This window comes from Helianthus annuus, chromosome 5, assembly GCF_002127325.2.
Source record: "Helianthus annuus cultivar XRQ/B chromosome 5, HanXRQr2.0-SUNRISE, whole genome shotgun sequence".
Taxonomy (NCBI): domain Eukaryota; kingdom Viridiplantae; phylum Streptophyta; class Magnoliopsida; order Asterales; family Asteraceae; genus Helianthus; species Helianthus annuus.
This window is the reverse complement of record NC_035437.2, coordinates 137,607,766-137,679,854: the sequence shown is the minus strand read 5'-3', so window position 1 is coordinate 137,679,854 and position 72,089 is coordinate 137,607,766. Positions and strand designations below refer to the sequence as shown.

Sequence of the window (72,089 nt, the reverse complement as noted above, 5' to 3'; positions counted from 1 at the left end):
TGTTCGAAATCATTTCAGAGAGTTACATGGCTTCATCATTGAAGAACACGTCCACAGCAATGTCTGCGGTCACTCCATCACAGATCACCTTGCCTCCCCCACCGGCAGGATCTCAGAGAAATACTGAGAAGAGATCAACTCCCACTTCCTCTAAACCTCTATCTTCTTCTGCTATGAATTCTTCTATTCCCAGTACTAGTGATGTATTTGCTTTAATTTTGCAGATGAAGGATCGTATGCAGCGGCAAGATGAAACTAACGAAAGGATCCTCAGGGAAATTGGAGATCTCAAAAGACAAAAGAAAGCGGCAGAGGATCATTCTCCACTGATGCCCAAATCCTTGAGCTTTGATACTCCAATGATCACTTCCCAGCCATCAGGGATCCCGGACGTGCAGATTATAGGGGAGTCAAGAGGATCACATCTCAACTCGGCAGCAATGACTCAGACATCAGGCTCACATTTTCAGCCCGTAGGATCCTATCCTCAGTACATGGGATCCTTCAGGAATTCGGGAGCCTATCCGGAGACACAGCAGTTTCCAGGATCCTACTTTGTTCCAGGATCATCCCAGGTTCAAGGATCCTCCTTTGTTCCAGGATCATCCCAGGTTCAAGGATCCTCCTTTGTTCCAGGATCATCCCAGGTTCAAGGATCCTTCTTTGTTCCAGGATCATCCCAGATACCAGGATCCTTACAGATGCCAGGATCCCTAAAAAGTTTGCAAACAGGAAGTCTAGATGTCCATCAAGGGGACTTCATTCCAATGCAGACCATTGCTTCCACTGGTCCCTCCGTTGTTCCAGAATCCCAGCAATATGGATTCCCTAACTTGAACCCAATGGGAGGTAACACTTTAAATAATTATCCTACTACTAACCTTGGATTCATGCAGGATACAGGTACCAATCATGCTATGGCCAGGGAATTACAGAAACTAAAGGACATGATCTCAAGTGTTCCAGGGGTAGTCAAGCCTATCCCAGAGATTGCAGATGGAAGCCACAAGGTATCTCGTTTTGCACCACCAATTTGTGACGCAGAGGTACCCAAAAGGTTCCATATCCCTACCATGAAGTTGTATGATGGCACAACGGATCCGGAGGAGCATATAGCACAATACAGGGAGAGGATGGAGATCAATCCTATCCCAGAAAAATTGAAGGAAGCATGCCTATGTAAAGGATTTGGATCTACTCTTACTGGATCAGCTCTTAAGTGGCTGCTAAGTCTTCCCCCTTACTCTATTACTTCATTTGCCAATTTAGTTAATTTATTCAATAACCAATTCTCTTGTAGTAGAAAATTTGAAAAATTAACTAGTGATTTGTACAGAATAACTCAAAATCATAACGAATCATTAAGGGATTATATAACTAAATTTAGTAAAGAATCCTTGGACATTCCCAACTTGGATATGGCTACGGCTGTTGAAGCCTTCAAAATGGGACTGCTTAAGGATTCATTATTCTATGATGATCTTGTTATGACACCATGCAGGAATTTAGATGAAGTAAGAACTTGAGCACTCAGGTTTATCCGGCTAGAGGACGACAAGAGGATCCAGGAAAGACAAGTAGGATCCTCAAAACAAGATAAGCAAGGATCCTCCTTCAAAAGCAACAAGTTCAAATCCTACCATAGAAACGAGAACAAGAATGTGCATGCTGTTGACCAAGAAGAGGATGATGAAGAATATCCTCCAATCTCAGAATATTGTTTTTCCGTTGATAATCATGAACTGATCCTTGCAATGCAGAACCTAGGTGAAAAAGCCAGATGGCCCAGGAAGAATGATAAACCATCCGGGACTAAGGATAAGTCCAAATGGTGTGCATACCATGAGGATTTCGGGCATCTAACTGAAGATTGCATAGCCTTAAGAAAAGAAATTGGATACCTGCTAAGCAAGGGGCATCTAAAAGAATTGTTGGGGAGAAAAAAGCAAAGGACCCAGGATCCTGAAAGGATCCCTGAAAAGGCTCCAGCACCTCCGGCAAACGCACAAGTGATTAACTTCATATCCGGAGGATCAGACATTTGTGGTACATCCTTTTCAGCGGCCAAAAGACATGCAAAAGAATCAAAAATGGATAATGGAGAAAGGCCTATTAGAACCTCAAGTGTCTCAGAAGGGAAGATGATAACATTTGATGAGGATGATCGCATTAACGTTCAGGATCCTCACCATGATAGCTTAGTTATCACTCTCTTTATCTCTAATCATTTTGTCCGCAGGATCCTTATTGACGGAGGGAGCTCAGTGAACATTATCCAGCTTGATGTCTTGAAGAAGATGGGAATTCCAGAATCAGACATCATACCAAGATCCTCCGTGCTTGTTGGATTCAGTGGGGAAACGAAGAAAACTCTGGGGGACATCAAACTCCCAATCTACGTGGAAGGATTACATAATTACCAAAAATTTTGTGTTATTGACTGTTTATCCTGTTGCAACGTTATCCTTGGCAGGCCTTGGATACATGACATGAAAGCAGTTCCATCTACCTACCATCAATGTGTGAAGCTCCCTAGCCCATGGGGGATAATCAAGATCGACAGTGATCAGCAAGAGGCTAAGGATTGTTATACCTCATCTATGAAGCCAACCTCGAAGCCAAGGGAACAATAGCAATTACAGTATCCTCCAAGGAATGTCTTGGAGGCAAGGGAACAAGATGTAGATGAAATCCTCTTGGATCCTAGTGATCCTGAATCAAAAATCTATATCGGATCAGGGATCCTTGGCAACATGAAAGAAGACATGATATCCTTCCTCAAAAGAAGAAAATCTACCTTTGCTTGGAAACATGAAGATATGACAGGTATATCTAAGGATATTATTACTCACAAACTTGGCATTGACAGGTCTATCAAGCCAATCCATCAAAAAGGAGGAAGTTTGCACCAGAAAGGAATGCCATTATCCAAGAAGAAGTAGAGAGACTACTTCGAGCAGGTATGATCAGAGAGGTAAAGTATCCAAAATGGTTAGCCAATGTGGTTGTTGTCCAAAAGAAAAACGGAAAGTGGAGGGTATGTGTCGATTTCACTGATTTGAATAAGGCATGTCCCAAGGATCCTTTCCCATTACCCCACATTGACTCTATGGTGGATGCAACAGCGGGGCATGAACTGTTAACTTTTATGGATGCATCATCTGGATTCCAACAAATCCAGATGGAACCATCTGACCAAGAGGATACAGCCTTTATGACCCCAACCGGTTTATATTGTTATATTGCCATGCCTTTTGGACTAAGAAATGCAGGTGCAACATATCAAAGGCTGGTAAATATGATGTTCAAGGATCAAATTGGAAAAACTATGGAGGTGTACATAGATGATATGGTGGTCAAGTCAAAGAAAGCTGAGGATCACCTAAGGGACTTGGAAGAAGCATTCGATATCCTTGATAGTTACAACATGAAACTTAATCCTTCAAAATGCCATTTTGGTGTTAAGGCAGGAAAGTTCTTAGGGTACATGGTAACCCAGAGGGGCATTGAAGCAAGCCCGGAACAAATCAAAGCATTAATAAATATCAAATCTCCTGCCAATGCCAAGGATGTTCAAAGACTGACAGGCAGGATAGCAGCTTTGAACAGATTCATATCGAAATCCTCAGAAAAATGCAGAGAATTTTACGATATCCTAAGGAAGAATAAGAAGTTCGAATGGACTGAGAAGCATGAGAATGCTTTACAAGCCCTAAAAGAGTATATGTCCTCAGCACCAGCATTAGCAAAACCGGAAAAAGGAGATGTGTTATCCTTATATCTAGCGGTATCCTCAACCGCTGTAAGTGCTGTCCTTGTTAAGGATCACGAAGGTACACAATATCCTATCTACTATGTAAGTAAAAGTCTACTTGATGCCGAATCCAGGTACTCACACCTCGAAAAACTTATCCTTGCATTAATCATGGCATCGACTAAGTTAAGGCATTATTTTGAAACCCATACTATTGTTGTTAAAACTAATTTTCCAATTAAGAATGTCCTCAGGAAACCGGATATGTCAGGAAGAATGGCTAAGTGGGCAGTGAAGCTTAGTGCCCATGATATAAGATACGAACCAAGAACAGCCATTAAATCTCAAGCATTAGCTGACTTTGTGGCTGATTTCAGTAGTGATCTACAAAAGGAAGCAGAATTGGAGGTCCAGCAGCTGGATGAGACCAAGGATCCTTGGATCCTACACACTGACGGATCCTCAAATATCAAAGGCACAGGGCTAGGGATCCTACTAAAATCGCCACAGGGGGACATAATACCCCACTCCATAGCCTGTGAGTTCCAAGCGACTAACAATGAGGCTGAGTATGAAGCCCTAATTGCTGGCTTACAAATCGCTAAGGATATGGGGGTAAAGTATCTTAACGTATATGTAGATTCATTATTGATCACTAATCACTTTAACGGATCCTATGCTGTTAAAGGTGAAAAACTAACCAAATATTTAGAGATAGTCAAAGAATTGGCACTCTCTTTTGTTTCTTTCAGCTTGACACAGGTACCAAGGGAGGAGAACACAGGGGCTGATGCATTGGCCAACCTAGGATCATCCTTGAAAATTCCAGGAGATATAAGTATCCCTATCATCCATATCCTGGCTCCTGCTATTGAAAATCAGGTGGCCATGGAAATAGTAGAGGATACTGCAGTAATCCCTAGTGAAGAAGCTCAACCTTATTCAGGATCATGGATCCCACCAATAATGAAATACTTGCAAAACGGAGAGATTCCAATGGGAGAAAATCCTAGAGCTTTCAGGATCAAGGTATCTCAATTCACAATCTTGAATAATGTGCTATATAAACGATCCCTTGCAGGACCATATTTAAGATGTATTGAGGATCCTGAAATTGAAGAAGTGTTGAGGGACTTCCATGAAGGAGATTGTGGAAACCACACTGGGGGCAGGGCATTATTCTCGAGGATCCTTAGAACAGGATACTACTGGCCAACCATGAAAAGGGATGCTATAGAGTATGCTAAGAAGTGTGATCCTTGCCAAAGACATAGCAATATCCTTCACCAACCAGCTGAATTACTACACCCCATACCATCCTCTTGGCCATTCATGAGATGGGGAATGGATATAGTTGGCAAGCTCCCTAAAGCACCTGGTGGAAAAGTATTTATGCTTGCCATGACTGACTATTTCTCCAAGTGGATAGAAGCTGAAGCCTTCGCTCAAGTCAGAGAAAAGGAAGTCATATCCTTCATTAAAAGAAACATTATAACTAGATTTGGCATTCCTTCTGAAATTGTATGTGATAATGGCTCCCAATTCATTGGAAGTAGAACCACTAACTTTTGTGACAGTTGGGGAATCAAGATGATCACATCAACACCAGTTCACCCACAAGCCAATGGTCAAGCAGAATCATCCAACAAGATCATCATCAACAATCTGAAGAAGAAGCTAGGATCCAAGAAAGGGAAATGGGCAGAAGAGTTACCTTATGTGCTATGGGCTGATAAGACAACTCCCAAGAATGCCACCGGTCAAACACCCTTCTCTTTAGGTTTGAGTCATGGATTGTACAGGTTCCTTATCACAAGAGCACATAGGTTTGAGTTCAAGTACCTACCTTCTCGTACTTGATTCCCTCAAACCAGGGCTCTGATACCAACTTGTAAGACCCTAATACGTATTTGACTAAAAGTCGCAGCGGAAGTTCAAGCCATAAACTTTCTTTCATTATAAACACCTTAACTTATTTAAAAATTAACTTTAACATAACTCTTTCACATAAATCCATCAATCGACTTATTTACTAAGTAAAAACATAGCTTATGTTTACTACATTATATACATCAACGTTCCCGTACAATCTCACTAGTGACTCGATCCTCGATCTCTGTTCCTTGATGATCCTCATGACTCGTACTACCTGCGCTCACCACATTAAATTCATAACATTAGTACGCATTATAAACATACAAGATTTATTCACGTTTACTTTTGTTTCGTTAATTCTTTACATCCCAGCTTTCCATCTGATCGTACATTCCGTGGTGAGACTTTCTCATTTTACCTGCGTTACACTTCGTTCACAAGGCACATTATTATTATCGTCAATACTCAATTTCATTGAATACATGCGTCTATACTTTCATACATACTTACATATGTGCATCCGTTCACACATAACTACTTACAAACCCACGTACCTACATTCATACGTACGTTCCTACATACGTGCATACCTACATACATACATGCATACATGTCTATATACATACCTATTACATGCCTTCTCACAACCCTACATACGTGCACACACTTTCGTACATACTCACTTGGATATATATATACACATACACATACTACCTACATACACACCTACATACATACATACATACATTCATTCATACATACCACTTATATTCACACATACATACATACATACATACATACCTTCATACGTATCTACTTAAGGAAATTCTTAATTTAGGATCCCACCTTTGGGTACCATATTACTACATATTTTAGGATCCCACCTTTGGGTACCATATTACTACATATTCTTTAGGATCCCACCTTTGGGTACCATATTACTACATATTCTTTAGGATCCCACCTTTGGGTACCATATTACTACATATTCTTTAGGATCCCACCTTTGGGTACCATATTACTACATATTCTTTAGGATCCCACCTTTGGGTACCATATTACTACATATTCTTTAGGATCCCACCTTTGGGTACCATATTACTACATATTCTTTAGGATCCCACCTTTGGGTACCATATTACTACATATTCTTTAGGATCCCACCTTTGGGCACCATATTACTACATATTCTTTAGGATCCCACCTTTGGGTACCATATTACTACATATTCTTTAGGATGGCCCACCTTTGGCCCTTGGTACCATATTACTACATATTCTTTAGGATCCCACCTTTGGGTACCATATTACTACATATTCTTTAGGATCCCACCTTTGGGTACCATATTACTACATATTCTTTAGGATCCCACCTTTGGGCACCATATTACTACATATTCTTTAGGATCCCACCTTTGGGTCCCCTACCCGTCGGCGACGCCCTCTAGTTTTTGCAGTTTTCTGCAGGTTCGTTTCGTCGTCCGTACGCACTAAAACGCACGTAACTTTTGAACCGTTTACCCGTTTGACCTCCCGTTTCTTCCTACATGCTTGTAAATTCACATTCTATCATATGAACATAAAATCTTACCTCCGGATTACGGAAATCCTTAACTTACATACATTCGACTTAATTATTATCTAACTATTTGACCCGTTAAGGGTATTCGCGCATTAATTGGTCTACGACTGACCAAACCATCATCCCCACTTCCATACCTGTCCAAAACATTACTCTAATCGAATAACTTGCTTCTAAACCACTTTTAAGTTCGTTTACCCCAAAATACCCATCATGGGCATTTTGGTCAACCTTAAACCCATCATTTACGACGAAAGACTTTAACACATATTTGACCTCAAACATCATATTTAATTCATTACAACACTTTATTACTTACTTGTACTACGAAGTGATTACGGAAATCACTTACCTCGTGCATCCATGTTCGTAACCGCTTCCTTGCCCCATTTCGACCCGTTAGCCTTTCATGCTTGGTCCATGCTAGTGTGGTTCCTATCCTTTCATGTCGTCATGCCATAATAATGTTAGTACTCATGCTTATTCATATTAATACACATTTTCCAGCTCTTATCTACATTGACTTTCACTAACACGCATACAACATAACTTGTCAACCACATTGTTCAGTTAGACAACCTAACGTAATTCATAACATCATCCTTTACTAGCATGGTCATATATTATATATTTAGTACACATTCACTTCTTGATTGAAATTAAGTGATTAATAAAAACACATGGGGAGCATCGCCCGTTCAAGCACAATGTACAAGCTTCTAATGCATAGTCTTGACCAACACATACATTCAACCCGAATTCTTGTATGAGTTCCATCTAAGGCACATTCCTCAAGTTAGTATACTACTAATTACATCATTATCATGTTTCATTCATATATGTCAAGCCATTTCATACAATCTCACATCCTAACTTCACCTAGACATTTCATCAAACACTTGGCGTGCGTACAAGTTTCTAAACATGATGTACAAGTAACCTTCATTCTTTTCTTTCTAATTCTTGTTTTCAATCATCCAAACTACCAATAACAATTCAATCTCATACCATATTCAATATAACTAACAATTTGGTCACATGCAACATATCATATCAAGAATTAAACAAAGATTGGACATGGGTGACATACCCATGTCGCCATTTCTACTAACCCAAGTGGGTTTCATCTCCAAATCTCAATTAACATCAAATCTTGCATAATTCACATTCCAATGATAATTCTAACATATGTTCATGCTTAATTTCATCCCAATTCATGGATTAAGACCTAACCCATTTCGTACAAGATCACCAATCTTAGTTTTTGAGACATACCTTTTGATCCTCTTGTGATGGTGAGCATTAATTCGTGTTTATTCACGATTTGAGCTTGGATTCAACCTTCAATTTGGATTTCTTTAAGAACTAGGGTTTGCACCCCTTTGTTCTTCTCCAGAGCATTCCACGCACACACACACACGATGTATGTGTGTTGTGTGTTGTGATTTTATTTAATAAAACATAACTTTCCCCCTTGTTCATATATGGTCCCTCAAGTTTGTTCACTTGTTTGCTTTGCTAAACTTTTGACTAGGTATAATAACCTAGTTACTACATTCTATATTATTAAACATGGGGTCTCATTAGCAAATTTAGTAATTCGAGTTTTTGGAGCGTTACTTAACTAGGTTAAATAACCTAGTCGTTTATTTCATGCTAAGTCATATAAGAACACATGGCAATTATAAACATTCGGGTTTTGGGATGTTACAAGTCTACCCCCCTTAAAGAAGGTTTCGTCCCCGAAACCTTTCTCATTCAAACTAGACCAATTTTACTCTTACCCCTTTCAGGTTGTTCATTCACAATACTTACTACCACCTAAACGCTTTCGGGATCTTGACAAGGTGTTATTCATGCATGAACGTAATTGAACACATCGTTCATATGCCCTCATATTACGTAAATTGCTTTCATAATTATACTTATGTTAGACTCTGCTCCAGAGCTCTTATTAGTGTCTTTTACTTTGTCTTTTACTTCATAATACTAGCTCTTAACACATATCATCACTAACGTTTCTTTCATCGAGTTTATTCCAATTGTATACAATTATTAACTGTATAAACCTTAGTCTGTGGTTTGTTTCTAACTTCCCATCTAAGCATCTTTCATTCATATATTTGCTAATCGAAATAAATTGATTTATTTCATACTACTCATACACCATACGCTACCTTTCATTTTGATCACTATGAGCCATGTTAAACATTCCATTACTATCATTACTCCCGTTTACCTCTAAGCTCATAAAAGGGGTCGATACATTACCATACGCATACTATAATCATTCAAGAACTTATTATTACAGCTAGATTCACCCTTCTTAACTTATTTATCCATACTTAATCCACAAAGACTAAACATTATTTCCATGGTTACTGCTGTTATTTATGCCATGCGTATCTTTTCTACAATGTCTTGTTCAAATGAACATGGCCAACAAGCCGAGCATCAAAATTAGCATTTCTTAATAACATTTGCCGTCTTTTATATTCTATCAGAATTTCCATAGTTACTATCATTTAAGTTCAATACCACCCGAAGATCATTACAAACATTTGAAATTCACTCCTTATTGACATACATTCTTCTTATGTCAATTGTTAAAATTAAACTTTCCATATCATAACATTCATACCCATTCCATCATTCATTTCGTAGGTCGTACCCAATTAACCAATTCATACTTATCTAACATAAGTTAAACTTTTTACTGACCTCATCTCATATCATCCATCGACGATCTGCAACCCAGATCGATCCGCATTCTTCACGAGTACTAGTCATACCAGGCTAGATTTCATTCATCCGCGTAATGCGCTTTCGCCCGTGCACATCCTTCCACCAATTCGTTTGGTTTCATCACATCAAGAGTTCCTAACATTATAATCTACAATTTTTGCGGTTAGCACATTTCATTCAAGCATTCATTATACTAGGTGATTACTCACCTATATTTCCTTTTTCAACGTCCTACGTACAAACTTTAACACATTCCGCATTTCATTCCTTACATGCAATTCTTTTATTCTGGTTCCTCATTTCATCAACCTTTGCAGTTTGACCCTTTCCAGGTCAGGCTGTCATTTCTTACTTACCATAGATGTATTGAGGTACTCTTCGTACTTCTTTCCATTCATGCTTACTTGCATAGACATTCATTACATCATTTCGGTATTCTTAACAAAACTTACCTGTTCGTATTTAAATCATTGTCCGGGTCGTAGCCCGTCATTCATTATGACTCCTAAGAGTCCATTACTAACATATTTAACACATAACTTGTTCGAACTTCTTTCTTTCGCTTTAAAATTTAGGCTTGCATGCCCATTACGATCATTCTTTTGTTTATTACTTTACATTTACCCGTATGACTCGTTTGACACAACCATGGTCAAACTGTCGACACATTGTGATGTGGATTAATTTCATCCCTTTTTATATTTTAAATCCGTCCCGCGAACTCAATTGTCACATTCATGCCTTTCATTGCTTTCATGTTTGAATCCGTCTAGCGGTTCCAAACATACTATTCATACATTTTCTTCCTTTCGTGCTTTGAATCCTTTTCGCGGATTCAAACATTTCATTTACATTACCCATTCACATCTTTCATTCATTACATGTGCTGAATCCGTCTCACAGATTCAAACATATCATTTTCTGCATTTCATTCCTACATAGTACTCTCAATTTCCCGAGAGCCTTACTACCCACTTCACCCGCACGCCCACCTGCTACCCAATTCTACAGATATACCTGCGATAATTACCACGGTCTCACGAACGTCATATGCTTCTTGCGTACTGGCCAGGTGCGCAATTCACATACTAATTCCGTGCCTTCAGGTAATCATCGCCTTATGTCCGCATTAGTGGGTCTCAGTTCGTGCTACATTTTTACAATTTTACCAAGACAATATCGTTGTCTTCCGTTTAGTACTTACCCTCCCAAGGAGACTTTTTCCTTTTTCTTTTAACAACGGTACCCATACATGTCAACATTGTGTACCTGGGGTCCGTCTGTCCATTCGCATCCTTGCCTGCCTTAGCATCCACCTTAGACTGCATTCACGGATCATCCTCTCCAAACTTTTAAGCTTACCTTGCACATAGCAAACCGTTAGCTTCTTCATATGAATACATACATACACGTTTTCATTCCATTTCTACCTTTGGATCTTGATCGAGTCATGGATTGTACAGGTTCCTTATCACAAGAGCACATAGGTTTGAGTTCAAGTACCTACCTTCTCGTACTTGATTCCCTCAAACCAGGGCTCTGATACCAACTTGTAAGACCCTAATACGTATTTGACTAAAAGTCGCAGCGGAAGTTCAAGCCATAAACTTTCTTTCATTATAAACACCTTAACTTATTTAAAAATTAACTTTAACATAACTCTTTCACATAAATCCATCAATCGACTTATTTACTAAGTAAAAACATAGCTTATGTTTACTACATTATATACATCAACGTTCCCGTACAATCTCACTAGTGACTCGATCCTCGATCTCTGTTCCTTGATGATCCTCATGACTCGTACTACCTGCGCTCACCACATTAAATTCATAACATTAGTACGCATTATAAACATACAAGATTTATTCACGTTTACTTTTGTTTCGTTAATTCTTTACATCCCAGCTTTCCATCTGATCGTACATTCCGTGGTGAGACTTTCTCATTTTACCTGCGTTACACTTCGTTCACAAGGCACATTATTATTATCGTCAATACTCAATTTCATTGAATACATGCGTCTATACTTTCATACATACTTACATATGTGCATCCGTTCACACATAACTACTTACAAACCCACGTACCTACATTCATACGTACGTTCCTACATACGTGCATACCTACATACATACATGCATACATGTCTATATACATACCTATTACATGCCTTCTCACAACCCTACATACGTGCACACACTTTCGTACATACTCACTTGGATATATATATACACATACACATACTACCTACATACACACCTACATACATACATACATACATACATTCATTCATACATACCACTTATATTCACACATACATACATACATACATACATACCTTCATACGTATCTACTTAAGGAAATTCTTAATTTAGGATCCCACCTTTGGGTACCATATTACTACATATTCTTTAGGATCCCACCTTTGGGTACCATATTACTACATATTCTTTAGGATCCCACCTTTGGGTACCATATTACTACATATTCTTTAGGATCCCACCTTTGGGTACCATATTAGTACATATTCTTTAGGATCCCACCTTTGGGTACCATATTACTACATATTCTTTAGGATCCCACCTTTGGGTACCATATTACTACATATTCTTTAGGATCCCACCTTTGGGTACCATATTACTACATATTCTTTAGGATCCCACCTTTGGGTACCATATTACTACATATTCTTTAGGATCCCACCTTTGGGCACCATATTACTACATATTCTTTAGGATCCCACCTTTGGGTACCATATTACTACATATTCTTTAGGATCCCACCTTTGGGTACCATATTACTACATATTCTTTAGGATCCCACCTTTGGGTACCATATTACTACATATTCTTTAGGATCCCACCTTTGGGTACCATATTACTACATATTCTTTAGGATCCCACCTTTGGGTACCATATTACTACATATTCTTTAGGATCCCACCTTTGGGTACCATATTACTACATATTCTTTAGGATCCCACCTTTGGGCACCATATTACTACATATTCTTTAGGATCCCACCTTTGGGTCCCCTACCCGTCGGCGACGCCCTCTAGTTTTTGCAGTTTTCTGCAGGTTCGTTTCTTCGTCCGTACGCACTAAAACGCACGTAACTTTTGAACCGTTTACCCGTTTGACCTCCCGTTTCTTCCTACATGCTTGTAAATTCACATTCTATCATATGAACATAAAATCTTACCTCCGGATTACGGAAATCCTTAACTTACATACATTCGACTTAATTATTATCTAACTATTTGACCCGTTAAGGGTATTCGCGCATTAATTGGTCTACGACTGACCAAACCATCATCCCCACTTCCATACCTGTCCAAAACATTACTCTAATCGAATAACTTGCTTCTAAACCACTTTTAAGTTCGTTTACCCCAAAATACCCATCATGGGCATTTTGGTCAACCTTAAACCCATCATTTACGACGAAAGACTTTAACACATATTTGACCTCAAACATCATATTTAATTCATTACAACACTTTATTACTTACTTGTACTACGAAGTGATTACGGAAATCACTTACCTCGTGCATCCATGTTCGTAACCGCTTCCTTGCCCCATTTCGACCCGTTAGCCTTTCATGCTTGGTCCATGCTAGTGTGGTTCCTATCCTTTCATGTCGTCATGCCATAATAATGTTAGTACTCATGCTTATTCATATTAATACACATTTTCCAGCTCTTATCTACATTGACTTTCACTAACACGCATACAACATAACTTGTCAACCACATTGTTCAGTTAGACAACCTAACGTAATTCATAACATCATCCTTTACTAGCATGGTCATATATTATATATTTAGTACACATTCACTTCTTGATTGAAATTAAGTGATTAATAAAAACACATGGGGAGCATCGCCCGTTCAAGCACAATGTACAAGCTTCTAATGCATAGTCTTGACCAACACATACATTCAACCCGAATTCTTGTATGAGTTCCATCTAAGGCACATTCCTCAAGTTAGTATACTACTAATTACATCATTATCATGTTTCATTCATATATGTCAAGCCATTTCATACAATCTCACATCCTAACTTCACCTAGACATTTCATCAAACACTTGGCGTGCGTACAAGTTTCTAAACATGATGTACAAGTAACCTTCATTCTTTTCTTTCTAATTCTTGTTTTCAATCATCCAAACTACCAATAACAATTCAATCTCATACCATATTCAATATAACTAACAATTTGGTCACATGCAACATATCATATCAAGAATTAAACAAAGATTGGACATGGGTGACATACCCATGTCGCCATTTCTACTAACCCAAGTGGGTTTCATCTCCAAATCTTAATTAACATCAAATCTTGCATAATTCACATTCCAATGATAATTCTAACATATGTTCATGCTTAATTTCATCCCAATTCATGGATTAAGACCTAACCCATTTCGTACAAGATCACCAATCTTAGTTTTTGAGACATACCTTTTGATCCTCTTGTGATGGTGAGCATTAATTCGTGTTTATTCACGATTTTGAGCTTGGATTCAACCTTCAATTTGGATTTCTTTAAGAACTAGGGTTTGCACCCCTTTGTTCTTCTCCAGAGCATTCCACGCACACACACACACACGATGTATGTGTGTTGTGTGTTGTGATTTTATTTAATAAAACATAACTTTCCCCCTTGTTCATATATGGTCCCTCAAGTTTGTTCACTTGTTTGCTTTGCTAAACTTTTGACTAGGTATAATAACCTAGTTACTACATTCTATATTATTAAACATGGGGTCTCATTAGCAAATTTAGTAATTCGAGTTTTTGGAGCGTTACTTAACTAGGTTAAATAACCTAGTCGTTTATTTCATGCTAAGTCATATAAGAACACATGGCAATTATAAACATTCGGGTTTTGGGATGTTACAACGTTCTTGAGGTTTTTATATCAATGCTTCTAGCATTATTAATCCATGAGGGAATTCTGCCCATCTTATCCAAATACACATGTGCATTCACTTTCATGAGTTTTGCTACATAAACTTACCCATATAACATATAGATATCTATATCATATGCAAAAATGACGTGAACACTTGCTTTTATCTTCAAAATCCATATTGTAGCATGCGTGTACACTATTGATTGAGATATCACAATCACTAGGTACAAGTTTCTATGTATGTTTATTGGTGCACAAGAATTACATCATTAAGATGTTTTGATTTACCTTTAGGGAATTTAATTGCTTTAGAAAACTCATCAGGAGTTCAATCGTAAACAAAAACGAATCTATATACAACGATCATATTGTTCTCGAGAACTTAACTTACATGATTTTGATCATTCAAATCCTTTAGGGACCTTCATGTACACTTTTAGTATCATGTGATACATAACATTCATAAGACGAATATCAATTCTCTCTTTATATTACCAGACTAATAAAGTAATGGAAAGTCATTGCATCCATCACTAGAGAATGTGTCTCTTTACAATCAATCATGTGTTTTGTGATAATCATCGTGCCACCAATTTTGTCTTATCTCATTTAATTTGATTTTCACATGATTCGCATAAAAGACCCATTTGTATCCAACATACTTTACAAATTCAGTTATTTGGACTGTTGGTTCGAAAACTTTCCATTTCATTAGGGAACTATACTCTGCCTTATTTGCGTCTTTCTATTTTGGTCAGTCATTTCTTAATATTCATTCATAGGCAGATCTTAAATCTTGATCCTCATCATTTAAGCATTTTAAGCGCTACATTATATATAAAATATAACGACGTCGTTTTTTTTTTTTTTTGATTCCATACATATCTTAGACATGATACAACTTATCGAGATCTCTTTATTTCCAGGTACCTGAGGTTCTTCTTAAACCATCATGTCTATTGTCTCTTCAGGAGATCTTATTACTATAACCTTGATTTGACCATCTTAATTACTTGCTCCAATTTTCGAGGAATTTTATTATTGGAATCAACTAGTCTGTCACGCTTTAGGCCTGCAATAGACTCATTACAAAAATATGTGGTTGTCCTCTTGGGACACAAATATAACTAGAGCATAAGCAGTTGATTATGTGACTTACTTAGTCACTCTATTTAGGTCAGTGAACTTGTCTGGTAATTTGTTCTTTGATATTGGTAAATGAATTATACTTTAAACTTCTAGTTCATAGTTTATAGTCCGAGGATCAAGATGACATGATAATTCATTTCACTTTTCACTTTCCAACTGCTTGTTATCTCCCCCTAATGTTGGGAACATTCATTCATTATAGTGAAAACCAATGAGCCGTAAACGAATTTCTCACTAATGGCTCTAAGTATTTTATCATAGACGATTATTTATACCCAACATATTCTCAAACCTTTTAGAAGTCTCATTTTTGTGCGGTGTGGTGGATGAGTTTCAATATATGTCACACAACCAAAATCTTTGATGAGACATCTTTGGTTCCTGACTAAAAACCAACTATATGGGGAGAACTATAACTTATTGGCTTGATGTAAATTGATGGTACTATATATAAAATTACATATACCTAAATGAACTTTTACTCATCTCATAATCATTGGCTTTGTAACCAATAGTAGACGTTTAGTGATCATCTCAACAATAACACTTATTCCAATGATCATTAATAACTTGGGAATCAAATTCACTATTATCAAATAAATATACTAATCTGAATTAATAGGCTTGCTATCACATTAGCTAAGCCACAATCACACAAGCTTCAGTTGTGGATTTGAAAACTATTTAGATGAGGCACCGATTTAAAACACTAAATGGTATCATATTCGGATATGTATATCCTTTAATAGCTTCTAGAATATTTAGGTATACACATCCTCGTTTATTTTGCAAATATATAATTTCCTTTGAGAGCAAACATTACATGCTAATAATTATCTTGAAGAATCTTCGAGTTCCTTCCAGTTCTTCAACATGGTTCACATCATCAATGACTCGGGATGGTCTAACCGGTCATGCCATTGAATTAAATAATCACGATCCATAAACTTCTGGTTTATGATCGTATATGTTTTAGTTGCAATCGTGTTTGTTCAATACACGATAGGAAGTATGAGAGAATAATGTAATATTATTTCAACATTCATGGTATAACATGTTTCCCATGTTTTATGTTCGTATAATCACTCCCTAAGTGTGCCACTTTTTGTGGTCGATTTCAATATTAAAATGGTTGTCAACATGAGGATTATTACAATTTCCTCAGTTATCATGATCATGACCTTTATAACTAGACCTGGCAAACAGGTCAGGTCATGGGTCAAAACGGGTTCGGGCCAAAACAGGTTCGGGTCAAAATTGGTCAATTATAAAAAGGGTTGATTTGGTTCGGGTCGAAATGGGTCCGGGTCAGAATGGGTTTCGGGTCGGGTCGGGTCCGGGTCAGAACGGGTTTCGGGTTGGATCGGGTCAGTTTTTTTTTTGAAGAAATGTTTTATCACTTGTTTTAGCAAATAATTAGCCGCAAACAACCTTGATAAAACATGTAACTCGTCTATTGATCTGCACAGCTCTGCATTTTTACTCACCTGAAATATACATCATTAGTCATTGTTTAATCATGCAAAGATGATGTTTAGGAAGTTTCTGGTCAATTAAACTAAAGAACAGAAAAAAAAAACAAATTTTGGCTGTGTTACTTATATCTTCATCACATTCTTACTTTCTAAGGTTTGCCGATACGCCTTACACTAAAAAAATGCAACACTTTCCATTTTTTAAAAGGATTCCTCTACCTATTAACCGATTTGCCTATTAACGATCATTAGAAAATAGAATGTTCAATGTTGCCCTCATGTCAACTTATGAATAGAGTATCTTAACCAAGAAAGATTCATTACTTTGCCGATACGTTAACGTTACTAGCAGCAAGTGATTTATACATCATGCGTATTTTGCGAGTCCTAGCTTGATTCTCATTTCCTTCTCTTCTTCAGATGCCGGTTCCATTAACATGTAACTATGAAGTATGATTAAGCCATTCAACTGTTAAATCAGACCAAATTAGAACAGAATGCGCGAAACTCAGATCTGTGCAGTGCGGACTGATTTCAAATAACAGCGTATGGACTGAACAACAACAACAGATCTGCAGTCAACAATCTCTGCAACGACTGATTTCGATCAAACAAACAACTAGTTTCAATCCCTTATCGCTGTTTTCGATCAAACAAAACTTGAACAAATAATCAGCGAAACGGATCCGTCGAACAGATTCTGCGGAAAAGTAAATCCTCATTATTCATAGCACTTACCACTAAATGCATTACCTCTTTAAGTATATAAACACAGTGTACATCTAATACGTGGAATCATGGTGTATTTTCAAAAAGTAAATCCTCATTATTCATAGCACTTACCACTAAACAGATGTCACCAAATCCTAATATGAATGAACTAGTAAACCATAGCTACAGTGAACAGCAGAACATCCAATATTCTTGAATTTCACTTTTCCATTTTCTAAATATTTAGGCATAAATTCAAGATTTTGATGATTGAGGAAGAAGTAAAGATTACATAAACACAACACCCAGAAACAAATGCATCAGATTTTAACATCTTTCAACAAAATCAAAACAAATTAACAAGAATCATGGCATACCCATTTCGAACAAATGAAAACCCAGTTCGATTAACACGCAGAAAACATCAAGTTCAACTCTAATTTGGTACAGAAGAAGCAAAGATTAGGGTTTTGAACCTGTGTCTGATTCGATGTGAAGAAATCGCTGATGCAGATCGAGAGATTAACGAGTGAAGAAGGATTTCTTCAAGGAGAGGTTGAAGATTGAAGATGATGTATTGACGGCGGAGGCCTGTGGCGGAGGAGATGGCGGAGGCCTGTGGCGAAGGAGAAGGCAGGGGACTGGAGGCGTTGATTCAATCAGATTGATTGAAGAAGATGACCCGTTGTTCACCCGTGCTTTCTGTTTTATTCAACCCTAACTGACCCGCCCGTCCTAATTTCTCAACCCAGTATAACCCGTAAATAAAACTTTTTATTTTTTAAATAACCCACTTTGACCCCCTTGTCTAAACTTCCTCACCCAAATTCACCCAATATAATCTAAAAATGACCCAGACTGACCCATTGTATGCTATTTGGGTCAGAATTGCCCCCTCTATTTATAACGATCATTGTATAGTCATTGCACTATTAACATGGTTGATCTTATTACATGATCATCATAACAATTTCCTCAATTACCATAATCACGAACTTTACACCAATTATTATATCATCACATTCTATTCAAGGAATAGATTATACCCATACAACATTCATGGTGGCATCATTACAATTTTCTTAGTTATGTATATGATCATAACCTTTGAATTGATTATTATATCATCACATTCACATCAGGGAATGGATTAGAACCACAGAACTTTCATGCTTGTTGTTTCAAACTTTATATATATATTCTTTAACAATCAGTAAAATTTGACGATGGAAATTGTTTTGCTTAATGGATTGTGATATATATTTTTCTCATCACATTCTCTTCAGGGAATGGATTATAACTTTCATGGTCGCATCATTACAATTTCCTCACTATGTACATAATCACGACCATTATACTAATCAGTATATCATCACATTCACTTCAAGGAATGGTATAGAGTCACACAACTTTCATGGTGACTGTTTCAAACCTTATATATCAAAAGCGCATTTGAGGTTTGACAAGTGGAAATTGTTTTATTCCACATGTATAACTAATCTTTTCACCACATAACATCAATTATATGACCAAATCATTAAGATTTATCAGTCCAAAATCTTACAAGCATCAATAAATTTACAATAAGCTTTAGTGAGTTTGAAACTTTGAATGTCATATTATAAATAAATCTTGATCACTATTCAATCATGTTTATAACGTGTGATCATATACACAACTTTAATTTAATTAGTTGCTTCATTGAAGACTGTCTATATACATAAACAATGGCATATTAATGTACAAAGTCAAATTGTACAATATATAATTGATATAAGATGTCTTCTCATCAAATACAATATAATAAAATATACATTTTCTATTTTCCTTACTAATCATGGTTAAATATGAAGAATATATTAAAAACACTATTAAAGCGTTATTGTAATATATCCACGTTATATCTTTTCTTATGATAATGTGTTAATTGTATAACTCTAGGATACATTACATAGGTTTTCTAAACAAATATAAAGTTTTTAATCATATAGTGTCACCGAGTATATGAATCATATAAGAAACATTTCTATATATGATTTGTACTCAGAGAAAGGAACACATGACTATTATAATAAACCTATGTACATACATCATGCATTCAACCATAATATAATATAACTATGTACAGAATCATATATGAAATAAAAATCACTTTCCTAAAAAACACATAATATTGAATGACGGATATCATACAACATACATTTTTCATACAAAAAATTCAAATTTTTAAATTTCTCAGGTAATTAATAAAAAAAGATTATGAAGTTAAAACATAAGTATGTATGTGGTAACATCAACCAATGTAAATTATGCAATTTCTACATGATAACATAAATTTACATCATATTATTATAATGTGGCAAATAATAATCTTCCGATAATAAAACAATTAAACAATTGGGCTATTATATATATACACATTAAACAATTACATTGTTATACATTACACTTCTACTCATATTGAACTTTTAATTACAATAATACTAATAATATTAATTATGATAATTAGGAATAAAGATAACATGAGATAACTTCATAATAAGACCACTGTCGTTTCTATACTTCTATAATAATAATAATAAGGGAAATTGGCATGTAATAATCTCACCTAGACCTTATTGGCCATTAATAATCCCACCTCAGAATATTCCCCCCACCAGTCTCACCTTTCACCTATTTTTCCTACTATGGTCCCCCGTTAAAAAAAACTTAACGGAGTTAAGCTTTTTTCCAAATTACAAACATATTTTTAGGGCTTTTGATTAGAACGACGATACGAGTTCATTGATGTAAAACTTGCCTCGAAACTGTCACACCCCTATTTTCCACGTGTCACCGGTGGGCCCGGTGGGGAGTATCGTGACGTAATTGATATCATCATAGTCAAACAACACAACATATAAATGCACAGCGGAAGCAAAAGATATAGATTTATTTCAACTGAATAAATTGTAATATTAAGTATCACAAAACAGTCGAAACAAATCCACAGGCGGATCGAATAAAAAGGAAAATTATTCAACAGACTTTGGCATCTAAAGCTTGCGATACTTGAGTAATGATGCCTGGAGTAGCCAGCCTATTTCGTTTAGTACTTGCACTTAGCCTTTTTGGAAAATACGTCAGTTTACATTGGTAAATACAACTTAACTGACTCATTTTGAAAGGAGTTTGAAAATTGATTTGAATGCACTTCGGCAAAATATCTTTTATAACTTGGGACAATTATTTAAAATAATCTTGTATACAGATTTACTTATTTGCCGTCCATCAGGGCCGGTTTGTAGGGCCGGACTTAAGTTAACTGACACGCCACAGGTATAATGCCCACAAGGTTGATTCCTTTAAGTGGGATACCAGTTTTTACATAAGGCAGCTGTCAGGTGTACGCCTATACCCCGTGCTTAGGTCGTGGCCATTTCATGAATGATGCCAAGGATATCCGGGACATGATCATTTAACCCCCAAAGGCCATACACCAAATAATACATATCAAACGGGTCATGCAAATACATTAATCACAATCCGATTTAAAAGACTACACAAACCCGACCAAGCGGTACTTTTATAGTACCGTATCCCAAACCCATATAGGGAAAATAAGTTAAGGGTATTTACTTGAGCAATAGTATAAATCAAATACAGCAAGTGCACGTAGCTTTTACTGGGCTCCTAATCTGGAACGAAGGTTTTAATAACCTATTAGAATCCTAACGGGTCTTTAATTTAGCCTAAGCTTTAGACCGGTTAGTTTTCAAAGGAAGGCACGGTTCAAACGCATGGTAAAGCGAAGACCGGCTTAGAATGTGGTTTTGACCCGACAAGCTTGTATACTTGTTTAATATGGGTAACATAAACACATTCCGAATTTTGAGACAAAAACGATATGGTTTGACCCGTTTCGGCTAATATATGTAAATTAGTTACATAGACCGATCCGAACGCGAAACATGCGTAACGGGTAACCATAAGAGTCATGAACATGTTCCATAAGTTAATATGCCTTAAATATGTTGTGACATCAGTAGGATGTCTTCTATTATGCCCAAAATGATTTTTAAACTCAAATTACGCCTCGTAAGGGTATTTTGGTCATTTAAAAGGTTATAAAAGGGTTTAAATACGTTTTTGAGTTTCGGGTCTGATGTAATCAGTAAAAAAACTTAATTTACTAAGTTATATCAGTGGTTTCACTTTCGTAACCATTTCAATCCATTTATTATGTTAGTACAGGGACTGAAATGGTTACGAGGTGGACTGAAATGGTTACGAAAGTGAAACCACAGGGACTGAAATCACAATTTTTAAACTAATGGACTGAAATAGTGATTTTTTACAAACCACATGGACGAAAATAGTAATTAACTCCATATATTAAGTATCTTACTGAAATAACTTAATAAAATGCATGTTTTTACTAATCTAATCAGACCTGGAACTCAGCTTTATAAATAAACTCTTTTATAAGCATCAAAATTACCAAAATGCCCTTATGGGACTTATTTTGGTTTAATTTGCTTTTGGGCATAAATGTTGATATGCTATTGTTATATTAACATATTTTGAGCATAATAATGATTAAGACCTGTTTATAACTTGTCCGGTTACCCGTTACGCATTTACGCGTTCGAAACGGCTTACGTGACTAGTTTACGTAAAATAGCCGAAACGGGCTTAACTTTGTCATAAAACCTCATTTTCCAGAATGTGTTTAGTTTACCCATATTATACAAGTATCCAAGCTTGTCGGGTCTAAATCACATTCTATCCCGGTCTCCGCTTAATCTACCGGTTAGGTCCGTAAGGTTTCTTTCTAGCTAGTCGGTCTAAGTCTTTGACTTAAGTAAAGACCCGTTAGCATCCTAATAGATAATTAAACATTCTATACAGATTTATAGCGTCCGGTAAAAAGTGCCTTTCAGGAACTCTATGGATTTACTGCTACATCAGGTAAATACTTTTAACTTATTTTCCCTATACGGGCTTGGGATACGGTATATTAATACCGCTTGGTCGGGTATGGGATTATTATGTCGGATTGTGATTTAATAAATCCGCATAACCCGTTTTAATCTGTATTGTTTGATAACATAAACATTTTGGGGTTAACGACCGTGTCCTGGATATCCTTGGCTCATTTAAGTTATTAATGGCCACGACCTATGCACGGGGTGTAGGCATGCACCCGACAGATGCAAATGCTAAATTTTAATTTACCCACAAGTTGGGGATAACTCCTCTGTGGGTTCTGTAAGTGGTGAGTCAGTTAATCATGTCCGGCTTACAAACCGGCCCCACATGTATGACAAGCATGTAAAACTGTATACAAGATTTTAATAAGATTGTCCCAAGTTATAAAGGATTTGTGCCTTGTGCATCTAAACCAATTTTCTTAAATGTTTTGAAAACGAGTCAGTTAAATTGTATTTACCAGTGTATACTGACGTATTTTCCTAAAGATTGAATTGACAGGTACTTATCGAAATAGGCTGGAGCTATAGGGTGTTGTAGAGGATCTTGCAAATCCCATAGATACCCGGAGTCTGTAGTTTTTATTTCTTTGTACTTTATGATCCGCCTGTGGATCTTATTACATTCCAGTCTGTATTATTCTTGTACTCGAACATCGACAGACAGTATGGTTTGTAATAGTTTATTTACCCAGCCTTCCGCTATGCTATATTATTGTGTATGTTGACAATGATGATATCAACTACGTCACGATACTCCCCGCCGGGCCCACCGGTAATACGTGGAAATATTGGGGTGTGACAAATTTGATCATGCCAACAAGGTCTATAGATATTATGGGATCATTCCAAGTGTCCCATATCCTTTAAAACCATCAAACAAGCTCCAGGTACGAAAAACCACACTTCTAAGTCGGTTAAACCGGCTGTACAGGCAGCTGTGAACATTTTCTGCATCTGGGGACCTTAGGCGGCCCGCGTAAGGATCTATAAGGATCTTACGCGCCCCGCGTGGGTACTCTGATCCGGTTGCAAAGTTTCAATAATTGCACAAATGGTCCCTGGTCCTTCCAAACTTGATTTTTGGCTCATTTCTTGCACTAAAAACCCCCAAACTTGACTTTTAAGGACTCCAAGTTATAAACCAACTTTATTTAGTCCCCGGTTACTCATACGTTCACCGAAAAGTCTTAAATTTCAACGTTGACGCTTTTAACCCCTTGTATACGAATATTATCATAACTTTCTCATACTTTATCGAAACCTTGTGAAATTTTTATCACACATTCTTGTGAGTATAATTTATCATTACAAAACTTCGGGTCTGCTAAAAGATCACTCAGAGGTATACTTTAAACATGTTGACCCATTTAGCCCCTGTAGTTTGTAATTCCTCACTTTCTTTCACAATTAGCTTCGTATGATCCATGACTTATTCGTTTGAAGGTATAAACATCTTGTAGGGCTATTTTAAAATATATTTATCCATTTTTGACATTCTGGATCCTTATATTCACACAGTTTCCTTGTTTGTCAACTTTAGCCCTTCTAATTCAGTCCTTTACACGTTTAAAGTCCATGACACGTGTCGATATAATATTGGACATGAATTTTCGAGGTGTTACAGAAACGGTGCTCCAAACGATGAAAACAATGCTTCAATTCGGGTTTTTAAATTTCCAATTAACAAAAATCAAGTCACTTGGAGCACCATTTTGAAGTAAGTTTTACATCAATGGACTCGTATCATCGTTCTGATCAAAAGCCCTAAAAAATCTGTTTGAAATTTGGAAAAATGGTTAACTCCGTTAAGTTTTTTTAACGGGGGACCATTGTAGGAAAAATAGGTGAAAGGTGGGACTGGTGGGGGGGGAATATTCTAAGGTGGTATTATTAATGGCCAATAAGGTCTAGATGGGATTATTACAGGCAAATTCCCCTAATAATAATAATAAATGTAAACTTAACTTATTATAAGTTTCAATAAACCTTTTTCTTTATTCAATTAATTAAGTGATAATTAAAAAGAATAAAGAAACATAAATTCAAATAAATAACGTTTTGTAATGAGGTTAATGAGAAATAATATCACAATTAATACTTTTCAATTATATTTTACAATTAGTAATATTCCATTCACCCTCGTAAGTTGCATGAATTTAAGTTATACAGTAGAAGCTCGATAAATTATACTCGATTATTTAATAAACTCTCTAAGATAATATTTTTTGCCGGTCCCGACTCGGGGATAGGGTGCTAAATTAATAATTCGCTAAAATTATAAGATAATACATTTTTGATAATTTCTTTAGACTCCATCTATTATATATAATAAATGTGTTAATTTTTGCTGATGTGTCAAGCTAGGAGGCCTCTAAATTTTGCTTTTTGGTGGGAAAATCCCGTCTGCTTTTTTCCTTAATTTTGAAGCCCCGAATTAGTCTACCCGACCCACTAAATCGGATCCTATAATACCCTTCTTTTTTCTCATTCCGCTTCTCACTGTTCATATTGTTTCTCTGAAACCCTAACTACACTCCCTTTCTCTGAAACCCTAACTACAGCCGCCTTCAACAATCTTCGTATCATCATCATCGTTCAATCCCAGATCTTCATCATCCTTTTTTTAAACCCTAGCTGTCAACACCGTCTTTTTTCATCTTCTTGTGAGGTTTTTTCTACACAGATCTAAAACGCTGGTTTAATTTGATCCAAGGCAGCACAACGGCATCAATCACAATGGAGTGGTATCTTCGATTAGGGTTATTAGTGGCCGGAATTAGGTTAAGGATGCGACTTTTGGCCAGAATCCTCTTCAGGATGCGATTTTTCGCTTGGTTTGTTCCTAGATTTTGAAGTATACTTATCTGAATTATAATTTTATTGCTAGGTTTCTATATGATTTTGAGTTCGATGGAATGGTTTTGGTGTAATAGATTTGTAATTTAGCCTCAGTTTGATGTTTTTAATCTTATTTTGATTTTATTGATTTTTTTTTGTTAGATTAGAGGAGAGAGAGAGAGAGAAAGGCACACAGGGCGGGTCAAGAAACTCATAATGGGTAGTCTACGATCTTCTCTCCTCATCTTCTCACATCGTGAGGTTTCAGGTTTGTCTTTTTTTAATCCAGTCATTCATGAATCTCTGTATAGAGGGTAAAATGAAATTAGGTTGAACATAATATTTAATTTATAAAAAAATGTTATTGAAGAAGTTGGATCTTGAATGTGTTAAAGCTATTACTATTTGTGTGTTGAGAGGAATTTGTAAATAATGAGCATAATTATGAACATGCTTTGAGTTAGGTAACACGTGATTTGGTGTTCAATGGAATATTAACAGATGTCCACTGCGATGTTAGTGGATCAAATTCATTGCTAGATCTTGGTGCAGAATTCAAATGCTATATTTTCTCAAAGTAGTTGCCATTGGTAAATCAACTAACTCATTTAATCGATGAATTCAATAGAAAACAAAACAAAAATAAATACTAAATGTCTAATGTGCTGATGTTACTTTGGGTGATGCATTTTCATATGCTCTTATCTATGTTGCTTTACTCTTTATTGCGATGTAAAATTATGCTCAAATCTGGATAGGCGATTGTTGACGAAGGTATGTGTTTTAGTGTTTTATTTTTCTCGATTGTAGTTTTTGGACTTTCGATCGACATTATATGTCGTCATGCAGGTGGAAGCGGTGTGATTACTGATTCCTTTGAACAGTTTACGGGAAGTAGCAACCTCAGCTACTTTGATAAGGTATGATTCTTTATCTGGCTTCATATTCTATGGTTTCCCACTTTCCCTTGGCAAAAATGTTTTAAAAGTTATAACAAATTAAAAGGCCAATGCAAGTTAGAGCCAGCCATTTTGACCCATTTATTCCGGTTGTGATTTATCTCAAAACAAATAAAAAAACAATTAGACTACAAGGGAACGGGCCAGCTCTAACTTGCATTAGCCTTTTAATTTGTTATAACTTTTATAACATTTATATGGTTTTAAAAGAGGTTACATAACTGATATTGTTAAAATATAAATTTACTTATTTTGAAGCGAAACCGTATTAGTTTAGATACATGTTTACCGAATAGACAACTCTAAACCCGCTTTCTAAGTATATATCCTCAAACGGGTTTCAAAGTGGCGCATTGCATCGGAATTGAACGGCTATCACTAAACTTGATTCATATTGGATCCGAAAACATTTATGATGATGAACCAGTTCAGATGTGCACCTGTAGCTATGCATCTGGTCTTTTATGTTTATATATTGTAAAGTCTTGTATTCAAGTTGAAGTGAAAATATTGTATTTGGTTTTAGAAGTTAAACGAGGAAAACAAAATTCATGTAAAATTAATATAACTAAAAAATCAAATAACTAAAGGATTTTAAGTGTTGTTCGTTGTTAGAACAAAATGACAATGCTGAAAAACACAATGTTTAGTTGTTTGGTTGAATGAATGGAAGGTAGAAGAAAGGATCGAGCCCAGGTCACAAACTTAAAAGCGACGAGACCTGGCTAGCCAAGGTAAGCACCTCTTTATGGTTCCACATGGAATTTAATTTAATTTATTTAACAAATAAAAAAGGTATTGTTCATATTGCATACCATTGAATTCTATGATTTTCAAAGAAGTTATTGCTAGGATGTCTTCAGGGATGAGCTCGGTATCAATCGGTACCGAAAATACCGGTACCGAAAATCCCAAAAAATGGGTACCGGTACCAAAAATACCCGGTACAGTTCGGTACTGGTACTGGTAAGGACCGGTATGTGAAGGTAAATACCGGTACTGAAAACACTAAATGTCGGTACCAAATCGGTACTGAAAATCAAGTCGGTTCAGGAATGTTTCCTTTCTTGACATGATCAGGTAGCGTAGAGGATTGGGCAGGCTAGAAGCTTTTATTCAACTGTCTTCTCCATATTTTTTATTATTGAGCTATTTTGTGCTTTCAGTTTCAAAACTATTGGTTTATATTAATTCTTAAAAGAATCGAGATAAAAGTAGAATTTGTGTTAAAAAATATTAGGAAAACATATACTGATCACAATTTTTTTCGTTTTAGTTTGTTCTTAAATATTTTTTTTAGTTTTATTAGTGATTGTATAAGATTGTTTATAATTTTATGTGAAATTCTTCAAGTCTATGACAGTTTATTTGAAAGCTCACATCCAAACACCTAAAAATGATCAAAGTTTTCAAATTAAAGTATACGTACTTTGTACTTTATGAATTATGATCTCAATCATAAATGTGTTTGGAACATGTGTTATCCATTTTTAATGTAATTATGGTGTTGCTCTATTCTTGATGATTTTTGTTATCATGTAGGCAGGTCGTAAGAAAATTCGAATTTGAAGAAGTTGAGTAACATGCCATGGATCTTTTTTGGAACGAGTTATTGTGGAAGGTGTTCTAGCTTGGCGGTTTTCGTTCGTCTATACTTTAATTTGAATTTCTAAGGTGAGAGGCATCTCACTTTGTTTATATTACAAGCTTTCAAAAGTCAAAATTTTTACTTTTCTTTTGGGATATCCATGTTTTGCAGTCGTTTTGTCATTATTTTTCTTATTCAGTACATTCGCCAATGTTGCACAAAGGATTTGAATAGTGAACAAAGTTTGGAAAGGTAGAGTATTCGTAGGTCGGAAAGGAGTAACAAGTCGCTATCGGGGTCGGTTTCCATACACTCGGATTTAGAAAACGATGATTTGAAGAAACCATATGCGATATGATTTTTAGATGAAAAAGCTTTCTGGGTCATCATAGTTGATTCTTCACTTCAAATGTACCATTGTTCTGTTGTAAATGCAAATAGACATATCCTTTTTACTTTTTTTTGTTGACTAACTTAATGAAGGTTTGTAATCGGTTGGTGTGATTTGATAAGAGGCGAAAGCATGTCAATTTGTGATTATTGTGTTTTTAAATGGTCACAAAGCGAATGGAAGCTTTTGGTTGCAAAACCTCCAAAACATGTAGTACCACACTAAAATAGCTTTTACGGAGTTTGATGTTTTCATTCATCTATTCACTTAATATTAGTATTGTTTTGATTTCTTATCCTTTAAATTTTTTGAACAAGCTTTTTATGTGTAATACGTTAACTTATTTTTTAATTGTTTAAAAAAAAATCCTTCAATTTTTAATACAATGGAATTTATAAACACTAATCATAAGCAATCAATAAGTTTATAAGTCTACTCGTGATTAACTTATGAAAAAATTAAAACTCCTTATAGCGAAGGTATTAATATCGGTACCCAGCACCAAATACTCATCTCTAATAAACACAACTAGCGATGGGTGATAGTTTTGTTTCTTAAAAATATAAATTAGTGGATGTTATATTACACATATTTTAGTTTTACATTTCTTTTTATTTTTTTTATTTACACTCACTATTTAGCTTCCTATTTTTTATCTTTCAAATATGTGATCACATGGTTCAAACAAGTTATAGCTTGTAGTCATTCAAAAATTGTAACAAGTTAACAATATGGGTTTGCAAAAGCCTAAGTACAATTTAAGTCATTCAAATATGTGATACATTGATTAAAAGCTTTTGCAAACCCAAAATTTAACAAGTTAACAATTTGTTGACCACAAATCACAATTGCCAAGTGACAGCCTATACGACAACATACGTCATTACGTTGGACAAACACTTAGATGTAGCTGATTGTGTGACTGTTATTTTTTGCTTATCATTACCAAAACTAAAAAAACAAAATTTCTCATTGTTTTTCTTGGTTGTACATGAATCCAAGATATCTTTATTTTGCTTAGAAAAATATCGTGTATTAAGAACCTTAGATTAATTTTTATATGTACACGAATCAGTTGAGAAATTCATGGGAGCTACATTTTTCAGTTTAATGTAATTTAATATCTACATAAGTAACGGAATGTTTCTTTTATTTCAAGGTTCATGTTTAAATGTATTTTTTTTTTCAAAAAATAAAAAACATATCATTTCTCAACAAACATATTCATAAAAAGATTTAAGGGTGTATTGATGACTATTGAACCCGTATATTATTGTTGCTTTTGATTGTAATTTAAATTTTCCTACCCGGGGAATAACCTAGTATAAAATATAAATTAATAATTCCTTATATATAGCATATTACATGAATGATTTATGAAGGTTTCTTGAAAAATGACTCAATTGTCTTTTGTTTTTTTTGTTGAAATCAATTTCCCCTTGAATCTCGTCTCTAATTTTCCTTAGCATGGTAAGAACTTCTGGTGTTGTTTTCTCATAGCTCAACAAGAAATTGTTCAATGTGATTGCCGCTTTAATAGCTTCGTTTCGTGAAGGGGGCTCCATTGTATAACTATCATCATCTTCTTCATAGATATCATCTTTATAAATTCCAATAACGCTTTCAATAATTTCTTCATCAGTCAACAACTGTGCAACTATATTTTCTTCTGGGTGAGTCAGAACATCTTCGACATCCATTAAGTGGAAGCTTGAAAGGTGTTTGTAAACTAAGTATTCTACTATAAATTAATAAAATATTAATTAATATATAAATTAATAATTATTAATTTATCGATTAATTAATAACTCTTTTAATAAATAAATTTTGGTGGTCCCAAGTGTATTATTTTATAGAGTTTCTACTGTATTACTATTACTAAATTCAAATAAATTCCTGATGTGTGTAAAATACAACATATAAATCACATCAATTAAGGCATAAAACTAACCCTTTTTAAGTACTAATGTTGGAAAAAGAGTGTTTTTGTCTTTCTTTTGTATTTTCAGGATGAAATGAGCTCAAATTCACAAAAGAAGCAAAAAGACAACTAATTCTAGCATAAATACAAGAAAAGGAATAAAAGTAGACTGCCCGGACCCTCAACGGCACCCTCCAAGGCAAAGAAGAGAAAGCAGAAGTCTGAACACGCCCCGTGCTCAGCCAGCACGGGGCCGTGCCCAAGAAGCAGAATAAAAGACAAACTTATAGAAGCTTCCATTGCCCACCACGGGGCCGTGTCCAGCGGGCACGGGGGCGTGGTGAAAGTACAGCAGGCGCATTAATTGTAATTGCGAATTACAATTAATGAGGAGAGAGAGTGTCAGACGGGCACGGGGGCGTGTCCAGCGGACACGGGGCCGTGCCCAGCCTTCTGTTCAGCCTATAAATAGGAGTGCTTGGTTTCATTCCATCTCATCCCTTGGCACACCACCTCTCTCACACTTCATCCACCACCCTCCACCACCATAACACCATCATCCACCACCATCATCCATTGTCCATCGTAGAGTGTGTGAGTCGTCTCGGGATCCAAGATTGATCGTAAGAGTTCTTGACAATCAAGGCCATGTTTGCCTAAGTCTCTTACATCACTTGGTGAAGACAAGTGTTTAGTATAATACTTTTTATTTTCAATCTTTTGCACTTTTTATTTGGTTTTGTATTAATGACTTTAATAACTAGTTGCTTATGTTGAAGGTGATCTTTCCTTATCGTTTGTCCGTGGTGTCTTGGCATTATTTTACTATCTATATAAAATAAAAGATTTTCACCATTCATATCTCCACGGTCTATATGGAGGTATGTTGGCTACCTGGTCGGGGGTTAAGGGAACGGTTTGGTAAGGGTCTTGCCCTTGTTCAGCGTTTAGAGGTCCTGCTTGGGACCTGGGTCAAATTTAGTAGGATCTCCTTCAATGCCCATAGGTATTGGATGGCGGGGATCCAAACTCTTTGACCCCCTCATAAGTTAACTACTATTAATACTATAACCCGGCTACTTAGGACTGTATCCCTGCTGACTCAGACTACTTAGCCGAGGGTAACGTCACCGCCGAAAGCGGGGCCTACCACAATTTGCATTAATAACTTAATTCATTATCTTTCAATAATCCGACCCTTTAGGATTTTATCCTTGCTGACTCAAACTACTGGGTTGAGGGTAACGTCGCCTTCAAAAGAGGGGCCTACTACAATAACTAAGATAATCTCTTAAACAAGTGCAAAAGTGCGAAAATAATCAAAGGTTATACTAATACACGTGTCGGATCCAAGTGATTCATCTTGTCTATCTGTTTTTATTTTATTTTATTTTCAGCATTTAGTTAGTTTTTATTTTCTTAGTTAAAAACATTTTTCTCACTTTTTGATTTGATTAGACGTTGAGGATAAACCGGTATTAAAAGCTCTTGTGTCCTTGGACGACCTCGGTATCTTACCAACACTATACTACGTCCACGATGGGTGCACTTGCCCATATGTGTGTTTAGTGTTAGTAAATATCGTGTTTTATAAATTTAAAACTTGGCTAAAAGTGTAAAAGGGGCTTAAATATACATCAAAAATATAACACACTTCACGCACATCAAGTTTTTGGCGCCGCTGCCGGGGACACAAGGATTTTAAGAAAGCTTAAAATCGACGGCCTAATCAGTTTTTCAAAACCTTTTCAAAACGCGCGCACATTTTTCTGCATTTTAGTTTAGTTTGCATTTACAGTAGCCTGAACACGGGGCCGTGCTCGCTGAACACGCCCCCGTGCTGCATATTTTTAGTTAGATACCCAGATATAGAGTCTGAACACGGGGCCGTGCTCACTGAACACGCCCCCGTGCTCAACGTGACCAGTAACTTTAATTAAAACGCCCAGATACAGACCCTGAACATGGGGCCGTGTTCACCAGACACGGGGCCGTGTCCAGCTTCTGTTTCCGTCTTTATTTTTGTTTTCTGGTCCCGAGACTCAGTTATAGTCTGTTGAGTGATTCTTATGGATCAATACTCAGGAGGTTACAACTACACCTATGATGAGGATGATTATAGGGGTAATTATTGCACTAATTGTCGTAACACACGCTCGGTTCAATATAATAACTCATATCAACCATCCAATTCATACAACTATTATGAGGAGCCCAGGTACGAGCCATCAACTTCATACACATCCTATGAAGACCAAAGGTATGAACCTCCTCCCTCATACTCATGTTTTGATGAACCAAGGCATGAGCCTTCATACTCATACTTTGAAGATTCAAGATATGAGCCACCATCTTCATACTTTTACTATGAGGAACCATGGCGTGAACAACCCACCTCATATGAGTACTATGAAGAACAAAGTTTCGACCCTTATCCATCATATACTTACAATGAAGAACAATGGTGTGAACCATCTACTTCATATGAGTATTATGAGGAGCCAAGGATCGAACAACCGGATTCAAGCTTTGAGGATCCAAATTCTTTTTCTCTCACCGAAGTGACCAATAGGATATTAGAACACGTTAAAACTATCGAACGTTACATGAAAGAATCTCGCGCAAGGGAAGAGGAATCCCGCGCAAGAGAAGAATTGAATAGTAATAATAACGTAGAGATAGTTGAAAATGTAAAAATGGAAGAACTAGAAAGTGAAAAACCGACACATGAGTTAAACAATGAAAAAGGTGAGTCCGATAATATTAAAATTCATGAAGAGTCTAATTTTGAAGAAATTAATCTCTTGTCACCTACTTTCGAAAATCATTGTTTAATAACCCCTCATGCCAAGTTTTTAAAAGAGTTAAACACTAGTACTAAAATCAAAGAACTAGTGAGTGTTAAGTTAACTAATGATCAAACTTCGCTAATAAAAGAAGACCCTTTTGAAATTAACATTACACCGGTTCCATGTTTCTTTCAAAATTCATTTATTAGTAATATCACTATTGACCCCAAAATCCCACACGCGGAGTACTACCGCTTGAAGGCGTGACATGACCAGGATCAAGCCATCAATCATATCAAACATAGCATTTAAGTGTAAAAGTAGAAAATGTAACTCATCGTGACATGACTGATGTTCATAACCAAACATTGTTTAAGTAGCGAAAGCATAATAATGAAAACCCAAAGTAAGTTATACGTTCAAATATCGTTTACGATCCGTATCCCACAACGACCTGCTCCTCCTTGTGCAAGCTCCATAATGTACCTAAGGTCCTGCAAGGCATGCAGCAGAGAGTCAACAACTAGTTGAGCGAGTTCACAGAAAGTAAGTTCAGTAATAGTAATTGTATGAGTCGTATTATGTTCGTTCATTGTTCATGTATAGTATTGGTTTCCATCGCGGGCCCTTTCGGCATGTATGCGAAGATTTGGGTTAATACTCCCAAATATCCTAGACTATGTATATTTGTATCGCGGCCACCCTGGCTTTACTTGCGAAGATTTATTCTCTATAGTTCGCAGCCTCCCCGAAGCATGTGTGCGAAGATCAGTCATAATTATCGCAGCCAACCCTTGGCGTGTGTGCGAAGATCAGTTCAAGTAGGTATACTAGTCTAGCCGTTCTTATCATTTACCATCCTCACCCTGAGGACTATATCATTAGGTTCCATTAACTAAGTACGCACGAAATAATCATCCAATCCCATTCCCACCCTGGGAACCCCATGCCTTGGCTGTGTGAACTCACCTTGGGTTGCTCGGCAGATACACAATAAAAGGGTTCTTGAACTAAGGGTTGGTCAACCACGTCCTAACAGGGTTACCACACAAGTCAGGTTTTGACTTCAAGTAATGCACGTATGTTTCACACAAGTTAACAGGTTATAAGCACATGTAGATCATGGTAACAATTTAACAGTCAACAGTACATTCAACTTGCGCGAATCCAATGTCTAAGCCCAAAAGATAATTGACCCAAATAACCTAACAGTCCAATAACAAATCGACCCAAATAATCAACACCTAAGTCTTGTGCGACACGGACAACTTGTACGATCCGGTAGCTTGTGCGAACCCTTTGGGTTGTGCGGTCGAATAAGTCCAGTCCATTAAGATTGTCCGGCCCAACAATGACCTATAAGTGGTCTTGTGCGATCGGACGGACTTGTGCGATCCTGATTGGATTGTGCGATCCGATCGGGTTGTGCGATTGAATGTTGGGCTGTGCAGTTCTCTTTGGGCTGATCAGCCCAACTGCTTAGCAACATTACAACAGTTTGTACGTTTGTGAGTGGCCCAACGTGTTGTGCGATTGTACCGGCCTTGTGCGAGTGGACATCTTGTGCGACCAAGATAGCTTGTGCGACCGGTTAACAAACTTTCGTGAATCAAGCAAATCAGTTACAATTCCAATTAATTCCTTTGACCAATTTCAATAGTTTCCAATTTTAACAATTATCAATTAACACAATTTCCATAACCTTAAACAAATCATATCGATCAAAACATGGTTTTTATCTCAAGATTCTTATGAACTCTATCAAGATCAACATGAACAATATTCAAAACATTTAAACATATAATCTAGGTTCGTGTTCTTGATCCCTAACATCAAACATGTAAACAATATTCAACCGAATAACATCATACAACAGCCGATCCATCATGCATTCGATCTAAATCATCAACATCATTATCATCATTCAATTATCAACCTATATTAATCTATGCATACTTACACATGAAAACCGATTTATCAAGAGCACCCTATCATATCAGTTTACCCAACAATAAATCATATAATCAAGCTAATAACAAAACACTAACCGGATTGAGAGGAGAAAGGGGAATCGGCCAAGTCAAGAGCTTCGAGAGGGATGGTTGCCGTCGAGTTCTAGAGAGAAGGAAGAGAAGCTAGGGTTTTGTGTGTGTAAGGTAAATTGTAACAAATGAAATCACAAGCCCCATAGGTGGGTGTTTACACGTAAGCAGAAGGAGTGGGCCGAGCCTAAGCATAGTGAGCCGAAACCCTCAATGGGCCGTCCTAAAGTCCGAATACAAGTGATACGGCCCAAAGGGCTTGTGTGATCGAGTAGGTAGTGTTGTGCGGTTCGGGTTTCATTCAAACATGTATAACACACATTCACATATTTCATTAATCATAAGTTCACAAAATCATATATCATTCACATACGTTACACAAAGTAGGTTCGAAACACGAGTTGTCACGTTATCCCCAACTAAAAAGAAATTTCGTCCCGAAATTTGGTACGCACTCACTGAGGAAGCTAGGTAAGTTGTATTGTTCACTGGTTTTCCTGGGGTGTCACATCCTCTCCCCGTTGATCTGGAATTTCGTCCCGAAATTCCGCAGTAAGAGCTTCAGCCTCAGTAGTGGTTGCATTGTTCCGAATAACTGGGGGTACTTTTCTGTCATCCTGTCTTCGCGTTCCCAGGTGTACTCTGGGCCACGTCTGGAGTTCCAACGAACTCGAATAAGAGGGATTCTCTTGTTTTTGAGGACCTTCACATCCCGGTCCGTGATTTCAACTGGTTCCTCGACGAACTGCAACCGCTCGTCGATAGTAAGTTCCTTAAAAGGAATTATGAGGGTCTCATCTGACAGGCACTTCTTCAGATTCGACACGTGGAATACATTGTGAACTGCACCGAGTTCAGCTGGTAGATTTAGCTTGTAGGCTACTTTGCCTATTTTCTCTATGATCTCGAATGGTCCGACATACCGCGGATTGAGTTTGCCCCATTTGCCAAAACGAACCACACCCTTCCAGGGTGAGACTTTAAGTAAAACCCGGTCCCCGACCTGAAATTCCAAAGGCTTTCTACGCTTGTCCGCGTAGGCTTTCTGACGGTCGCGTGCTGCCGCCATGCGTTGTCGTATCTGTGCTATCTTTTCTGTGGCGTCCACTACAATTTCTGGACCCGTGATCTGACTATCCCCCACCTCTGCCCAACAGAGAGGTGACCGGCATTTACGTCCGTACAATGCCTCGAATGGAGCGGCTTGTATGCTGGTGTGATAACTGTTATTATACGAGAACTCCACCAAAGGGAGATGCTTTTCCCAGCCGTTGCCGAAATCAATAACGCATGCCCGAAGCATGTCTTCAAGTGTTTGAATCGTTCGCTCAGACTGCCCATCCGTCTGAGGATGATATGCTGTGCTCATGTCTAATCGTGAGCCGAAAGATTTGTGCATTGCTTGCCATAGCTCTGACGTGAATCGTGCATCCCGATCCGAAATGATGGAGGTGGGCACCCCGTGCCTCGAAACAACTTCTTTAAGGTAGATGTCTGCGAGAGTGGAGAACTTATCCGTTTCCTTTATAGCTAGGAAGTGTGCAGACTTGGTGAATCGATCCACGATCACCCATATGGTATCATTTCCACGCTGAGATCTAGGTAGGCCTGTAACGAAATCCATGGAAATTTCTTCCCATTTCCATTGCGGTATCGTGGGTTGTTGAAGTAGACCCGCTGGTTTCTGGTATTCGACCTTGACTCTCGCACAGGTCAAGCATTTGCCGACATAAGTGGCAATGTGGGCCTTCATGCTAGGTCACCAATAAGTAGTTCTGATGTCGTGGTACATCTTATCCGACCCTGGATGTACCGAGTAGCGAGACTTGTGAGCTTCATCCATTACAAGTTCGCGTAGACCGCCATAAAGTGGGACCCAAATATGCCCCGTTACATAGTAGGCGCCGTCTGCCTTCTGTTCTAATCGCTGTCGTGAGCCACGTAGGGCTTCAGCCCTGACGTTTTCTGGTTTCAATGCTTCTGCCTGAGCATCTCGTATCTGTGCAGGAAGGCTAGACTGAATCGTAAGCTGTAGCGCTCGCACGCGCTTAGGTAAAGTGTCTTTCCGACTGAGGGCGTCAGCCACAACATTGGCTTTGCCTGGATGGTACTTGATGGCGCATTCGTAATCGTTCAGAAGTTCAACCCATCGTCGTTGACGCATGTTCAAATCCTTTTGCTTAAGGATATGCTCGAGACTCCTGTGATCGGTGTATATCGTGCACTTGGTACCGTACAGGTAGTGTCGCCATATCTTGAGCGCAAAAACAACAGCTCCCAGCTCTAAATCGTGCGTCGTGTAGTTCCGTTCATGAATCTTAAGTTGACGTGAAGCGTAAGCAATAACCTTATCCCGTTGCATTAACACACATCCCAGACCCTGGATGGATGCATCACAGTATACTACAAAATCGTCCGTGCCCTCTGGCAATGAGAGGATAGGTGCACTGCAAAGTCTATCCTTTAAGTGCTGAAAAGCAGTTTCCTGCGTATCGCCCCAACGGTAGGTGACACCCTTCTGTGTCAGTAGTGTAAGCGGCTGAGCAATCTTTGAGAAATCCTTGATAAACCGTCTGTAGTAACCCGCTAAACCCAAGAATTGGCGTATTTCCGTTGGCGTACGTGGTGCAGGCCAGTTTCTGATCGAGTCTACCTTGGATGGATCGACATGGATCCCATCCTTGTTCACTATGTGGCCTAAGAAGTGGACTTCACGAAGCCAGAAGTCGCATTTTGAAAACTTAGCGTACAGCTGTTCCTTCCAAAGGAGTTCCAAAATAAGGCGTAGGTGTTGCTCGTGTTCCTCCTGACTCTTAGAGTAGATCAGGATGTCATCGATGAAGACAATGACGAACTTGTCAAGATAGGGTTTGCATACCCTGTTCATAAGATCCATAAATACGGCAGGCGCGTTCGTTAACCCGAACGGCATGACAAGAAACTCGTAGTGACCGTAGCGAGTTCTGAATGCTGTTTTGGAGACGTCCTCCTCCCGGACTCTCAGCTGATGATAACCTGACCTCAGGTCTATCTTGGAGTAGTAACACGACCCTTGCAACTGGTCGAATAAGTCATCTATGCGTGGAAGAGGATAACGGTTCTTCACCGTTACCTTGTTCAGTTCCCGGTAGTCTATGCACATCCTGAAGGTACCGTCCTTCTTTCTCACGAATAATACTAGAGCTCCCCATGGCGAAGAGCTTGGACGAATGAAGCCCTTTTCCAAGAGCTCTTGTAGCTGCTTTGACAATTCTTCCAGTTCAGTTGAAGCTAAGCGATACGGTGCGTGAGCCATAGGTGCTGTCCAGAACTATAGGAATGAGGTCGGTAGGGAACGTCTGACCAGCGAGGATAAGATTACAACCCTGAACTAAGTATAGCTTCTAGACCTTTACCATTAACTAACACTACGACACGTTGGGTGTTCAAGGGAGTTGGTGTACGTTTTAACATTCGACTAACTTTCAAAGACATATAATTGGTATTCACACCCGAATCAAACAATATAGCAACATAGAAGTCGACAAGAAGAAACTTACCCATTATTGCGTTAAGATCGTTCCTTGCGTCACCCTGACCAATCATGTACACGCTGCCCCAGCGTCATTGTTTCCATTGCTTCCCCCACGTTATCCCCGTTGTCGTCCCTGTTTCCATGGTCGTGGTTTTGAGTCTGGTCCTGGTTTAATTTAGGGCAATCGCGTTTAAAATGACCTTCAGCCCCATACTGGAAACATCCCCCGTTCCCACGTTGTGGCTGCTGCTGTGTGTTCTGTGGAGCTGGTAGTTGCAGTTGCTGGTTCTATGAAGGTTGAGGCGGTCGTTGTTGTTCTTGAGTTACAGGACGTGAGTTTCGACAATCCTTAGCTTCATGACCAATCTTGAGACATCTCTGACATCGTTCCTTGCGACACCGTCCACTGTGGTGTCTATTACAATTGTTGCACCATGGGTGAATTCCTCGATATCTTTTCTGCCCATGACTACTAGAAAACTGATGTCTCGCCCTTTGGTAGTCATCTATCTCTTGCTTCTGCGTCAGAGGCTGGACCAAAATTAATCCCGTGCTCAGGTTTTCATCCCACTTGCGTTTGTTATCTCTAGAAGCACATGCAGTATCAGTCTTAGCACGTTTCGGTAGTTTGTTCTGTTCTACGGCCTGGTCTGTGAGACGATGAGCCAGTCGAGTGACTTGCTGGATAGTGCCAAGGTTAGCTGTGGTCATATGACTCTGAATCTCGGGCACTAGACCCTTGAGATACAGTTCGATGCGTTTGGTGGGTGGGTCTACCATAGTAGGACAAAATGTGGCTAACTCGTTTGATCTCCTCGTATAAACTTCAATTTCAGACCCCACCATCTGTAGGTTGAGGAACTCTACCTCTAGTTTGTGGATGTCTTCTCGACTGCAAAACTCTTCCTTAATTAAATCCTTAAACTCGTCCCAGGGAGTGGCATTAGCAGCTGCCAGCCCTAACATTTGAACCTGTGCTTCCCACCAGGTTAATGCAGCACCTTCGAGTGTTCTAGTAGCAAACTTTACTCTACGAGACTCAGGGCAATCATGCACCTCGAAGTCAGTTTCGAGCCTTTCGAACCAATGGAGGAGGCCTTCAACTCCCTCAGCTCCACTGAAGGTACCGGGTTGGCAATCCTTGAGATTTTTGAAGGTGCAAGCAGGTGACTGAGTGTGTTGACCTATTGTGTACGAATAGGGCAAGGTTTAAATACAAGGGCTAGTTTAGGAGTGTAGGATCTAAAGATCCTAGTGTGAGTTATGACTACAGGATATACTACCTGCTTGAGCAGCTGCAAGTGCCGCAGCAACTTGAGCTTGAACTAGAGCCTCTAGCTGGGCGTGTGTCATGTTAATTCATCCAAACATGATCTTCATTGTAAAAGTAGCGTAAGTGAGAAAGGTTCGCGAGCAGGGCGATGACAGAAAAGCGTAAGCACGTAGGTGTTCTCAGGCAATAGTGTCATGTGTATCTATGCATACTACGAGCAAAGTTCTATGTAATTCTAGCAAACAGGCAATAAACATAAACCTTATTACCTAGGATGTCGAGTCTTGCACGTGGAGCGAAGCGTCGTTGTGGATCGTTGAGAGCACTGTTCTGGTTATAGTCTGGGAGCACTGTTCTGGTTATAGCTGGGCGTGTGTCATGTTAATTCATCCAAACATGATCTTCATTGTAAAAGTAGCGTAAGTGAGAAAGGTTCGCGAGCAGGGCGATGACAGAAAAGCGTAAGCACGTAGGTGTTCTCAGGCAATAGTGTCATGTGTATCTATGCATACTACGAGCAAAGTTCTATGTAATTCTAGCAAACAGGCAATAAACATAAACCTTATTACCTAGGATGTCGAGTCTTGCACGTGGAGCGAAGCGTCGTTGTGGATCGTTGAGAGCACTGTTCTGGTTATAGTCTGGTTTTAATAAAAACGTTTTCCCATATTAAAACCAAGTTCTCTATAACCAATGGCTCTGATACCAATCTGTCACACCCCCAAAATCCCACACGCGGAGTACTACCGCTTGAAGGCGTGACATAACCAGGATCAAGCCATCAATCATATCAAACATAGCATTTAAGTGTAAAAGTAGAAAATGTAACTCATCGTGACATGACTGATGTTCATAACCAAACATTGTTTAAGTAGCGGAAGCATAATAATGAAAACCCAAAGTAAGTTATACGTTCAAATATCATTTACGATCCGTATCCCACAACGACCTGCTCCTCCTTGTGCAAGCTCCATAATGTACCTAAGGTCCTGCAAGGCATGCAGCAGAGAGTCAACAACTAGTTGAGCGAGTTCACAGAAAGTAAGTTCAGTAATAGTAATTGTATGAGTCGTATTATGTTCGTTCATTGTTCATGTATAGTATTGGTTTCCATCGCGGGCCCTTTCGGCATGTATGCGAAGATTTGGGTTAATACTCCCAAATATCCTAGACTATGTATATTTGTATCGCGGCCACCCTGGCTTTACTTGCGAAGATTTATTCTCTATAGTTCGCAGCCTCCCCGAAGCATGTGTGCGAAGATCAGTCATAATTATCGCAGCCAACCCTTGGCGTGTGTGCGAAGATCAGTTCAAGTAGGTATACTAGTCTAGCCGTATCTTATCATTTACCATCCTCACCCTGAGGACTATATCATTAGGTTCCATTAACTAAGTACGCACGAAATAATCATCCAATCCCATTCCCACCCTGGGAACCCCATGCCTTGGCCGTGTGAACTCACCTTGGGTTGCTCGGCAGATACACAATAAAAGGGTTCTTGAACTAAGGGTTGTTCAACCACGTCCTAACAGGGTTACCACACAAGTCAGGTTTTGACTTCAAGTAATGCACGTATGTTTCACACAAGTTAACAGGTTATAAACACATGTAGATCATGGTAACAATTTAACAGTCAACAGTACATTCAACTTGCGCGAATCCAATGTCTAAGCCCAAAAGATAATTGACCCAAATAACCTAACAGTCCAATAACAAATCGGCCCAAATAATCAACACCTAAGTCTTGTGCGACCCGGACAACTTGTACGATCCGGTAGCTTGTGCGAACCCTTTGGGTTGTGCGGTCGAATAAGTCCAGTCCATTAAGATTGTCCGGCCCAACAATGACCTATAAGTGGTCTTGTGCGATCGGACGGACTTGTGCGATCCTGATTGGATTGTGCGATCCGATCGGGTTGTGCGATTGAATGTTGGGCTGTGCAGTTCTCTTTGGGCTGATCGGCCCAACTGCTTAGCAACATTACAACAGTTTGTACGTTTGTGAGTGGCCCAACGTGTTGTGCGATTGTACCGGCCTTGTGCGAGTGGACATCTTGTGCGACCAAGATAGCTTGTGCGACCGGTTAACAAACTTTCGTGAATCAAGCAAATCAGTTACAATTCCAATTAATTCCTTTGACCAATTTCAATAGTTTCCAATTTTAACAATTATCAATTAACACAATTTCCATAACCTTAAACAAATCATATCGATCAAAACATGGTTTTTATCTCAAGATTCTTATGAACTCTATCAAGATCAACATGAACAATATTCAAAACATTTAAACATATAATCTAGGTTTGTGTTCTTGATCCCTAACATCAAACATGTAAACAATATTCAACCGAATAACATCATACAACAGCCGATCCATCATGCATTCGATCTAAATCATCAACATCATTATCATCATTCAATTATCAACCTATATTAATCTATGCATACTTACACATGAAAACCGATTTATCAAGAGCACCCTATCATATCAGTTTACCCAACAATAAATCATATAATCAAGCTAATAACAAAACACTAACCGGATTGAGAGGAGAAAGGGGAATCGGCCAAGTCAAGAGCTTCGAGAGGGATGGTTGCCGTCGAGTTCTAAAGAGAAGGAAGAGAAGCTAGGGTTTTGTGTGTGTAAGGTAAATTGTAACAAATGAAATCACAAGCCCCATAGGTGGGTGTTTACACGTAAGCAGAAGGAGTGGGCCGAGCCCAAGCATAGTGAGCCGAAACCCTCAATGGGCCGTCCTAAAGTCCGAATACAAGTGATACGGCCCAAAGGGCTTGTGTGATCGAGTAGGTAGTGTTGTGCGGTTCGGGTTTCATTCAAACATGTATAACACACATTCACATATTTCATTAATCATAAGTTCACAAAATCACATATCATTCACATACGTTACACAAAGTAGGTTCGAAACACGAGTTGTCACACACCTGTTCCATGTTTCTTTCAAAATTCATTTATTAGTAATATCACTATTGATAAAGATCTTTGTGTTAACATAATGCCTAACTACATTTTTGAAAAATTAAGTATTAGTGATTTTACTCCACTTCAAATTCCCATTTTTCTATCCGATCGAAAAGTGATAAAATCAATCGGTGTAGTTGAAGATGTTTTGGTTCACACAAATCAAGTGGTAATCCCAACCGACTTCGTCATCCTTGATGACGCCCCCTAGTCTTGGGAAAACCTTTTGTACAAACTCATAAAGCATTGAAAAACCGGAAATTCAACAATCTACTTCTTCAGTTAGGGGCATTCAAAAGGAGCATAGATCTTGAGCGTTCAATGAAATATCCTTTTGGCAATAATGACCCCCTAATTGAAGATGAAGCTGAACCACCCGATACAACTAACGAAGAATACCACTTTGTCGAGGAAGAGATAGCCATAGAACAAACCTTTAAGGTTCTTAATCTAGATGAGCCACAAAATAAGGTGACTTCTAAAGACCCACCCATTGAGCTCAAAGAACTTCCTAAAGGTTTGGAATATGCTTTTCTAGGCAAAGATGGTGATTTACCTGTAATTATTTCATCTAAATTAAGTAACTAGAAAAAGAGAAATTAATTAACCTACTTAAAAAACATAAAAACGCGATCGCTTGGAAGCTTGTAGATATTAAAGGAATAAGCCCTTCCATGTGCACGCACAAAATTTTAATGAATGATGACTACAAAACAGTAATTCAACCACAACGAAGAGTGAACCCCAATGTTCAAGAAGTGGTTAAAAATGAAGTCATCAAGCTGCTTGACGCCGGACTAATCTACCCTATCTCCGAGGGTAAGTCCCGTTCAAGTAGTCCCGAAGAAAGGAGGTATGACGGTAATAACTAATGAGAAAAATGAATTAATACCAACGAGAACCGTCACAGGATGGAGAGTTTGTATAGATTATAGGCGATTAAATGAAGCAACAAGGAAAGACCACTTTCCTTTACCCTTCATTGATCAAATGTTAGAACGACTGTCCGGTCATAAATTTTATTGTTTCTTAGATGGTTTTTCAGGTTACTTTCAAATACCGATAGCACCAGAAGACCAAGAGAAAACAACTTTCACATGTCCCTACGGAACTTTCGCATATCGACGCATGCCATTCGGTCTATGTAATGCGCCTGCAACATTCCAACGTTGTATGGTGGCCATTTTCCATGATATGATAGAAAAGACAATGGAAGTCTTCATGGACGACTTTTCCATCTTTGGAGACTCATATGACCAATGCCTCGATAATCTTGAACGAATGCTATCCCGATGTGAGGAAACTAACCTCGCCCTTAACTGGGAAAAATGCCATTTCATGGTAACAGAGGGAATAGTACTCGGTCACAAAATCTCAAGCGAAAGAATGGAAGTTGATCGAGCAAAAATAGAAACTATTTCTCGATTACCTCCTCCATCCTCCGTAAGAGCAATCAGAAGTTTCCTAGGGCATGCCGGATTTTATAGAAGGTTTATCAAGGACTTTTCAAAAATTTCAAGGCCTCTAACAAAATTACTTGAAAAAGATGCACCCTTCATCTTTGACAAGGAATGCAATCAAGCATTTCTAACCCTCAAGGAAATGCTAGTCAATGCACCTATCATGATAGCACCAGATTGGAAATTTCCTTTCGAAATCATGTGTGATGCAAGTGACTTTGCTGTTGGAGCAGTCTTGGGACAAAGAAAAGAAAAGCATTTCCACCCAATCTATTATGCTAGTAAAACTCTTAATGATGCACAAGAAAATTATACAACTACAGAAAAAGAATTACTAGCAGTGGTGTTTGCTTTTGATAAATTTCGTTCTTATCTTGTTCTTTCTAAAACTATAGTCTATACAGACCATGCAGCCATCAGGTACCTCTTCAAGAAAGAAGACGCAAAACCCCGTTTGATCAGATGGATTCTACTCCTCCAAGAATTCGACATCGAAATCAAGGACAAAAGAGGAGCAGAAAACACTGCTGCAGATCATCTCTCACGCTTAGAAGACCCAGCTTTGGAAACGACCAGAGACGAGCAAATCAACGAGAAATTTCCCACAGAATCCTTGGAAATGATGGAGAGTAGACAAGAGCCATGGTATGCCGACTACGCTAATTTCCTAGCTAGCGGTATAGTCACCAAGGGATGGCCACATCATCAAAGAAAGAAATTCTTTGCTGATGTAAAGCATTACTTTTGGGAAGACCCCTATCTTTTCAAAATGTGTGCCGACCAACTCATCCGAAGGTGTGTCCATGGTAATGAAGCACGAAGAATTCTCCGTCATTGTCATGAAGGCCCATACGGAGGACATCATGGTGCCGCAAGTACCGCACGAAAGGTATTTGATTCAGGATTTTACTGGCCAACCATTTACAAGGATGCACAAAACCTTGTAAAGACATGTGATGCCTGCCAGAGATCAGGTAATATTTCTTCCAAACACGAAATGCCTCAAAATGGCATTCTCGTTTGTGAAATCTTTGATGTGTGGGGGCTCGATTTCATGGGACCTTTCCCGCCTTCAAAGGGAAACAAATATATACTTGTGGCAGTCGATTACTTGTCTAAATGGGCGGAGGCCGAGGCTCTTCCAACAAATGATGGAAGAGTAGTGGTAAAATTTCTGAAAAAACTGTTTTCTCGCTTCAGGACACCAAAGGCTTTAATAAGTGATAGAGGTACCCATTTTTGCAATCATCAACTCGAAAAAATATTAACAAGGTATGGGGTCTATCACCGGGTCTCAACAGCATATCACCCTCAAACAAATGGGCAAGCCGAAGTGACTAATCGAGGTTTAAAACGAATACTTGAAAAAACCGTAGGAATAAATAAAAAAGAATGGGCCGACAAATTAGACGATGCTTTATGGGCTTTTCGAACTGCTTATAAAACCACTATAGGCACAACCCCATATAAGCTTGTCTATGGAAAAAGTTGTCACTTGCCAGTAGAAATAGCTCACAAAGCCTACTGGGCAATAAAAACTGTGAACTTAGATTTAGAAACTGCCGGTAAAAATCGATTTTGTCAAATAAATGAATTAGACGAGCTAAGGAATTATGCATATTCTAACTCCGAAATTTATAAGGAAAGAATGAAAAATTTACATGATAAATATATTAAGTCTAATGAATTTCGGGTAGGAGATCAGGTTCTGTTGTTTAATTCACGACTTCGATTATTTCCTGGCAAGCTAAAATCTAGGTGGTCAGGACCTTTTTCCGTCACCCATGTTTTTCCGCACGGTGCAGTAGAAATTAAAACTCGAAATGGGATACCATTTAAAGTCAATGGCCAACGGCTAAAACTCTACCGAGGATCCATTGAGGATGAGGAAGAGGAGATCTCACTTCAAACGGTTAACGAATAAACTCATACCCGACATGTTACGAACAGGTAAGTGTACGTTTAAAATCGGTAAGTCTTCTAACCATTTTCGGAAAAAGGGGCATGCACACGAGCACAAAAAAAATTTCAAAAACCTTGCTCGGCACGAGGCCGTGTCCGCTGGACACGGGGCCGTGTCGAGGCAACTGTCGGGATAAAACCCTCTTTTCACAACAGTTACCTCATTCCACACGCCCCGTTTCGCCGAAAATGCTCTGGTTCCAGGCGATTTTCCGCAGATTTCCGACGTCACTACCACGTTTAACAACATCAAGGTATGATTCTATCATCTTTAGTAGTTAGATTAGTTACTTGCATGTAGTTAAAACATCAAAAATTGGGGAAAAATCTAGGGTTCTTCGTGTTCATCCGGATCGAACTTCAAATTATTAATGCAATCTGTTAGTAGTAGTTTAGATTAGTGTAGTAGAAAGTAAATAAACATGTATTGTTAATAGATTCGTTCTATTTCCCACTAAAACCCCAAACCCTTGTTTTTTAACCGAAAAAGACAAAATTGGAAGGGTAAATGGTTTGTTTTGGGAAAAACGACACTTAGGGTTTCATTTTCGGGGGAAACCGCTACTATTGGGCTAAAAATTTTCAGGTTTTCGAAACCGGGACGAAAAATGAAGTTTTTAGGTTACAGACGCCTGGACACGGGGCCGTGTCCAGCCCACTGTTTGCAGTTTCACCCCAAATATCTTTGTTTCGTACTAACTTTTGGTGTATTCTTTCAGATGTCAAAGTTCACAAGGTTCAACGCAAGCGAACTCGATGCTAGGGCACGATATGAGACACTCCAAACAAGACCCGAGGAGTTTCCTAGGCGAGCATGCACGGACCTGTTAACCATGGTGAACCAGCTAGACCGATTCAACAACATCGTGACAGGGCCACTAGCAGTTGCATTGAACACTCGGCTTCGGTCGGTGCATCAATGCACCATGGAGTTCTACAGTACTTTCAATTTCACCTCGAGGTGTGACCCGTTTGACAATGAAGGGGTTGCATTTCGGTGTGGCGGGACAAGGTACTCGATCTCCATGGCACAGTTTGGAGCTATAATAGGACTGTACGGGGAAGAAGAATCGGGGAATGAGGAGAATACCGGGGGATTACGAGACTTGGATGCAACTGAACGTCAAGCCGCATGGGCTCAGATCGGTGAAGGAATCTACAACCCTAGCAGCACCAAGAGTACCAAACTGAGGGACCCGCTTTACCGCTACATTCACAGGCTCCTCACCTACTCGCTGAACCAGCGTCACGACAGTAGTGGCGTTGTAGGGTTGAAAGATTTGGTTGTCCTTCACTGCATCCACAACCAGAAGCCTCGCGATGTTCCATATCTCTTGTTACGAAACATGCACCTCGATCGCCTTGCTCACGCTCCTACGCCTATCTTCTTCGGGGGATGGGTGTACCGTCTTTCCAAGCATTTCACGAGAATCCCAAGGTCCTTTGAAAGGAGTCCATGGTCGGGACAAGTTGACTACCACATTTGCCGAGCCATGAACTTACTTTATGAGGCGGAAGACAGGACGGTGAGCTTCCAAAGGACACAAGGCTATGCATGGAACCCACAAGAGGCCCTAGTTCTCCACGCACCACCTCCCCACTACCAGTACCAACCCCATGGCGATCCGGGTCAATCCTCCTCACAAGGAGGCGGTTTTCCTAACTTTCAAAGCTTACATGATCTTTTGCAGGAAAACCTCATGTGTACCAGGAACACCTACAACCTCGCCAACAACACATACCACCGGGTTGGAGCTATTGAGCGCAACATCAACGATATACAAGATGATATCGGTAGCATCCGGGAGTACATGGCGGGGCATGGGGATGGAGGTGATGATAGCGGTGAAGACATGGACGTTTGAAGGAACAAGGGGCAGGTTGGTGATGAGCCCACAGGTTTAAGTACCCTTCTCTATCGAACAATTTACGGCCTGCGTGCCGCTTGTTGAACAATTTACTTTTTTTTTATTTTCGTTTTATTTTCACTTTATGCTTGGAGACAATTAACGTTGGTGAATTAGGATGGTTTATGTTTGCTTGGTGTGGTATTGAGTGATTAAACAGGTACAATGCAAGGGTTAGAGTGCTAAACCTTAGCACTTGCAGCCCCAAAATGGAGAAACCGGGAGACAAAACCTGTTTTTCAGGCTCACAGACTGTCCACACGGGGACGTGTCCAGCCGACACGCCCCCGTGTTCATCTCCCAGACCTGCTGATTGGTTACTGACCTGCAATTATTGGTTACTGACCTGCAATTATTTGCCAGACACGAGGCCGTGTCCAGTGGACACGCCCCCGTGTTCATCTTCTGTAAGTTTTCATTACTGGCAGTTCGCCACGGGGCCGTGTCCAGTGGACACGGGGCCGTGTCCAGGCTGCCAGTAACATAAATCTTTGCTTTTTAACCCACTTTTACACATTCCAATCAACCGAAAATATTATTTTTGGGACACATTGAGGACAATGTGTAATTTAAGTGTGGGGGGGATGCTAAAACCTTGAATTTTGCAAATCCTAATTACAAGCCTTACACAAAACTCTATTGGAACCGCTAAACACCCCAAATTTTTGTTTTTCAAAAACTTTTCGTTTTTTTTACTTGTCTTGGTTTAATTTGGGAATAACAAGTTCTAAAAAGGTTATATTTTTACAAATTTACAACCGATAGCGTCGTGATAATAAAGAACCAACATAAGAAAATTACGAAACGGCATAACAAGTCTAGTTAAAAATTCGATTATATATACTTGCCACTACGTGAAAAAAGGGCTACGGCCACACTTTTGGCAAAACCGTCCTGCCACTCATTTGAAAAAATGTGTGGCCAAAGGTCATTTTTCACATTTTAAAACACCTTCAGCAACACATTTTATTATTGATGTGACCATTTATACTAGTTCAGAACCTTTAGCTACACTTTTAACAAAAAAATAGCCACAACTTGAAATGTGTGGACAGATGTGATCTATGGCCACATATTTTTGTTTCATGTGACAAAAAACACATGTATTTGACACACTTAGTCACACTTTAAGAAAAAATCTGTGACATATATTAGTCACTCTAGCAAAGTGTGGCAAATTCTTATCTACGATCACAATATTTGTTTTCATGTGACCAATAACATATGTATATTCAAAACCTTTAGCCACATTTTAAGTAAAAAACTAGGACATTTATTAATTACACTAAAAAGTGTGACCAAATGTGATCTACGGCCACAATATTTGTTTCATATGACGAAAATATATTTATTTGAAACCTTTAGCCACACATTAAGAAAAAGCAGTCACACTAAAAAAATGTGGCCAAATGTGATTTAAGATCACATTATATGTTTATAATGTGGCTAAAATCTGATACATATGGCCACGCATATTATTTTGTGTAACCAAAGGTTAAACAATAGCCACACTTAAAATTACAAAATTTTATATGGCTTTACATAAAAATTCGTCACACCATTTTCACTTTGGTTATTTCGTGGGACAAAATCTTATCAAATGTCATGGAAAAAATGTGTGACAAAATGGTAAACTTACTACATCTTTTAAAATTCCCCCCAAAATAATTCATTCTAAAAATTAAAGTTCCCCCCAAAATATTTCATTCTAAAATTTCCCCCCAAAATATTTATCCTAAAACTTAAACTTCCCGGTAGAGGATCCTGTAAAAAGTGCTCAAAGTGTGAGAAGTGTAAGAAGTGTATTATAACACTATATATAATACTATATAACACCATATAAACACCGTATAACAATATGTAACAACATATAATACCATATAACACTATGTAACACTATATATCATTATATAACAAATATAACACTATACATCTATCATAGACATGCTATCAGACAACCTATAGTGTTATATTTGTTATATAATGATATATAGTGTTACATGGTGTTATATGGTATTATATGGTGTTACATATTCTTATACGGTGTTTATATGGTGTTATATAGTATTATATATAGTGTTATAATACACTTCTTACACTTCTCACACTTTAGGCCCTTTTTACACTATCCTTACCCTAAACTTCCCCCTAAAATGTTTCATTCAAGACTTTCCTCTCAAATAATATTCTCATTTAAAAAATTATATTATTTAATATTAAAAAACCCTCAATACATATCTAAAAATTCAACCTATTATTAAATATTATATACTCTAAACCTTCTAAATAATATGTTAACGTATGCATATTATTAGATATGTTTTTAATGTATGTAAATTAATTATACCGGTATCTAATTTCCCGTATCGAATTCTTTTCGGTACCCATTTTTTGGCGTTTTCGGTACTCGTACATTCGGTTCAGTACGGTACCAGTATTTTACACAAATTAATTTTCAAATACCAACCTGTACGACTGTACTCATATTTTTTGAGTTTTTGTATCAGTATTTTCGGTATCGGTACGCCCGGTACCACAATGACAAATAGCGGATCATATATCTGTTAATGAACCATAGTGGACCTTAGTCAATCACAATGGACAATGGACAATGGTAGATCATACAAGTCTTAATGAACCATGTTGAGCCTTAATGGAGCACGATGGACAATAGTGGATCATATATGTCTCAATGGACCATATAGGGCCTTAATGGATCACATTTGGCTAATAGTGAGTCATATATGGGTTAATGAACCATATTGGACCTTAATGGATCACAATGGACAATAGTGGATCATATGTATCTTAGTGGACCATATTGGGTCTTAATGGACCATATAGGGCCTTAATGGATCACAGTGGCTAACAGTGAGTCATATATGGGTTAATGAACCATATTAGACCTTAATGGATCACAATGGACAATAGTGGATCATATGTATCTTAGTGGACCATATTGGGTCTCAATGGACCATGTTGGGCCTTGATGGATCACAAGTAGTGAATCATATATGGGTTAATGAACCATATTGGGCTTTAATGGCTCACAATGGATAATAATGGATCATATATATCTTAGTGGACCATATTGGGTCTTATGGATCACGATGAACAATAATAAATCATATACGTTTTAATTGACCATATTGAGCCTTGATGGATCGCAAGTAGTGAATCATATATGGGTTAATAAACCATATTGGATCTTAATGGATCATAATTGCCAATAGTGGATCATGTATCTGTAATGAACCATAATGAACCATATTGAACCAGATTGAACCATATTGGGCCTTAAAGGATAATAGGTTGGGAGGGCGGGAAACATGTTTGTGTCGATCTCACAGGTGTATCCCCCCTTGCCGGGTTCCGGGAAAATGGGTTTGTGGCGGGGCAAACGGTACTGAAAGCAGAGTCAAAGAAGATGCAAAAGCACGCGAAAGCTTGTAAGGATAATCATTATGCCTTTGTCCCCTTGGCGTTTGACACGTTCGGCTCCTTAGTGCCGGAGGCGGTTCGGTTGTTGGCTAGAGTTCAGCGTGTGGTCCACAACAACTTTTCGACCCCTCAGGGGCGAGACTTTGTTTTTAGTAGATTAGAGTTTTCTATTCAGAAAGGGATGACGATACAGTTTGTTGCTCATCTACTTGCTATTCTTATGTAACTTGCCCTGTTGATTGGAATGAAATTTATTTTTAATTCGAAAAACAAAAAAAATTATAATTTTTTCTTTTATAAGTTTTTTGTTATTTTTTTATAAATATTAAAAAAGGAACTTTAATTTCATTCTCATTCTAACAATTTACCTAAAAAAATCGTATATAAAAGATAAAAAAAAATGAACTTTAATTTTCATTCCAAACAAAATCAGCCGCATACACCTTGTCTCTTCTGCCAGCGATAGATATCTCTTCGGTTGTTCTGCTCAATCCTTTCATTATCTAAATTTCTAGGGTTTCAAGATGACAAGATCTGGTCAGCCTCACAATAGTTCGATTTCTGCCGGATTCAAACCCTATCTAATGTTCGTCACTTTGTATTGATAGGGTTTGGATCGAATTGTTGAATTGGTTGTCTGTCAAATAATCTTAATCGAAATTATTTGATAGATTGAAGAACAGGCGAGGTCGTGGTGGTGGCCGTGGATACGGGCAAGGTCGTGGTGGTGGCGGGTTCAATTGAGGCTCAAGCAACAATGAACAATAGAGGGTTATATGGTGTCATCGAGGAATCGAGGAGTCTGATATTGGGAAAGGTTATGAGAGACACGATGGCGATGGTTCTCGTGGTGGTCGTCATGGCGGATTTGCCAATGAAGATGTAGAGGATGAGATCATCCTCGCCGTTCATATGAACGCCGCAGCGGGATAGGCTATGGGTATTTTTTTTCTTTTTTAGTCTGTTTAATACATTTTGGACTTTTTTTTATACTTGGAGTGATCATTGGGTTTGAAATCTCTAAGTTCATAAGTTATTTATTATTTCATGTATAGGAATGAATCTAAACAATACTACTTTCTAGTTCTGTATTATGTTCATTGTTGGATCAAAAACTCAGACCATGATATTAATATTTTCTTCTGGTATGGGGAGTATGGGACTGCCTAAACGAATTAAGCTCATGTCGCTTGTCTTAGACATGCTGATTATTTCTAAGCAAGATATTTACCAAGAGTGTGGTATATATTATGATGTATGTTTTAATAACTCCAAGAGTGTGCACTTGGGCCAGAACCTGCAAGTTCTTAATTATAAGGCATGTAATCTTTTTTTTTTTTGGTGCTGGCATATGATTTTTACCCATATTTAAACATATCTTTTGACATAATGTTGATGCTTCAAATGCAACTTCTTCTTGTTCAGCAGTCAACCTTTTAAAGGGGATCAATTTGGAAAGCCGTAACCTTGACCAAGATGTGAATTCATGTGGTAATAATGAGAAAGCAACTGATAAGAGATACCAAGTTTTAGGAGTTCTTTTTCACGACTCCATCGCCATGCCATGATAAGGTTTTCTATCTCTTTTTGGTCATGACGACATCCTGATTGTTTTATTTGCTTTTTAATGTTAAAGTATGATTAATTTGTATGAAAAAATCTGATAGCATTTATGCTATTGGAGAATCAAGTCAGCTACGTTCAAGTAGACATGGGCAAAAAGCGGTTTTAGATTTAAAACCGATAAAAAACGGACCGTTTTTTTTTTTAAAACCAGTTTGGCCTTAGTCCAACCCGACGGTTTGTAGACCGGTTCATATTCATGATCTTTGTAACCGGTTTAAAACCCAACCCCGATTGTAAAAAAAAAAAAAGATAAAAATTGGTTTTTTGGTCCAAAACGGTTTTAAACCCGGTTCGTACCAGTACCAGTTCTCATCTTATAAAACCGGTTTTTGAAGAACCAGATTTTTGCCCAAAAAAAACCGGTTCGGTTAAAAAACCAGACCAAACGATTTGTCCACCTCCAGGTTCAAGGAAACATTAGAAGGTTTCTTAATTATATATTGGTTTCGTGACAAATGTTGGTTTTGTGAAAATGTTTTCCTCTTATAAAGAAATAATATTTCCTATCCTTTTTCTTATGGGGTAGAGCGTTGAGCTTCCCTGCTGCCAAAGGGATATAGAAGATAGAACTTACACGAGTATAAACTTATGTTTGTTTGACAGGAGTCAATCACGGGTAAAGAACCAGAAGAGTGCATGTCCTCTAAACGTACATAAAAAAGTAAACTGAACTTGTTTGTGCCATTATAGTAGCTGGTTACATACATAAAAAAGTAAACTGAACTTTTGTTTATCATTTCTTTGCCATTCGTTTGAATTTGATAATTCTGTTAGTAATTTAATCATGTATATTGATGTATTAAGTACCATATTTTCTTATACATGGGCTTGAGGACCCAAATAGGAGTAGATACAAGCTTCTTTTGAGTTCTTCTCTAATTATAACTTCGGCACCCCTATCTCTTGATTAAATACATGTTTATTAAGAGTTGCATTGATGTTTTGCGGTTCACTTACTTTTTTTCTTATACAGGGGCTCGAGGACCCAAATAGGAGTAGATACAAACTTATATAGTTATATCACATTATGTTCTCTCTATAACACCAACACTTGCATGCTCACTCACTTTTTGTTCTTTTTTTCCTAATAGCCAAGGGTGTAGTGAACGATCTTGTGTTCACGATAGCAAGACCTTTTAATTGGATTGGCTCAAGGATGGATTTCAATCCAGGAATTGATGGTCCCAGTGAGGATGTTTCAAGGGTTCTAACAGCAATGTTAGTTTATATATTCTCTTAATTTCAGGGATTTAAGATGCTTTAGTTTTACATCTAATTTCCCAGAATGTTATTTACTGACGACCAGTTCACCTAAAAGAAATTAATTCTTTATATTGCTCTTACAGTTTGCTTTGATGTTTTTTTTTCAGGATACACTTACTATAGCAATTCTTCCCAACAGCTCATGGATGCAAATTATGGTCTTAAAGCAGAGAGTATATCGATTTGAAGAAAACCACCTAGAAATAGTTCCTAGTTTGTGTAGGCATTTTCGTTTGCAACTTTTGTAGATAGGTTTCGGTTAGAAATGTGTCTTTAGTATTTCAATTGAAAACATACATATTGATTTTTGGTTAATTTCATTTGATTTTAGATTTTCTAGATTTGTTGATGTTTATTGTAGTTTTTATTTTACAAAAAAAATGTAAATAAAATGAGCAATTACATGAAAATTATCACATAGAACAATATGTGTGACCAAAGTTAGATAATAGCCACATCTAAAATTTACATGTGGCTTTACATAAAGATTTGTCACACCATCAAAAAATACGTGTGACCAAAGGTTAGATAATAGCCACACTTACACTTACAATTCATGTCAGTATATAATAGAATCGGTCACACTTATAGTAAATTAATGTGACTATTGCTACTCTTTAGTCACATTTAAAAATAACAAAATTTCGTGTTACAATATAATGGAAACAATCACACTTACAATAAATTAATGTGACCTATGTTACTCTTTAGTCACATTTAAAATTACAAAATTTTGTGTGACTATAAATAACCATTAGCCATATCACAGTCACTTTGTTTCTTGTTTGTGTGACAGAATGATAGAAAAAGTCATAGGAAAAAAAAGATGTGTGACCAAAAGTCAGACAATAGCCACATTTAAAATTACAAAATTCCGTGTGGCTATAAATAATTATTAGCCACACCTTAGTCACTTTGTTTTCTATTTGTGTATCTATATAATATAAACAACCACACTTACAGTAAGTTCATGTGACTATATAATAGAAACGACCACACTTACAGTAATTCATGTGGCCGTTGCTACCATTTAGGCACACTTAATGGACAAAATTCTTGATTACAATAACCATTTTTGCCACACCTTTTTTTAAATGATGTGGCTAAAACAAACTTTTTTGGTAATTCATGTGACTATATAATAGTAACTATCACACTTAAAGCAAATACATGTGGCTGTTGCTATCCTTTAGCCACACTTAATGGAGGAAATGCTAGATTTTAGCCAAAAATTTTGGTACCATTTAGCCACACTTTTAAGTTCTACGGCCACTAAAAAGTGTGTGTGACTGTATGATACCTACGATGACTCGAGCTTTGGTCACACTTGACCTGAAAAAAATATGTGTGGCGAAAGACACATAGTCACACATTTTACGTGTGGCTGTATCCCTATTTTGATCGCATTAAAAACCCATTCCCACAAAAGTGAGTTTTGAGCCTTTATTGAGCATACAAATATACATCTTTAGACTAAATGCTCATTTTTCGTTTCTTGTGTGAATAGCCGCTTGGTTCTTACAACTCTAGAACATGCCACGACGATACATTCCCGGTCCTTACCAACTTAAACCCAAGTAAGTAAGTGATGGAGGCATTAGGACTAACCATATTTTTCTTTCTACACCATTATTTTTCAATTTTTTTTACCACCTACCCAAAATCCCCCTAGTTAGCCCCTTTGAGCCTAAACCTTTCATTTCATTACCCTAAAACCCTTTTTACCCACCAAAACCTTTTTTTATTTTTCACCCTTTATTTTAGTAACAAGCTCGGTTTTTCGTAAGCTCGCTATTTTATGTGACTTATCAAAAAAAAAATGATGAAGTCAAAAACAAACAAAAGCTATATAAAAGTTTGTTTGGAGAAATACTTCAAAATAAAAAGTCACTAAAAACAACGTGTGTCACGAAAACCGACGCTTTTTACGATTTTCGCCCTTTTACTAACCACTAACCCAACCACCCACCTTAAACCCAAGCCTAACCCTTCACCCAAAAAGTCCTCTTGATATTTACAAAGGTAAAAAGTTAAAAAGGAGGAGGATTGATTGCTTGGCAAGCCTATGGAAGGCGTAAGTTCCATGCCGCTCTCGAGTGATTCACTAAAAAAATTACACCTTCGGCCGAGTGTTGAGTGATCTCCCGTGAGGTATGTGAACTTGTATATAAATAGAATTTTAATAAGGCATGCTATGCCCGAATAAGTAATTTATCTTGTGAAACGTTCTAAATAAATCATAACGAATAGGATTGTAAATAAATAAAAATAAAACTTACAAAGATCTTGGATTCCCGACACTCTATGACAAGCCAAAAACTTTCTCTTCTACCTATTCCATTTGGGAGTGTAAGCCACATTTAAAGAGTTTTGCTTGAGGACAAGCAAAAGTTCAAGTGTGGGGGTATTCGATGTGTGTAAAATACAACATATAAATCACATCAATTAAGGCATAAAACTAACCCTTTTTAAGTACTAATGTTGGAAAAAGAGTGTTTTTGTCTTTCTTTTGTATTTTCAGGATGAAATGAGCTCAAATTCACAAAAGAAGCAAAAAGACAACTAATTCTAGCATAAATACAAGAAAAGGAATAAAAGTAGACTGCCCGGACCCTCAACGGCACCCTCCAAGGCAAAGAAGAGAAAGCAGAAGTCTGAACACGCCCCGTGCTCAGCCAGCACGGGGCCGTGCGCAAGAAGCAGCATAAAAGACAAACTTATAGAAGCTTCCATTGCCCACCACGGGGCCGTGTCCAGCGGGCACGGGGGCGTGGTGAAAGTACAGCAGGCGCATTAATTGTAATTGCGAATTACAATTAATGAGGAGAGAGAGTGTCAGACGGGCACGGGGGCGTGTCCAGCGGACACGGGGCCGTGCCCAGCCTTCTGTTCAGCCTATAAATAGGAGTGCTTGGTTTCATTCCATCTCATCCCTTGGCACACCACCTCTCTCACACTTCATCCACCACCCACCACCACCATAACACCATCATCCACCACCATCATCCATTGTCCATCGTAGAGTGTGTGAGTCGTCTCGGGATCCAAGATTGATCGTAAGAGTTCTTGACAATCAAGGCCATGTTTGCCTAAGTCTCTTACATCACTTGGTGAAGACAAGTGTTTAGTATAATACTTTTTATTTTCAATCTTTTGCACTTTTTATTTGGTTTTGTATTAATGACTTTAATAACTAGTTGCTTATGTTGAAGGTGATCTTTCCTTATCGTTTGTCCGTGGTGTCTTGGCATTATTTTACTATCTATATAAAATAAAAGATTTTCACCATTCATATCTCCACGGTCTATATGGAGGTATGTTGGCTACCTGGTCGGGGGTTAAGGGAACGGTTTGGTAAGGGTCTTGCCCTTGTTCAGCGTTTAGAGGTCCTGCTTGGGACCTGGGTCAAATTTAGTAGGATCTCCTTCAATGCCCATAGGTATTGGATGGCGGGGATCCAAACTCTTTGACCCCTTCATAAGTTAACTACTATTAATACTATAACCCGGCTACTTAGGACTGTATCCCTGCTGACTCAGACTACTTAGCCGAGGGTAACGTCACCGCCGAAAGCGGGGCCTACCACAATTTACATTAATAACTTAATTCATTATCTTTCAATAATCCGACCCTTTAGGATTGTATCCTTGCTGACTCAAACTACTGGGTTGAGGGTAACGTCGCCTTCAAAAGAGGGGCCTACTACAATAACTAAGATAATCTCTTAAACAAGTGCAAAAGTGAGAAAATAATCAAAGGTTATACTAATACACGTGTCGGATCCAAGTGATTCATCTTGTCTATCTGTTTTTATTTTATTTTATTTTTCAGCATTTAGTTAGTTTTTATTTTCTTAGTTAAAAACATTTTTCTCACTTTTTGATTTGATTAGACGTTGAGGATAAACCGGTATTAAAAGCTCTTGTGTCCTTGGACGACCTTGGTATCTTACCAACACTATACTACGTCCACGATGGGTGCACTTGCCCATATGTGTGTTTAGTGTTAGTAAATATCGTGTTTTATAAATTTAAAACTTGGCTAAAAGTGTAAAAGGGGCTTAAATATACATAAAAAATATAACACACTTCACGCACATCAATTCCAAAAGAAAAATAGTAAGAAAATGGACTAGTGATAATGTGTTTCAAACAGTATACCAAATGAATTATAATTCAAGAGTCGAAACTGTACCGTCCCGAAAATATAAACTCTTAAATTTGCAATTTGATTGCAAATAAGTTAGTAAAATAAAATAACTAGGAATGGCACAAACCTAGTTAGATGATGGCTTATGAGTGACTAAAGAGTTAAAACAAAATAAAAACGAAAGTTAAGGGACTGAAAGTGTTAAAATTGAAACTAGATTTAATTAATAATCAAAACACACACGAAACACACACAAAAGGTGTGTTTGGTTGACTAAAACACAGGGGGCGACCTGGGGCTTTTCTTCAAGCCCTAAACTCTCCTAAATCTCACAAATTGAAGGTCAAGATCAGTCCCAAAACGAAACTAGAGCCTGGATTAGTGATCCCCATTGTAAGGAGATCATAAGGTATGTGAAATTTGGTAAAAATCCTCTACTTGAAATTCTCATGAACTTAGAGAATTCAAAATCTGGTGATGCATGTGTGATATATAGATGAATTAGGAGCATTGTAGTGTCTAGGAGTAAACCCTAGATAAGCACATGTTGAAATCATGCTTAATTTTAGTAAAATCCATGAACACCCTTGTAGGTGGTTAGTGGGTTATGTAGAATTTGATAAACACTAGGAAATTGGGTGTTGTTCTAGTGTAACTTGACAAATGTGAAGTGAATTCAGAATTATAGAAGCTAACAATTATGTAAAATGGTTTGATCAATGTAAATTCGGGCTAAACGATAAGCTAGGGACTTGCTATATAATCATGTATAATTTTTGCCCTTAAAGTGTTCGTAGAAATGCCTCAAAGAAGGCTCGAAACTGAAATTTAAAGTTAAAACGCATAATTGTGATGTTTTGGTAAATTATGCGACATATGATTTAAATGGGGTTCTAAACGTATCATGATTGAACTCTATAGGAAAAGATACCGGAGCGTCGAGTGGACAAGCCGGTGGCGACTTACGTTTGAAGGGCGCGATTTGAAGTATGTAACTTGATCCGTTACATTGGGTAATTTTGATAACTAGAGCATGTTTACTTGCGTTGTAGAACAAAGGTTGTGTTGATTGAATGACAATATTCGTTATTTGAAATAATAGGATTAGAATTTGTTAGAAGTCGTTTGGTAGTCATCATAATGGAGGATTCCGTAGATGAGCCAAACGGGTCAAATAATGGTGTAATAGTATTGTTAGAATTATTAATAGTTAACATAGGCGGTTACAATCATACGAGCATAAAACCATAAGATTTGATAATAAAATGCCGGTGATAATAAGCCCCGGAAGTTGGGTAAAAAGCACCCTATGTTCACTACTAAAAAGGTAGTAAAATGAGTGCAACTTGAATGGGTCGAATAATTGTATATCAAATCTTTGGTCGTCCGTTCCGTATACTAAATTTTCGGACCGACAATCATTGTAAGTACGTTCGTAATGAATTTACAGGCGTATAGGAAAAAGAATCACCTAAAACGGACTTACGAGTCAAAAGTTATGGTCGTTTGAAGTTAGAAATCTGAATTTTCGGAGCTCGCAGCAAGTGTAGGTCACAAACCTGCACCTGCTGGAAAACCGTCTCCCCCGCGCCACGCGACATGATCATTTAGATCCGGCGCGACATGCGGGAGCTTTCGCGACACGTGACAAAACAAATGGTACCTGGCGCGACACGCGACAGGATCAAATTTGAAATTTTATTTTATTTTATTTTTCATGATTCGATGTCGGAACTTGTTTATATTTACTTTATCAATGTCAAAACTAACATTTTTAGTAGTTTTGACCTTAGGTGACAATGGGGATCTTACGGATGGCAGTCAAGCAAGTTTTGAAGAACCGAACACAACTTTTGAAGCTTCCGCGATATCTAAAACTTATTAGACAAAGTTTTTGTAATGTAAACAATTTGCTTATCGTGTCATGACTGTTTAAACTAGTTGGTGGTTGTCAAGTTATGAATACTTAGTACTTGTGTTGGTAACTTAGATGTTTAAATTTAAACATTTTTTATATATATATCATATGAATTTTTATTAAATTCATATAGTAATTAGACGAGTGTTACAGAAACATCTACGATATATATTAAAATTAGTACCACATTCACATGTAACAGCTTTCAAGAAAAATATGGTTCGAGGTAATCTTCCACAATCTCATATTCATATTTTCATACCAAACCAAATAAGTTAGCATTGATAGAAAATTGGAGAAGAAAAGGAAATCGAATCATACCTTGATCTTTGTTCATGTGAGATTTTCAAACAAAACTTGTTTGTGTAACATTGATGGATTTCAGGTTCCTTATAGATCGATGTAAAAAAACTGATATAGTGATATAACGATGGTCACTTTGACTTACAATAACATGATCCAACTTTAAAAGTGTTTGCGCTGATAACGTGTTATAAAACAATGGTCTATTAGCAACCAATATACACGATAAACATAAACATGAGAACATAGATCATGTAGATAAAGAAATATGGAGAATGGATGATATAATTCTTATAATATTGAGTATATCATATCAAATACATATGACCTCTATATATAGGCCATATTATTAATACAAGAGTAAGTAAAGATACGGGAGTTAAGAAAGTGGAGAGTAAATGTCACCTTGGGTCTGCTGTGAGTCATATACTCTGAAAGATGCTACATAACTAAAACGTGAAACGCTATCAACAATACTTAAAAACATCCGGTTGGAATGCCATGTTATGGCTTTGTCGCGAATCTCCTTCGATCAGAGTAATCGTTCCCTGATCTACAAATTATATCAAAACGCACGATTCGATATATATTATTGAATTAACTTTACTTTTTTAACATGTAGTGAGAAATCGATACCGTTAGCTACGTAAAAAAGAACATCAGCGTCCCAATGGTTTGGTACAACGAACGTTTGAGGTTTGGGTTCGAGAAATGCAGCGCGGTATTTCTCGATGCCGTTGAAAAGCTCGGATCGATCATTGAACTTTTGAAAAACTCTATAATAAATTAATAACCATACACACCGTCGTTCAATCATCATTACCGTAAAATATCAATATACATCGCAAAGGTAAACACTAAAGCCAACATGCCTATCATTTAAGAAAGCAATTGTGAGAGTTGCGGTAGGTGTCCCAACTCATATTAGATTCAATTGTAATGTTCAAATGTGTACAATGATTAGCTGCTATATGCTAGAATAGATTGCTCCTTCGTCCAATAAGAAACCCGTTGAATAAAATCTCTAATCAGAAGCCTCTTCTAAAATCTCAAACCTCAACATGCCTCTTCTAAAATCTCAAACCTCAACATGGTGAATATAGGTGCTACATAAGCCTAATATTTAACATAAACTCAACTTTGTACCATAATGTTTTAGAAAATTGGAACTCTTCGTATCAGTTCCCTTACCAAGTATAAACAGAATCATCGGAAAGTAATTCGTCCGGTAATTGCCAAAAAAAAAATACACAAAACCGTTCAAATTTGAAGAGTGAAAAGGCTACATTGATATCTCGAAGACCAGGGAAATCTTTGGAATCAACTTCGTGGAGGATACCGTTCTCGTTCGCCACAGATGGTTCGCTCTTGTAGATATGTGTGCCCCTTCCCTTTCCTTTTTGGTCGCCAAAAGGCCAACGACTACTTTTATCTTCTCCGGACAATGATCTAATTTGCTCCTCAGTATTCTGCTGCCCAACCATTTTATGGGCCGATTCGCGATCAACCTACAACAATTCGAAGTCGTTATAAAACTCGAAATTAAATTAATTACTACATCAATCTATTTGCTAAAAATTGTTGAAGCTTACACCAAATGCAGCTTCTAGAACTTCGATACTGAACGCGTTGTAGAATGATGACTCTGCGTTACCACCTTCTACGCTAAAGAGCTGAAACCGGAGATTTAGTTAGAAACTTAGCATAAAAATTATCGAATTGGATTGTATTCGAATTGGTTGTTAGTATTTCACCTGCAATTCACCGGGGACGAAGACCGAATGTAGAATCTTCGCCAAAACAAGGCGTCCGTTGTTGTCGATGTTGATTAGATACTTGGTGATTCACACGGATACATAGAAGAGTTCCCCGCGCTTAATGTTATGGCTTTGTCGGGAATCTCCTTCGATCAGAGTAATCGTTCCCTGGCCTAAAAATTATATCAAAACGCATGAATTGAATTAACTTTATTTTTTAACATGTAGTGAGAAAGCGATACCGTTAGCTACGTAAAAAAGAACATTGGCGTCCCAATGGTTTGGTACAACGAACGCTTGAGGTTCGGCTTTGAGAAATGCAGAGCGGTATTTCTCGATGCCGTTGAAAAAGTCAAAACCCGCTTTCTTTTTTATCATACCAGCAAGTAAACACCATAGGACCATAATAGCACTTGTGATCAGATTTACCAAAAAATGGGCCTTCCAAGAGCTGTTGATGATCAAACCTATGCCAAAGTAACGACCATTTGATGCCTCTTTGCCATGGTTCCGATTCTGCACCCAAAACTGGGCCTTCACACCGATATTAAACGTGATCATCATAGCCCATATTAGCGAGATTGGGCCTAGGCTTCAACATCAGCAGCCAACTTTGGGTTTCAAAATTACCAGCCAAATGCATGTTGCGGGTCGTTATCAGGTATTGCATCCGTTTAGACCCAACAACCTGCACATTATAAATTCCATATCCTAAAAAAATAAGATGAAAAAATTATCGAAGATTATTAAAAGAAAAGTGAATTAACGAAGATTCAGACAAAACTTACCTGATACATTCACCCTCCTCAGCAGCAACCACAATCGGTGAAAAGGTTGCAGCAAACCTGTTTTAGCACCAACTTTAAATTTTGTATCCCATCGCTCAGTCGGGTAATGAAGATTACTACTAGCTAAAGACACAAGTGATACACCGATTACTGTTTAAGTCAACTAAAGACGGTCAAACTTATAAATGATATCACTATATGTTATAGAAAGTACAAAACTCACAAGCACGTTGGCATTTTGTGATGTGGTTTAGAGCGAGATTTTCCCTTTCTTCACGTTTAATTGCAATTTCATCAGCACCATCGGTTGCTGTAAGAAGTGGTTTTGAAAAATGACTGCAGCAATGCAAGCTTGTGGTTGTAATTTGATTCGAATAGAATCAAATTGACCTGTTGTATAATCTGAGTCGACCCAAATGAACCCAAATGCAAATGTTTTTATACACAAATCAAGTCCTAAGAGAAAGTGTAAAGTGTGTGTGTGTGTGTGTGTTTGAAGGTGTAAGTGTGTGTGGGAGAAGCATACAGCATCAAAAGAACTTTGCCAATAGTTAGATATGCTCTGATCACATTCTGAAGGTTCTTTGAAGACCCATTTGTGACACTTATCAGAAGCAACTTTTTCCATTAATTTGCACTCAATAAAACCAACCATCATCAGAAAAAAATAACAAAAGAAAATCAATAAATCTAATAGATATTTTTTATTTTATGTTCTATTCCAAAAATTATATCTCGTTGTCATGCGATGAACGTAGTTCTTCAAGTATTGAGGCAGGTTCTTTTTACTATGAGACCCGGGGACATATAGTTGTAAGTGCAATACTCGAGAGCTAAAAGAAATGTAAAATAGATGGGCTTTTTCGGGGTTACCAGTAACAAAATTTTTGCTTTCTTTGATATTCTTCATGAACCATCCCTCGGATGCATAAACTCCTGTTAGCATAGCCTCCGGCCGGTGGAATATCGGTTTATCTCCTTCTTTGTATATGTAAACCTTAAGAGTCTTTTCCATTAGTTCGTAGCTTCTGCATTATGTCCATGAAGTTATGTTAACTAAGCAATAAAAATAATCTCATTGTTTTCACAAGAAGAGTTGTGGAACTTGCATACCATTTAACTAAATTCTCTACTTACTTTGATAGAATATAAATTGGGAAGAAGTGCTTTTGTACATTGGGAAGAGTTGTGACAGCATCAAGCCAAGGACCAGGGAATTGGCCATTGATTCAGATCATCTTCAAAAAGGCGATTCAAATTTCACTAACCTAAAACCAAAAATCAACACAAAAAATATTATTAAATAATACAAAATACAAATGAATCAAACGATTTAGAGAAATATACAAGGTAAAGATGACTCAATTACCTGGTTGTCCGCATACGGATGAAGAAACCGGCTTTATGTTATTCGTCTAAAACACAAATATGCAACCATACGAAACTCCTCTGGTTTCTCCCACTGTTCCACAATTATTTACCTCCAATCTTACTACCAAAAAAATAGAGATAATATAATAAAAAACAAAAAACTGCAAAAATTAACAATACTTACTTTGCTTTCACCAGTTGTTCTGTTGTAGTAGTACTGTATCCATCAGGAGATGTATGCTCCGTCCAATTACATTTCACGGGACCTCCAGCTGGCGGCATCAACGGAGCAACCGAAGCAGCAGGAAGTGAATCCGTCAAACGAAGAAGACGAAGTCGGAACCCTAACCCTAGATGAGTGATCAGACGCTCACACCGATTCTTTCCATCAACAAGAATCGAAATCAGACCAGAAACGACCTCACTAAATTAAATGGATTTGATGCAGTTATACCCATTAGATAGGAGTATGTGAAGGAGAAGACCATCCAAATTCTCCATTTATGATGAGGGAGGCCACCAGTTTGGCAAATTGTATACCCGAACAGACAATGTCAATGAAAGAGGCAATTATATTTGAGAAAATTACCATTTTAGCCAAGAATAAAGTCAACTTACCAATCTAGCCAAGTGATGAGTTTTTGGAAGGACCGTCTCTAATCCCAAGGCGGCTGATGCCTCTTTTTGTTCCTTTTTTGCGTCTGCCACTCTCCAATCGACACGTGTAGCAATTATTAATACTTCCAGAGTGACGCATGCGAAGCCTCTCATAAGAGGCAAGCTATCTGGCTTGCGTCTGGCTTCAAGTAAAGCTCATTTTTTAATGCGTCCGTACAAGACCCGTCGGATGAGTCTGTAACGCATGCGAAGCCTCATTTATTAATACTTCCAGAGTGACGCATGCGAAGCCTCTCATAAGAGGCAAGCTATCCGGCTTGCATCTGGCTTCAAGTAAAGCTCATTTTTTAATGCGTCCGTACAAGACCCGTCGGATGAGTCTGTAGCGCAACAAAATGTCAGTTTTTCAGACGCATCACATGAGTCGGCGACGCATCCTTCGCGTTTTTGTCAAACCCATCACATCAGTCGCTGTCACAAATCTTGTGGAAGATCTTGAAGTATTTGCGACGCTTGCCATGCGTCGCTAACGCATCCAACTTAATTTTTTATTAAAATGTGCCATGCCATACTTACCGCATCCAAGTTAATTTTTTTTTTAAATGTGCCATGCCATTTTTATTAAATACCGGTTTATCTTAAAGTTTTACTACTGAGTGAATTTTACTTTACTTTGAACGGTTACCTTCGTTTATTATAGCGGTTAGATTTGTGGTTTATCTTATGTAGATTTCCATTTATTATTATTTATGTACCTTGATAATAAATGTTTATGTATGTCTTATCGTTTTTTGTAACGTTGGAAAACAAAAAAACATTAAAAAAGTACTTAGATTTATAGTTAAACAAACGTTCGGCGAAACAAATTTCACATTAAACAATATCTGGATGCGGTAAGCAACGCCAAAAATACAATTTATCTGCCATAAACCTTCTATATGTCATAAATATTTCCTTCATATCATTATTGAGACTGATAGGTTTATCCGTGAGCAGATGTTCCATTATCATACATAGATAAACTGCTTAGTTACCAGACAGGGAGCTGCGAGACACGACGTAGTCGTCATTCATCTCAAATGACATTATTTTTTCCGGTTTTCCATATTTTTTCCAGTATTGCATGTCAACCAATACTGCTCCTAAATATACCGCAATTTTTGTAAGTTTGGGAACGACAAGTTGTCGGTATTTCTCGCTTTCGCAAATGTCTGAACAGGGATACATTAACAGTTGCTGGGTCGCCAGGTCGAGTCGTAGCATTAGCCATTCCTTATTTTCTAGCGGGATAGGAAAAAATACGTAATCAACGTCAAAAAAGGATGGGTACAGCTTGAACTTACCATTGCAATAAGTTGCCACGTTTTTTGGAACGGAGTCCAATAAACACTCATAAAACTTTGGTGGTAGAATTGTCCAACGAAGATTTAACATAGGCTCTTTCAAAATTTTTCTAGTTCTCCAAGACATCAGTCTACCAACCCAGTCTTCAATATGCTGTAAAAAAAACTTTAATTCAGTTACAGATGCATTTAATAAAAAATATTTTTTTAACATAGTAGTTTATATAATTTACTGTTTCGTTGAGGTTGCCGTTAGAACGAAATCCCAATAAAGTTCCCCAAAAGTTTTTGTCGAGCTGAACGTATCTAGTAAAAACTGCTGCATAACAAAACGGAGTGTCTCCGCTACGATAGAATTCTACCACATCTTTAGACCAATTCTCGTTTTCGTCGTCTGGTATCGCCCACCTACCTCGGTTGTGCTGGTGTAAGCTATGTCTATTATGTACATAGTCACCTTCATCAATATCATGTCGATTTTCAATTTCCTTAGTAGATGTCCCGCTTTCGTTTGCATTTGCCGGCCTTCTCCATCGACTTAGTATCCAACTTGATGCCTTTTTAGCGGGTTGAGAGCAGTATTCGTCACTCGCTAAATCTTTTCCTCTCCGATTCGACATAAATAAATAATTCCTCTCTAAAAATCTTTGCAAATGTGTTGAGTTTTTTAGTGTACGTTATTTTTTTATCATTAATATAGCGATTTATATAAAACTTTTGCCAAAATAACAAAAAAAATCGTACTTTTACTGTAGCAACGCATAAGAAATTGTGCCAAACTCATTAGATAGGTTTCAAACTCATCAAAACATGTGCCCTAAAAAATTGTGCCAAACTCATTAGATAGGTTCCAAACTCATCAAAACATGTGCAAACTCATTAGATGCGTTTGCAAGACGCTTTGGAAAATAAATATTCAAAGTCAACGTTCAGTGCTCACGTGGACGCATCACAATCGGGTTACTGGTTCCCACATCTTGACGGAGATCCGACCCTTCAAGCTCCTATCCGGCGGTGGTGTGTCGGAGATCCGACCGTTCAAACTCCGATCTGTTAGTCTTTTGAAGAAGATCCTACCCTTCATACCTTGATCCGTCATACCGTGGTTCGATGTAGTGCTCATCTACACGCTTAGGGCTTCTGACCCAAAGAGGTGTGACCCGAACCGATGTAAATTTGTTGAAGACGATCCGACCCGACCCGTCAAACCTCCATCGTCGCTCTCACGGGGACCACAATGAACTGGAATGGTTGGGATGAGGGCCCTTTACCACCCATCAACAATGCAGATGAACTCATGCATTCTGCCACTGCATTCGTGGACAATGTCGCTCCTTCCGCCAAACCGGTAAGCAAATCATGTGTTCTTATCGATTTATTATTATTTTGGTTCTATTGTTGCCTTTATATTTTTTCTGCATTTCATTATCATTGTTTAGGTTAAGAATCCTAGAATTAGAGTTAGAGCTGTTTGGACAATCATCGATAGGATCAAGAAAACAGTCACGGCAAGGATACAACTTAGGTTGAGGGATAGTGTCTTCGGGCACTATTTGGATATTCAGTCTGTGATTTGTGAAAGCCCATTGTTGCTCTGTGTTGCACGACATCAGGCTTTCACTGAAAACCCTAGTCATGGAATATGTTACATGTTCGGCAATGATTCAGTCTTGTTTACCCCCTTACAGTTTTGTGTTATCACCGGGTTAAGATTTGGCGAGTACCCAACTGTTATATTCAACGAGTCAGCCAATTCATTCAAATCTAGGATATTTCCAGGGAAAAGGGTGGTTAAACAACGCCACTTGAACGAGATATTCACTTCAGACTGGTCAAACTATTCGGAGGATGATTGTCTCCGTATCTGCCTTTTGATGATAGTAGGGTTAGGTTTTAAAGGCACTCAAAGTCACGAAACCATCGATATGAAGTTGATGAATCTTGTTGATGACTTAGAAGCATGGAACCAGTTCCCGTGGGGTAGTTATCTTTGGGAGAGCACCTATTCACATCTCTACGATATGACTCGACGACACGTACCCGGTAACGCAGGTTTCAATTTGCCTGGATGCGTTAGGCCATTCAAGGTAATGATTTCTGTGTTGGATAAACAATCCTATCTTTCTAATTTGTTAATGATTACCGTGTATATGTGTAGATGTGGATTTTAGAAATTTTTCCAGAGTTTAAACAGATGGAAAAATTTTATAAATCACCCAGAATTCCTAGATTTCTAAGTTGGGGCCCGGGGACACGGCTTACGATTCCAACTGTCGAGCGAATTTTGGATACAGCAAAGACGGTAATTACGATATATTTGTACTATTTTTGAGGTGTATATTCTTTTGCTTAATACTATCAATGATCTGATTTAACGACTTGCAGAATGATTTATACCGTCCAATACTAGATGTAAGCGCCACTAGTGATGAAAGGCAGTGTGAATGGTACAGAGATAGTGAACAGTATTTATGTGCTATTGGGATATTGAATCAACCGGCGATTAACAGGCAGCCCGGTTTCGAGTCAATGCACACTATTAGTAATCAAAAACCAAAAGATTGTTTTGGTGATGGGTTTCAGTGTTTTGGATCGTCTTTCAACATGAATAGTCCCAAAGAATCAAAGAAAAGAAGATCTGTGACTATTTCGGGATTCCAATATTCAATTCCTGATGAAATACAAACATTCTTGGTGGAAGAATTTAAATCAATTCTGGACAATCGGCTTCATGCGAATAACGCGAGGCTTAGTAAGCTAATAAAGACCGATGTAGGGGTTCAATTTCAACTGTTTTATGTTTTTTTGATGTTTTTATATGTCAATAATGAAGTTCATCTTATACAGCTCACTAGTCAGAAGGGTGAAAACCGTACTGGTCACGACGATGAAAAGGTAATGTTGTGGTTTACTGCTAGTTATCATACCCATTAGTTCATTAATCATTGGTAGGGGTTTAATTTCAACTGTTTTATGTTTTTTTGATGTTTTTATATGTCAATAATGAATTTCATCTTATACAGCTCACTAGTCAGAAGGGTGAAAACCGTACTGGTCATGACGATGAAAAGGTAATGTTGTGGTTTACTGCTAGTTATCATACCCATTAGTTCATTAATCATTGGTAGGGGTTTAATTTCAATTGTTTTATGTTTTTTTGATGTTTTTATATGTCAATAATGAATTTCATCTTATACAGCTCACTAGTCAGAAGGGTGAAAACCGTACTGGTCATGACGATGAAAAGGTAATGTTGTGGTTTACTGCTAGTTATCATACCCATTAGTTCATTAATCATTGGTAGGGGTTTAATTTCAACTGTTTTATGTTTTTTTTGATGTTTTTATATGTCAATAATGAATTTCATCTTATACAACTCACTAGTCAGAAGGGTGAAAACCGTTCTGGTCATGACGATGAAAAGGTAATGTTGTGGTTTAATGCTAATTATCATACAGTTACTTACAGTTTATGTATTCAGGTGGAAGACGACCTGTTCGAAAACTACAACGATGTTATTGTTTATCATGTGCCAACAGACAAAATGCAACCGTCTTCTCCAGTTTATCATGTGCCAACAGACAAAATGCAACCGTCTAATCCTCCTGTAAGCCAACTTGTTCGTTAATTAGTAAGATGTTAGTGTTTTGGTAAAGTTAGGTTGATGAAGCCAACGGAGTGTCATTTTTTTTAATAATATATTTTGTTAGGATGATGAAGCCGAGATTGCTTTATTGCGTCGGTCGGAAAGGTTATGGAAACCGTCTGCATGTACGCTATCACCTTATGTTGTTATGAATAGGGTGTCAAAGAAAAAGAAGAAAACGAAGAAAGAGATGCAAACGGAAGATAGTTCCGATGGACCCGAGAGTCTCGAAAGTACTCTTGAAAAAATCAAGAGTTGGTATGAAAGTGAATTTGCTAAAGTTTGCAAAACAGATTTAAGATTGCGGAGACTTGGGGCGTTGATGGGCGGTGAAGTTGGCCCTGATTTTTGGATGTCGTTGATGGGCGACAAAGGAAACGGTTGGTTATCCGATGATGTAAGAATGATATTGTTTTGTTTCTTATGTTATTTATGTTTAAAAAAAACTTAGTATTTAATCATCATAAAAAACAACATTTATACGCTTGGATGATTACGATGTATGAGACAAGGAAACCAACCGACCGGTGGAGCATTCTACCGCCTTACTTTCAAATTACCTTATTTGAATGTGAGTCGAACCGGAAGGTGAAGTGGTATTTCGATGGCTCAATGGAGCCTGTGCCTCCAATCGCCGATGTCGACGAGGTAAGTGTTATGTTGTTATTGTAATCATCCAAGCGTATTAATGCTATAGGTTTTATGTATTAATGCTATATTTTATGTCTTATTTCTATAGGTTTATGTACCGTTGAATATTCCAGATTTTCATTGGTTTTTGGGGGTATTCAACCTTCGAGATGAAACCTTTACAATATATGACAGGTAATTGGACAGGTTTTTGAATAAGCAGTTATTTGTACTTGTGCAATAGTTCAACAGCCCTTATAATTATAAAATTGTAACTTGTGCAGTCTTTCGGAGTGTGCAAGTATGGCCATGAGAAGAACAGAAGTTGTCTGTAAAATGAATGTTGCCTTCGACGTATGGCTACGCATCAACGGCTACTACGCGGACAAGCCATTGAAGATGTCTCTCCCGTTCAAGA

At 37.8% G+C, this 72,089-nt stretch overlaps 1 protein-coding gene and 3 long non-coding RNA genes across 33 annotated transcripts; 3 read left to right on the top strand and 1 right to left on the bottom strand.

The window, feature by feature from the left end:
* Window positions 1-25,553: 25,553 nt before the first annotated feature.
* LOC110900347 lies at window positions 25,554-29,112 on the top strand. 11 transcript variants are annotated; one of them, XR_002570949.2, is made up of 6 exons: window positions 25,658-26,021; window positions 26,188-26,799; window positions 26,875-26,945; window positions 27,658-27,718; window positions 28,527-28,658; window positions 28,744-29,112. It is a non-coding gene; the product is annotated as an uncharacterized LOC110900347 (long non-coding RNA). The 11 variants fall into 11 exon arrangements; XR_004894411.1 differs by having other exon boundaries at window positions 25,554-26,021; window positions 26,188-26,615; window positions 26,784-26,799; window positions 26,875-28,658; XR_002570952.2 differs by having other exon boundaries at window positions 25,640-26,021; window positions 26,193-26,945.
* Window positions 29,113-52,682: 23,570 nt separating this feature from the next.
* On the top strand, window positions 52,683-55,489 carry LOC110900349. 7 transcript variants are annotated; one of them, XR_004894405.1, is made up of 5 exons: window positions 52,683-53,199; window positions 53,685-53,831; window positions 54,489-54,546; window positions 54,977-55,103; window positions 55,256-55,489. It is a non-coding gene; the product is annotated as an uncharacterized LOC110900349 (long non-coding RNA). The 7 variants fall into 7 exon arrangements; XR_004894402.1 differs by lacking the exon at window positions 54,489-54,546; XR_002570956.2 differs by having other exon boundaries at window positions 54,489-55,103.
* Window positions 55,490-59,566: 4,077 nt separating this feature from the next.
* On the top strand, window positions 59,567-61,266 carry LOC110903567. Of its 3 annotated transcripts, none has more exons than XR_004894400.1 (3): window positions 59,567-59,706; window positions 60,219-60,284; window positions 61,091-61,266. It is a non-coding gene; the product is annotated as an uncharacterized LOC110903567 (long non-coding RNA). The 3 variants fall into 3 exon arrangements; XR_002572067.1 differs by having other exon boundaries at window positions 61,079-61,266; XR_002572068.1 differs by having other exon boundaries at window positions 60,219-60,310.
* A 1,352-nt stretch (window positions 61,267-62,618) lies between these two features.
* LOC110900350 lies at window positions 62,619-65,977 on the bottom strand. 12 transcript variants are annotated; one of them, XR_002570963.2, is made up of 10 exons: window positions 65,619-65,976; window positions 65,433-65,525; window positions 65,201-65,331; window positions 64,937-65,091; window positions 64,287-64,465; window positions 64,064-64,186; window positions 63,518-63,963; window positions 63,273-63,448; window positions 63,111-63,191; window positions 62,619-63,026 (listed from the first exon to the last, which is right to left on the bottom strand). XR_002570963.2 is itself a non-coding variant. In XM_035990714.1 (6 exons), exons 1-4 carry the CDS (start codon window positions 65,076-65,078, stop codon window positions 63,823-63,825), a joined length of 516 nt encoding a protein of 171 aa, XP_035846607.1. In that variant the 5' UTR covers window positions 65,079-65,119; the 3' UTR covers window positions 62,619-63,026; window positions 63,111-63,191; window positions 63,273-63,822. The 12 variants fall into 12 exon arrangements, 1 of the variants encoding a protein (XP_035846607.1); XR_004894396.1 differs by having other exon boundaries at window positions 64,064-64,120; window positions 64,287-65,091; window positions 65,619-65,977; XR_004894393.1 differs by having other exon boundaries at window positions 64,287-65,091; window positions 65,177-65,331.
* Between the last annotated feature and the right edge of the window lie 6,112 nt (window positions 65,978-72,089).

Excerpts from the sequence above, each read along its gene's own strand:
- LOC110900350 (XM_035990714.1), bottom strand. The coding sequence starts at position 65,078 with ATGGAAAAGACTCTTAAGGTTTACATATACAAAGAAGGAGATAAACCG. Across the intron at positions 64,187-64,286 it reads CACAAAATGCCAACGTGCTT|CTAGTAGTAATCTTCATTAC; the intron begins GTGAGTTTTGTA and ends TTGTGTCTTTAG. Across the intron at positions 63,987-64,063 it reads GAGGAGGGTGAATGTATCAG|GATATGGAATTTATAATGTG; the intron begins GTAAGTTTTGTC and ends TTATTTTTTTAG.